Here is a 72,089-nt window from a genome sequence, read left to right on the forward strand (position 1 = left end):
AGAGACATGATAATATGATGAGAAAAAAATTATGTACATAAAAGGAAAAAAAAGATATGAAAGAGAATGTAATTGTAAAAATGTTATAGAATTTTGTTTTTGATAAATAATAATTGAAGTCTACCAAATTTGGTCTAGAGTTTTTTTTGCTAAAAAATAACTTGTAAATATGAATGTACTACAAGAAAATCATCAAATTATAAACACTAAAATAAAAATAATTAGTTAATATTGTACTAAATTAGAGACATTTTAAAGACTAAATAAATTATAGGTATCTAAAATAGTTTTTATTATTAATAAAAATGTGGAAAGTAGTTTTTTAAATTGGTATCTAACCATTAACCAATGTTTTAACTATTATATTTTATATTTTAAATTAGTTTTCAAAAGACTAATTGATACCAATTTAAAATCTAAAATATTAGTAGTTAAAATATCGCTAATTTAAATACCAATTTAGAAACTATTTTATAAATTTTATTAATAAAAGAAATTACTTTACATACAGATAATTTTTTATTTTTTAAAATAGTATATAATTTAATTAATATAGTGACTAATTATTTTTTTCTTTAATTTTAATTTTAATTACTATTTAATGAATTTTTTATAAAAAGTACTTTAATCTAATAAGGTATGTGATTATTTTCTTACTAATCATATAATTAGATATTAGATCAAGAAATAATATGTATGTTTTTTAAAATCCCATTGACACTTTTTTTTGTCGATAAAAAAATGGACATAAACAAAAATGTCCATAAATTTTTGTAAGCATCCCATCACATCACACAATTAAAAGTTGTTCAGAAATAGTTGAAAGTGTCTTATTGATTGATGCCATACAAAACCAAGCACTTGAAATAAAAATAGGAAAAAGGAATTGGAGGAAGCAAACAATCTGTGAACCTACAAGACTCCGTCGCATCCAAGTTCCAACAAACACACAGAAAGTTTCCAACGCAGAATATAAAAAACACACAATATGCAAAATAAAAAGGAGGGAGGTGAAGGTGAAAGTGCAGGGGCCCCTACAACACTTGTTCAACATTGGATGAGGAAAGTGTCACTGTTTTCCAATGCTTGCGTAGTTTTATACTATTTTTTAACTTTTTAACTGCAACTTTACGTTAATTTAAACGTCAAAGCTAACGGGCCATCATGGTAATGATTATGGTGCTGGCTAGGGTGGTAGTAGTGAAAGCTTCTTTCATTCTCTTCTGAATTGTAACTGGTTTGGTCTCCATCATCGCCAAGTTGCCATGACACAGGTGAAAGTACCTTAACTAGTTCCTTATACTTCTCACCCTTTCAACTGTCCAAACCAATAATAATGAACTGCACGTTTTCTTTCTTTTTTGGCTCCTCCATTTGAAACACTAGATTTTTTGTGTGTCGTTTTGTTTCTCGCCGCTTCATGTCTCTGCGTCGTTTTCCCTATACACACAACGTAGTAGTCCGTGTTTCTTACCTCCTACTTCTTGTTTCTGCATATTCAACAATAATGCTTTCAAGGTGTCTCCGCTGTGGCTCAACCCGTTCTTATCTTGCTTTGAAAATGAGGAGGCCGCTATGGATGTGTGAGGGCATAGATCTATTTCAAGGGAGCCCTACAACTAGGGTTTTCACTTGCTATTTCTGCCTGCCACTAAGAGGTGTCTAACGTTGTCGTTGTGGTTTACGTATAGCTTTTAGTTTTTGTTTTTGTTCTTGTAGTGCTAATTGTGTGGTTCTCCTTCCATGTTTTTGTTACCGACAGTGAGGTTTAGATATTGCGCTGTTTGGTGGGGGGAAAAGCATCATATTGGAGCTGTTTTTTGAGAGAAGTATTACTTTTGGTGTCTGGTAAGGGAGGAGGAGCTACCTCTCCACCTTTTTGTTTTATTTTATTTTTTATTTTGCTGCAAGGAGTCAAGTTACAGCGAGAATTGAGGAAGGAAACTAGAACAAGGAACTTTATTTGAAACATCATGTACAAGGTGGTAATATTATAGGAAATTATGCAGTTAGATCGTTTTCTTCAGACTTCACTCACAGTCTTGTCTTGCCTTGTGTATTGTATTATTATTATTAGTGGTATTATTATTTATGATGGCAGTTTGCAGTTTGCAGCTGCAGCCTCTCTCTCTTATTTATCTCTTTCTTTGTGTGTCTGTAGTGCAATGTGTTTCAGATATTAAAATAATAATAATTTCTGAAATTATACTAGGGTAGGGGTGTAATAACTTATCTCCTACAAATTTGTATTTTTCTTCTTCATAATTTAACCAATAAGGTGATGTGGAATTTGTGTGCAGGAGAGAGCTATGACGGGGTTTGAGTTTATGCAGTGACTGATCTATTTTGAAAGGCTTTCATTGAACATTGAGAAGAGGTTTCGTCATCGGATAGTTAAACTTGGTAAGTTGGGAAATGAGCAGTTTAAGGCCTGAGTCTCATGTGGCACAGCAAATTCGGCGCGAAAAATTGAGAATCCAAAACAGTTCTCAACCTCTGCACGAATTCCCTAACAATCTTGAACCGTTATCTTTGCAGCCGGGGTTTAATAACTTTGACCTTCTTCATGTTAGGAATGTTAGAAATGCTAACATGCTTGATGAACCAGTTGTTTATTCACTAGAAATGCCAAACTTCTCCACTTCTTTGAATCCTTTGTCTGCTCCAAAGAACGCATTGGAGTATCATCAAGAAATAGGTGCAGCTGAACCGAGCAATAGGCTGATGATGAATCAGTATGGTTCATTTTCCCATTCCATGCCTGCTATTCATTCTTCCCACAAGGAACAGTGTGAGATTCGTAATTTGGGAAATTGGAGGAACAGTGCTCCCCAACAAGGATCTGATTGGTTTGTAAATTATGCAAGTAATGCCAATTCTTTTTTGCCTTCTGAGCTCAACAATGTGTCTTCTTACAATGAACTAATGGATGTACAGTGTAGCAATGCATCTGATGAAATCAGTGATAGAGAAATTCAAAAGCAATTAGGTGTACTGCATAATCCCCCTCCTCCTCCTTCTCCACTGTATCAGAATGCTTTTCAAGATATTGTGAAGTCGACTTCTATCAGCGCCCACACCAGGCAAGATATGACTTCCCTAATGCAACAAAACGACCACAGCATCTGGGTGGGTGGTGCTAGTGAAGTTGAGCTTCAACAACCGAGTTATGGAAATCAGTCAAATCCGGTTCGTTTTGGATGGACAAATCGAGCAATAGATAATATCCCGAGTGATTCACTTCCTCAGAGCTTATCCTTGTCACTTTCATCGAATGCACAACCCAAACCTTCTGTTTCTCAACATGAGCAAGGGTCTACGTCCGAGTATCCTCGTTGTTTGAAGTACATGAAATCGTCTATTGTTTCTAGAGATTGTGCGAAATCAGTTCAAGACACGGTGGGAATGCCTTCAAAGAGTACTATTAGTTACCGAAGTGTGGGTCCCCTTGGCCCTTTCACCGGGTATGCTACTATTCTTAAGAGTTCAAGGTTCTTAAGGTCTGTCCAACAGTTGTTAGATGAGATTTTCTGTCTATCTGGTGCAAAGTTTGCGAAATCATATGATGTTTCAGAACGGGTTTCTCCAGAAGTTAGTGCTTCTACTTCTGCAGATACTGTTACTGTCAATGAAACTGGGGTTACTGCAAAAGGTAGTAACTCAGGTTCTTCATCAACTATGTTGTATAATCTCTCAAAGGAAAATAGTGCTGATTTGGGAGTTGGAAGTAGCTTTGATCTTTCTTCGCGGCCAGATTATCAACAGAAGAAGGCAAAACTACTGTACATGCAAGAGGAGGTTCGTTTCACTGTTTCCATTTTATATTTTAATTTCTGTGGATTTCTTTTTGCACATTAATGTCTGTTTGGAACAACTTACTGCTAATATGGAAAAGGACAAATACTTTTATGCTGCGTCTGCTGCAACCAACAGGCCTTGATTTCTACAATGCTAAGAGAAAATCCGTTTAAACCTCACTTTCCAGGGAGAATATGGGAAAACAAAACGATGACCCTGTTCACGTTTTAACTTGTCAATTGCTTTCTTTGTGCTTTCTTTTGTTACCTATGAAGTTATCATCATAGAGAGTGATTTGTGCTAGTTCAAACATAAATTGCTTAAACGGTATCCTAAGAAGGGTAACGGAGTAATGTGTGTTCAACAAAGGGAAAGGGAATATAAAGGTCTCATCACATAATGACGTTATACAAATATAATATCATCAGGGTTGTTGGTAATGATTTGAGATGATTAAATCCCTTTTGATTAACCTCCTCATGGTTAAAACAAGACCTTTTTAGTTACTTTCTTCTTCATGTGTTGTCTCTTCAATCGCTGCTCTTATCTTGTTCCTTTCCTTGGTTGGCATTGCTTGATCTCTCTCATACATTTAAGTTGTAGGTTTCTCCAAACGCTTAGAAAATTAAAAAAGGAATAGATGAATATTGGTTGATTGATAATAAGGTCCAATTCTCATGTACATATAAATAGATTTTAAGAAGCATCATGTTATTGTCCTCAAATTACGAATAAGAAACAAACTCTATATTAAACTTAATTTATAATAATAAAATTATAGTTCTTGCCTTTCAGCCTGCAATTGATGAAAAAAATCATCGAGTTATTCAATAAAAATGACTGTGTGTTGCTTCAAAACGAAAAACTATGAAGTGTTTTTCTTGTTTATTTAATTATCCCAAGTATCAATATAATCAATTTCTTAATTGGCATCCCCATGAAACTCGCTATGTATGTTAATTTTTAAAGATATCTCTAATCTTGTCAACATCATGATTGTAGCTAGTGATCATAGATTAATTAGATTTACATTTTCTCTTCTATTATATTTACAAAAAATGTCTCATCTTAACTCTAATTTGGTAATCCTTCCATCATGTCTACAAATGAGTAACATTTACGACATGGCCTGGGAATTTTGAGATGCTTTTGTGAATTCAATTTCATACTTAGTTACCAAAAATCCTATTGTGCACCATTTTAAGAACTGAAATCAAAGATTCTGAACTATAAGTTTTGTAGGATGACTGTGGTTTACTAATGGTTGAGTTAGTAACTGTAGTTTCAGGGCAGAGCAAAAGTTGAAAATGCACCCTCCTTCATTGTACACATACTAACTTACCAGTGTTACTTACTTTTGCTTCAAGTACACGGTAATTTTTAAAATCTATCTTGTGTGCAAGAATAGTATTAGTCAACCGGTCAACCGTGTAAACTTACCTTACAAAGTCCAGTACTATATTCTAACATCATCAGAAAATATTTAGTACGTGGAAGCCATGCCCTACCTAGTTACTGTCAACTTGGTCAAACTGACGGGGTATTTGTGTTATTTTAAGTAATGTACTTCAACATGCTGGTAATATTTTTGCCAGAAGAATTTTTGCTTGTTACATAAAGTCACAGGTATTAAAAAAAACATGTCATTTTGCTTCATTGTAACTTTTTACGGCATGCTGTAATACAGTTCCTTGATAAATGTAAAATTAGGTTATAATAGTGACTTTACAAGTGTCAGAAGAATAGTTTGATTATCTCAATGATGCTAATGCTATAGTTATAATTTTGGTGAAGTATTGTCATTTTGGTTTTGTTTAATTTGAAAAAGTTGCGTTGGGCCATTGTTATAGGTTACGAGGCAATGCAAGCAGTACCATCTACAAATGCAAATGGTTATTTCATCGTTCGAGTCAGTAGCGGGTCTTAGTTCTGCTACTCCTTACATCTCCATGGCTCTCAAGTCAGTATCAAAACACTTCAGGTGCCTAAAAAATTCTATATCAGATCAGCTCAAGCTTATAAGCGAAGCCTTGGGAGAGGATGTGTCAATACCCTCTACCAGTACTGGCAGTAAAGCTGACACTACTATGGCAAGGATAAGATGCAGCATGGACCAAAGCTTTCTAAGGAACAAATCTGGCAAGGGTACTACGGATCATCTTGATCCCCAGCAGCATGTGTGGAGGCCCCAGAGAGGGTTGCCAGAGCGTGCAGTGGCAATTCTTAAAGCCTGGTTATTTGAGCATTTTCTTCATCCGTAAGTTTGTCTCTATGTCTCTATTTCTTGCTCCGTGACTCTTTTCTCTATTCCACACAGACACTTGGATTGAACATTTTGGCTTTTTTGCTGTTTAATTTCTTTTCAGTTACCCTACAGACACTGATAAACACAGGCTGGCTAGTCAAACAGGTCTATCACGGAATCAGGTGGGGGCCTTTTCCTTCAAATTCATTATTATGTCTCAAGGCTTTTTATTCTGTTGATTGAATTTGTATAATAATTGACATATGTTCACGTTCGCAGCTTTTAAGGCTGTTCATAGCCTTGGTTAAATGTTTTAATATATTTCTTGACTTCCAAAAATGAGTGTTCTAATGTGGTTCTTCCTAGTTATGTCTTCCAAAAAGTATAACAGTATGCTATATATTTACAGTTTGACCTCCATTAATATGTTATAGTATACATGCTGATCTACAGTTGTACACTAATGCAATAGTATTCAATTTAATAGACATTTCTAATGGTCTAGTTAAATTAAATTAATGTATGTTATCATCATGATCGTAATATATTTCATGTTGTATTTTAGTACCGAAACAATGGTGTAACTGATTAATGCAGGTATCAAATTGGTTCATAAATGCTCGAGTACGAGTATGGAAGCCAATGGTTGAGGAAATACACATGCTGGAAACAAAAGCAACAGGCACCAAGGAGAAGAGTGGTAGACATGAGGGAACATCTTCTGGTCCTGAAGGTGATACCAGCCAACCTAGAGTGGATATGCCTTTGAGCAATATTGGTATGAATTCAATACCTGAAAACCGATTTGAGGGTATGGAAATGGAATCAAGCAATGCTGACGAAAGTGGGTTAAACGAAGAACAATGGAGTCAAGAGAAGAGATCTAAATTGGAATGCCAAATGACATCAAACACCATGGATGGTACACTGATGGGTTTTGTGCCATACCGACGTGGTGGCCTTGAGGTTGGTGGACTTGGTTCTGTGTCACTAACGTTGGGTCTTAGGCATGGCGTTGAAGGAGTACAACACCCACAACAATTGCAAGAGGAGCAGCTTAGACATCACCTTGGAGGGCACATGATCCATGACTTTGTGGGCTGATTGTAGTAACTTCGTGATGGGATAATGAAAGTGGTGCCATTTGCTTCTGATACTCTCATCACATGCCAACTTTGCTTCAGACTTCCAAATTCTGAACTTAAAATGGCTGCAAACGTTCATACTTTTGGAGACACGCTGTTCAACAAGGGCATCACAACCAAATGAAAGAAACAAGATAGGGTATAAGGTGGAGTTATGTTTTGGTTTTGTGACCCTTTATCTATAATTATTTCCTTATATTAACTTGATGGTGGGTAACCAGTGTGGAAAAGAAGGCTGAGGTGTAATATCTATGAAAATCTATTAATATATATATGATGGAAAAATTTCCTCCTCCCTGAAGAAGAATGGTGAATAAAGATGTAATGGTTGCATTAATGTTTTAATTTTTATATATTAAGATAAGTCTATCACAAACTTTTTATTATATCTTGTTTTTTTTTTTTAAATTTAAGTGACTCCTAATTTCAACTCAGTGATTCTAAAACTTGAGTAAACTCTTAGCATCTCACACACTTTGTATATAATATATACAGACACTGGCTGTCATCAACATGAAGTGCTAAGGGCCATTTTGCTGGAGCTGAACGTGTAAATATTTGTGAATTAGTTAAAATAATTACATAGACACTAGATGAACCATTTTCATTTATATAATTATGAATGAGATTTTCTTAAAATTTAGGTCATTTTGAAATATTTGACCGGGTTTTTCTGACATAAATTTTTATATTCAATATCATTAGGATTGATATCGAAAATATGATAAGAGACTTAATGTTTTTAGAAATAGGTGTTGGTGTAATTATTAGGCCTTTATTAGTTATATATTTAGAGTAGAGGAGAATCGATGTTTCCTGCTATAAATTGATATAGATAATTTACATTTTATAATTTTAAGTATAAGCACAGTGCATGTATTTATTTTGGAAGAAATGTGGTAGGGGCAGTGCCAAGCAAACAAAGCGTCTAATATCTTTATTTATCATCAGAAAACGATGATTATAATAATACTGCACTCCTTTATAGGTACACACTGATCGAAGGGGACATTATATAGAGGCACTGAGATACGCTCAGTTCTATGAGTACTGAGAAATTCTTGTATCTCTGAAAGGATCAGCCAGAATTTCTCGTAATCTACTCTAACACACTACATAGCTAGCAGTAACTGATTTATTTATCACACATTACGCACAAAGTTACAGATATATTTTAGTTCCTCGCCACAAAGATGCATGTGTGAGGGAAGAAGCCCGTGGGATCATTAACCATGCGTTTTAATGAGTCCTCCAGGTTTGCCATAAGTATCCATATTAGAAGTGTAGTGATTATGATTATCGTCGGTGGCATCATAATGGCCAGAATCAGGTTTATCAAAATCCTTGGGAGGGATGTAATGATGATCATTATCATCAATGACGTCAAAGTGGGCTATGGCAGGGGTTTTTCCATAGTGTTTGAGAGGGATGCTATGATGATTATTCTGGTTACTAAGTTGCTTGGTTTTTCCATGCATTTGGGCCTTTATGCTCCACCTATCCCCAGCCACACAGCAACAGCATGCTACCATCAAAATTAATGCAATGGCCATAACCCTCATTCTGACACTACTGATATCACCTTCTCCTTCAGAACTCTTCTTTATATAGGAAACTGGATTTAGCTTAGCCACAAAGAAGCAAAAGTCATCAGACAGATGAATTCATATGCTTTATGCTCTTTTCTAACCCAATGGATGTTATACTAAGCAATGGATCAAGGAATTATTTAACGGATAAAAGTTGATAAAGTTTGAATTTAATTAAATTCCATGCAAAGTGCAAGTTCTATTATTATCATTCTTATTAGAATCTATCTATCTATATTATGTAAATAAATAAGTAAAGAAGAGATTAACTCATACTTCACATTCATTTATTCTTTTAACTCATACTTCACATTCATTATGTAAATTACTTTAAATCTTATAAAATATATTTAAAAAATATGTTGTACCGATTTTAATATATAAACAAAAATTGGAAAATAATAATTTACGACTAAGTAATAACAATCAACTTTACACTATAACTGTATAGTAATTAAATTCTTAAAAAGTTGGTGAATAATGTGAAAGTAAATGTAATTCATATTGATGAAAAATTATCAATTTTTTTTCTTATAGAGGGTGCAATGCATATGCGAGTATAAATATAGTATGGTTCCAAAATGAACTCACCAGATAAAACTTTGGATGCAATAGATAAAGTAGAGATCTAGCATGGAGAATAAAGAAAAAGCTGAAGCTGGTTTTATAGGGAGCACGATAAGGCTAATGAAATGGAGGTTTCGTAAGTCAAGTTGAAATAATAAAATGGTGGGGTTGTGCATGTGTTGTCACCAAATAAGGCAAGCTTAAGTGCGATTCCCATTAAAAATGTTATTCAATTAAACGTTTTGTCCTAATTTATATGTGGACAAAATAGGATAATTCCACCTCATTCAAGGGTATTGGTTGTGTTGTGTTGATTGATATCAAAATAATTCGGCATCGTTAATTCCTTCTTCTTTTAAAATTAATATCAGCGATTGCAACTTGCTTTATGTTGGGAAAAGACTATACCAAAATGCCATTTTGAGTTATTGCCTGATTGAAAAGCTCCAATTCAATTCAACACAAATCATTTAGCTACACAATATTCTTTGTACACATCCGTTTTTGCCGCTTCTTGTATATCTTTTCTTACTCTTTTCAGTATTTTGGTATATGCTAATTACTAAGAAAAGTTTATGTTTTCATCATTGATTCAATTCAAAGAAATGGTAGTGCATAAAACCTATTTCATAAATGGAAAGAAATGTGAAGTTCAATGGATATGGACGAATTTTAGAACGAAAATACTCGTTAGGGTTGGTCAAAACTCAATCCAAATGTAATAAATAGATTGGATCTAGTTACTAAATTAAATTGAATTGAAATTTTCCAATAATTTAAATTATATTTGAATATATTTTATATTATTTTTTTAATTTGATCTAAATTTAAATTTGAACTAATTTGACTTGTGTTTGATTTAGCTAAATTCAGTCAAACATGGGTTTGACCTCATCAAACTTGTCACTAACTGGACTCTGTTCGGTCGAACAAAGTCTGATCTAGGCTTAGTCCAATTTAGTTTGACTTGATCTCGATATGATTTGACTAAGCCTGACCTATGCTCAATTCGGTTTGACTAATTGGGCTAACCTTGAACCAACCTAACATGGACTTAGCTTGACTCGATCCAAATTGACTTGAACTTGACCTGACTTAATTCCAATAACTCAAGAGTTAGAATAAACTAACCTAATTCAACATGACTTAGGTTTGACCCAACATAACCTGCCTAGGCTTAACTTAACTTAGCTATATTTGACCCATCTTGACTATGGACACAAAATTACCTAGGCCATACCCCATCCGACCTAACTTCAGCCTGAACCGACTTTGCCTTATGTGGACTTAAACCAACTTGGTATGACTTGAGTCAAGCCCAAATCAGCCTGGCTTAGGCTAGACCTACGCCCCACCTGACTTGGGCTCGTCCAGATTCAATTTATTGTAGGCTTACCTTGATAAGGCTTAAGGTGAACCTAATCCGCCTTGCCCCAACTAAGCTTGGGCTATATTGACTTGGCTTAGCCTATGCTTTGCCTGATGTGGGATTTATTACTCAACTTAATTTAGACGACCTAGGCCCAATTAGCCCAATTTGGGTTCGGGCTAACCCAACCCAACTTGGGCCTACATTTGACTTGAGTTGGGTAAGGTTTGACTTAGATCAACATCTGCCTAACCCTTCTCAACTTGACTTGTGTCCCACTAAACTTGGCATAATTGAGACTCGACTCAACTTGACTTGACATGGACTCTTACGACTTGGTTTAATGTGGACTTGGGTCAAATTAGCTCGATGTTGGTTTAGGATTATTCAACCCAATTTGGGCTTGATCCCATTTGGCTCGTGTGAATCCAAGTCAATTGGATTGACTTTGGATCAACCCAACATAGACTCATATCGACTCGAGCTAACGTGGACTCGAGTTAACTGGCATAATTAGGGATTTGCTCGACTTAACCCAACTTTTTTTGATAACCAAGTGTAATTTGTATTAAAAATAATATTTACAATGGTACATAGCGCATAGAGATGTATAATATAACCCTCAACCCATAAGCTCTATGTAACTTGTTGTTCCTATGTCTCATAATTAAATCGTTGTCCACCTAGATGCACTTATCTACTTAACACAATCATATAAAACCTGATTTTGTACTACTTCTATTCTATAAAAGATACTAATTAAACATCATACATAATTTATGTTCTACTACACTAGTATTCCTCACATTATTCATGCATCTCAAGTTTACATATATCACCTTGATTCATTCTTATTTGTTCACCTTCCTCACTTAAGGCTAGGATACATCATCCTTCCTACTTCTTGTTCTTATCTCAACACCTACAACCAAATTGGAATGGCGGACCACCCTTTATGGGAGTTGATAGGCATGGTTTCCAAGGAATCGTGTTTCATCATAGAAGACATGTACATGCATACAAAGACCACTTGCAAGGAACCAAAAGATTAAGCTGGTTTAGTTAAGTTTCCTTATCACATTTGTGATGACAATGCCTACGTACTTGTTATCTATAGTGAATAAACCAAGTTTTCCTTATGTTTACTAGGACTCTTCTTCATATCAATTTCTCGAGTACCCATTCATTACCATAATCACCACATGGTATTACACTGATCACTGAAACCTCAAACACACTACCTGTACATGGATAAAATACATGTTTTTAGACAAAAAATACTTTTATGAGTATGTAAACTTTGTCTTTGGAAACTTATTTGTTAGCCAAACCCTTAGTTGTGTTAGAATAAATACATCATCTGAATCTGGCATCACCTCATTAAATATTACTTTATTTCTTTGATGTCAGATGTTCCATACAAATGCAATCCACACTATTCTCCAAATCTTGTTCCTTTAACTATTCAGTTCCATCATCCTAACCTATTGAAAATGGTATTTTACTTGGTTGTCGTAAGTTGTACTTACTCCCCCCTTTTATTGCACACATTCCACACATAGTTGACCATCGAGCAACTGAAAAAGAGATGACTCATTGATTCCTCTGATGCTTCACACATACCATAGGCATGATAGGTTAAGTTATCCCTAATTGTTATCCTATTTTGTAACATCCTCCATGCAAAATGTTGAGCATATGATAAAACCTTACTTTGTCAAAAACATATCATAGAGGTCTTGCTCTTCCCCTAGAATACATTTGTATAATTCTTATAAGTCAATTTAAGTTTTAAGAGTATTTTGTGTTCATTCTTGCATTGATTTAGATACATGGACCTTCAAACCAATCTCTCCTCCATTCTAGATTCCACTAGTTATTATCGTTCCACCTACCCATCTCCTTTAATATTGATGTCCTAAGCATGAAATTTACATATAGTCAAGGATATCTATCCATTAAGCCTTCTCCTCAAATCCATTTATTCTTCCAAAAACTAATTTCTAGACATAATAATATTTTCCATGAGATATAGTCATCGAAACAACCACCCTCCTTGCTTCCCCCACACATATTCTTTAAGTCTTTTTCACCACCATGAGTCCAACTTGGGTCGAACTCGTCTTAGCTCGACTTAAGCTTGGTATGACTTGGCTTAATTAGGCCTGACGTGAACCCACATTGACTTGCCTTGAAATGGACTCGGGCTAGCTTAGCCTGACTTGGACCCGTGCCAATTTAACCCATAATGGATATGAACCAATTCAGCGGGTACTAATTGTCTCAACCTGAGTTGGCGTGAAATGGACCCTCCCTAATTGAAACTAATGTGGATTTGAATCAATCTGGCCTAAGTTGGGTCGGACCTAACCTAATATGAACTAGGCCCAACTTGACTAAGTTGACATGGCTTTAGCATGATCTAGCCTGTGATGGACTTAGCCTAGATCGACCTAGGCTGACCTAGGTCTAGGTTGTCCTAGCTTGACTTAACTACGACCCAACCTAGCCTAACCTAATTTGACTTTGTTGTGCTTAATTTGACTAGTTTTAGATCCAGCTCAACCAAACATTACATGACTTGGGTCCAATCCAACTTGACTTTGCATGTGGTAGCCCAATTCAAAATAATTCATCCTACCTTTTCATAACTAAGTGGGTCATACTTAATTATTTCAGATTTTGAAGATAAAAAAAATATCCAATTCCAATTTAATTAAATTGACTGGATTTAAAATATAAAAATATGAATTTTGATTTTAGATAAATTCATTAAAATGGACTTAAAATAATGAATTTAGATAATTATTAATTGAATTTGAAAATTTGAATTCTTTCTACCTCTAATATTCTTATTATATTGAATACATTTCCTAGTTTGTGAAGTATATTTCCTTGTTATTTTCATTATCATGAATTACACAGGTGGATCAAACAACAAAGTTACTTGCACTATTGAGCTTGGCGTTGCAATGTTACAAACATCCACGATCAGTGTTATTAGAAATGGATGAATTTGGCCTTTGAGAAGCAACCAAAGCCACACGGTCGATCATTTATGGATATAAACCAATTACGTTGCCGATTAGTAAAAGGTAGTTAATTTAATTTCACAATTAATTTAAATTAAGAAAAATAAAAGATGTTGAGAGAAATCTATTTACTTTTCATTTGGAGCTGAAATAAATGGTTGAATTGACAAGTTGGCTCGTGATCTTTCTTTACAAAAGATTCTACATTAACGAACATGATTTTTTATACGAATTTGTTGATGATTTGTATGTTTTAAATTTCTCTATCAATTCTTCCTCCTATATTAAAAAAAGAAATAAACTTGCCTGAGTGTAGTACCTTTGCATTGAAGGTTTTGAGTATATTTTTATCATAAAAAATGAATTGATAGCCTTTTAGAGGGTGTTTGGTTGGTGGGTGAATAACAGGAAATTCTTTTCAAAAAAATCATCTTCCAGTGTCAACTCTTAATTTTCTTCTAAGCAAATTAAATTACTTAATCTATTTTTTTCACTTTTCTTTGTATAGTTTAATATTTAATTTGTGTCTTTTTTTATTTCGAGTTGTCAAATTAATTTTAGTGAAGGCTAAACACAATTGCTAACAAATGTTAGCAAGTGGCATGATGATAGGCTACCATATAAATTAAAAATTAGTAAAATGATGTACTGATAATTACTTTTTACCACCACTACTTTCACCAAAAGTTATCATTCTAATGGAATGACTGTTTAAAATTTGTATACTAATAAAATATCAAAATTAAATTCAAAGAAAAGAAAGTGAGGCTTTTAAAGTTGTGATACATAACTGTGTGTTTGCATCATAGTTTACAGAATTTTATTTAACTCAATTTCTTTTAAAAAATCTCTATTTAATTATTTAAATATTTTAAACTATAAAAATAAATTTATAAAACTTACATTTTATACCTTTATAACATCCTAATTCGAATCTCATACATAACTACTTCTTATATAAATCTTCTCCCTAATTTAAATACACTTTAGTTTATACATATTTCAGCATAACAGATATCTATCTATCTCAAATACGAACATGACATTTAAATTTTATCAGTCGCTTCCATGAATCCCAATTTTGTGAACACCATGATTGTTGTTGAAGTCCTGCCTGGGAATGTAATGATGATTATTCACACTGCTTATTCCACCTTACGTAAAACCCGGGTTATGGTATTCATTTTCATTGGAAACTTCTTCTTCATGTTCATTTCATCAATGAAGTTCTTCTTCTCCACATTGATGCTCTCAACATCATAAGTAGAATCACCAAAGGTTCCAGCCTCATATCCTATCTTCTTGATTCTACAAAATCAAAGATAACAAAAGCAAGAGAATCTAGGTAATCTTACCTCTCTAGTTAGCGACGAAGGTAGCACAAATTAAGCTACTTATATACAGGAGCAACCTAGCTTACGAGTTATCCTGTTAATATTAATTAAATACGTGTTTAGACCCACTAATTGAGCAACATTAAGTGGGATGACCAAACAATCATCTAAGAATTGTTTTTTAAGACAACTATGTAGTTGTTAGAATTATATTGGAATAGAAACTTGCAAATTAGATTAGAGAATCAGATCAATATTAATCCAAGTCAACCGAGCACAATGTAGTGCGATTAACATCTATTAGTCGGTTGGTTAGTGATGTGATTTATATTGGTGCAAATGTCCATACGTTCAAAACTCTTTTATATCAATCCTCAAAGTTAATTACAGACTTCTAGATCTTTTAATTCATAACTAATGTAGCATGAGCATGAGCATTAGCGAGTCTGGTGTTTTTGTTTTAAGTGGTTGGGAATGTCATTCGTGTTTCACAATGATCCTAAGTCAAACTTTGTCCAATTTAGGATGATTATGTCCTCCAATTTGATTAATGAAGTGTGAAATACAATTTGGGTGGGGGTCGTGGGGGAAATATGGAATCACATAAATTCTATTATTTTCAACAAGGGTGTGACTGACGCGTCTGAAGTTTGTACCCTGATGCAAGCAAATGTTTGGTCTTGGATTTCTGCAAAATCTCGCACTACTTCGATTTCCTTTTCCAGTTGGTGTTTGGAACATTTGGAATGTATGCGTTTGGTTATTTGATGTTTTTTAGGTTTTTAGGTTCTTAGAGTGGACTGTGTTTTTGCCTGTTTGGTTTGAAGAGTACTGTTAGGACGTTGGATTATGTATTTATTGTATAAGGGTTGATCTACCTCTGAAGTGGTTCACATTTATATATACGTTATTGCTGATAAAAAAAAGAAGCATGAGCATATATCTCTATATTCACAAAATTTAATAAATTTTTATTATATTTTAATATATTAAAATATGTATATGTGTGTGTGAGTGAGAGAGAAATCATCTGGTAAGACATTTGTTTTAAAAATAGTTGAATTTGAAGTTTATGAAAAAAAAATGGAATCGTATATTATTTTTTTTATAGTTGTTATTATGTATTGGTTTCTATTCCACATACGTAGAAATCGTTTCTCGTGATATTTATTATGTCTTATTATTTTTTTTATTAACAATAAATGAATAAAATAGATTGAAATATTGAGTGATACTTTAACTTTTATATATAAGAACTTCTTAATGTGTGTAAAAGAAAAGTCATGTATTATTATTTTAAATGGACACTACAAAAATAAAATAAAATTGATTTATCTATTAAAGAAATCCTTATGTAACCGCTAAAATACTAAATACACCTATAGTAATTTTTTTTTGTCCCAAATATACAATTTATTGCATTAATCTCTATAACTACTCCACCCACAAAATTTAAGGAACCTAAAGGAGCATGAGTCATATATTCTCCAATTCAACATAATATTATTTTATTTCATTTTTTTAAAATACTTTATTTCACTTATAAATTAAGCATGGTAGCCACTATTAAAAATTTCCTACTACCTTCATATGTAATGTGCTCTACTTCAACTCTTTTCTTTTTTAATTTTTTTTACGTTTAATAACATTATCCACAGATCCTCTAGTAGGTAAAACCTATTTACATACCAAAAGAGTTCAGGATAATTATTCATGGGAAATACAACTTTTTCTTGTAGTGGTAATTTATATCTATTTGTAGATGTAAACAATATTTTAATTACTAATAAATCTATTAAGAAAAATGAAAGAAGATGTAGATGCTTTTCCAACTATGTAGTATATATTAACATTAATTCACTAATAAACAAAAGTGAGATTAATTTAACTCGACTAAATTAATTGGAAATGATTATGTAAGATCTAATTCAAATACTTACTAAAAAATTCTCTAAAATGGTTATGGTACATAAAAGACTAAATTTTTAATATAATATTAAAAATAAAATAATCAAGTTATTCAAGGGTTATTTTTCATTTTTATCATTAAATTTCTTCTAATCTAATAATTTAATAAATAATTCGTTTTTAAAGTAATTCTTTTAATGTTATCGTTAATATAACTAAACTTTTTCTCTTAAAAAACTGACTTAAATATTTAAATTAATATATATATATATATTTATTTATATTGTTAACTAAAATTGATAGAATCATTCTACCAAAGTTTATAAATTAATTTAACTTTCGATATATTTAGCTTGTTGGAGATCTCACATCGACTAGAGATTAAAGTCTTTCATTGTATATAAGTGGGTGCAAACCTCAACCTCATGAGTCAGTTTTATGGGGTTGAGTTAAGCTTAAAGTCCACTTTGTAATATGGTATCAGACACTACAAGAAATTCGCTCATTAACCGCGGATAATTACATACATACAGATTTTACATACGAATATAATTCCGTTATGTAACAATATGTAATGGTGGCGCGCAAAAAAGGGATATTTTTTTAGAGGGATCCGTATGTAAGGAGAAGTGTATCCGCATGTAAATAACAATGTGTATTACATACAGAACTAATATACAGATGTTTTAAGTTTAAAAAAAAAAATAAAAAAATGGTAATGTATGTGTGGTTTTGTATATGCACGAGAGTTCTCACTACTATTAGTCTTGTGTGAACCCGAATGCATGCTTTCCTAAGTTGAAAGCTAAGTTTCCCCAACCTAACTTTCAATTTTCAAGCTTGAATTTGAGCTTGAATCTCCAATTTCGTAACACCCCCAATTTTCGCAAACCACCCGTTTCAAAAACCCTAGGTTGCTTAATATGAGGCGAGTTGCAGTTTGAATGCTTTGAATTTGGTAACATTTTTCTTCATTTGTATTTTCCCTTTCTTAAAATTTGGCAGCTCTTGTTTATAATGGTGCGTTCATATGCTTTGAAATTCGTAGGTTGTTGTTCCTCCTTTTTGCTCGTGGATTCAATTTCTTCATTCGTGGTTGGTTTATTATTGTATTTCTTGTTTCCTCCTAGCATTTAAGGTTGAATTTCTCCTTTCACCGATTTGTTGTTGTGCACAGAGTTTGGAACCTTGGAAGGGCTTGGTCGTGACATGAGGTAGTGAAGGGGAGAAAAGCTTCGAATCTTGCAAGGGATTGGAAGCTCGAACCTGGTTTTCTTTTTATTTCGAGGTTCTATTCTACACCAGAACCTAGTTTATATTTTAGGGTTTGTTCTGCACCTGCATTCTTTCTTTTAATTGATGTGGATGTTTGGTTTTGCTTGTTTTAATTGATGTGGATGTTTGATTTTGCTTGTTTGAATTTATGTACTTTTTACAGTCAGTGCTTTGTGGTCTTATAATATAAAACAATGATGAATATCCATTGGCATTTGGAGGATGTTGCCTAAATATAAAACTGAATAGGCAAATGACTTAGAATGCCATGTGCCGGTCTTGATAACCTATCACTGCACTGGTTCATGGATACCTGAAATATGAGGCTCTCCACTTCCCGGATATAGAGATCAATTGCCATCCATCTAGATAGAAGTGAAACATCTTTTGTGAGTATCAAAAAGAAAAACACTTAGAGAGAAACTATTAAATCTGTCAACATTTACAGGATTAAAGCAAATTGGTCAGATAATTACCTTCTTGATCTTATTCTATAAATTACATGTTATGATAAAGCATAACGGAGATTGGTGTAAGGGTCAACCATTCCTGCATTTGGATTGAACAACACGTAGTTCAAAGAAATCCCATTAGGACTATCCTTGTAAGCAAAGTAGGGGTAGGCACAATTATTTCAATGTTTGAGTTTGCAAAGGAACTCAAAATTTGAGGATTAGTATCATAGATTCTTGTTTTTGTGAGGTTAAGGGTGCTGAACAATTCAAGGACTTTGTCTGCTGGTGGCAAATTGTTAGCCACTTGAGCATAATTCCAAAAGACTCAACACCTTGAAAAAGTCCAATACTTGTGATGGTACAAGTCATTAGCTAAGTATGATAATCAGAAATACATAAAGGGTAGGAGGCAAAAACAAAAAGTTGTATAGAAAAACAGAAGAAATAGGTTATTTGTATAAATAGGCTATGGCTAAAATATAGGTCCAACACTTTTGATTACTCCTTTGCAGATTGGATTCTTAACCTAGTGATTTGTATAAATAGCATCAAGTAAGAAGGAGTGAGCGGTAGAGGGACAGGTGAGGTTCATAGGGTATGTAGTGAACCAATATAAGGGTAAGAGGGGCTCAGAGTGCAGGGCTGAGATGCAGAGGTCACAAAGCTGTAGACACAGCTGGAGTTGATTGGGTCTGCCTAAGTCTGGTAGGTTTAAAAAAGGTGCAGGCTGTTTTAGTAGTTTGCAATATATATGGAAGTAAAACAGGTGCAGGTGCAGGTCCAACAAAAGTTGGGCCAGAGCTGAGGAAGAGTCCAAAGGAGAGCAAGGAGTAAATGCTAGTGGGAAGGGTAACAACAGGTTTAGTACGGTGAAGGTAGGTTTGTCTTAGTTCACATACACTGGTAGTTTGGTTGGTGCTGTTGCAAGATCTGATAAGGATGATTTGGTTGGTGCTTGGTTGGTAGAATCAGATAGATTACTGAGTGCTTAGATGAGCAGGTTGCTGGAATTAAATCGGAAGAAGAAGGGTGCAGGCTTGGGGGTGTTTTAGGGACCTCTAATCAAAGCAGATATCGTTATTGTGATAAAGAGAGATGATGCTTCTAGTAAGAGGCAATCTAGAGCAACAACTTGGCTCAAATGTGGTACGAAACTAGTTTGGTGTGCTGTAGCTTTAATCATGGAGTTGCTGGTTTTTTGTTGCCCTGTATGGGCTAGGGGTTTGAAGGATAATGGAGTTGCTGGAGTCATAGGTAGCCACTACTTTCCTATGCTGCATAATCTGAGTTTTATGCATTTTACTCCTATTTTGCTCAGTATACAATCACCTATCCGTGTAAATCTATCATTTTCAGAACAAAAGCATACATGGTGTACCTTATTTCATTGTATATTGATACAACTCCAACAATACCAAGCATACACATTCATTAGGAAAGCCAAGAGTAATTGGTCCACATGTTTCAGTCAAACCTGGATTAACCATTATGTCAATTTGTACTTTGTACATGCTGTGTCATGTCATCTTAACAAAAATATTTTTAAATTGTCACATGGAGGGTTGAAGATGAGGACAAAGTTAACAAAAATTTCCATACGAAGGCTTCTCACAGTCTTTCACAAATGTTTAAAGTGGCTCGCCAAGAAGGAAAAGGACCAGAATGGATTGGGAATAATGTTTGGAATAGCCTCTTGGAACAGTGGAACATGCCTCTGTATCGATCCAAATGCAATACAGCTAAAAAAAATCGTTTGTCTGAAAAAGGTGGATGTCTGCACACCGAAGGATCCATTAGTGTGCATGAACACGCTATTCGTTTGGTATGACTTCCATATAAAATTTTGTACTAATTTATGATTAATTATTACCTCCTTAATTTATAAAATGTTTTCTTTATAGACACCGGAGCTTGGCTGCATGGTCCATGTTGATGAAGTGTTTTAACAAACACATATACGGAAGAGCAGTGGAGATTTTGTAGATGATAGATCGAGACGGACACGTTAGTTTTTTATCAAAAGTTTTTTAATTTTTTTTTCATGTACATTAATTACTATGATAACAAATATTTTTCATTTTAATAGGAAGATTTTCAAAGTAGATTTTCTCGAGCAGTCTCTGAGTCACAATCTACGGCTGCCTCAATAACTACTCCATTAGATGCTGCTGAGAAGGAAAGATTAAGAAACAGTTGTTGGTTACAATCTACAGGTGGAAGGTACAAGGGACGGGTATATGGGGTTGGACATGTCGATGATCACAAAGACTGTATTGATCGCTACCTACAAGAAACACAAGCATCTTCTAGCAATAACAAAGCTGATGCAGGAGAAATTGTTGAACTTAAGCAGCAGATTCAAGACATGAATGCTCAATTTAAATCCTTCCAAAATTTTATGCTACAATATCTACCACCTGAAGCAGTAGCAGCGGCACAAAATATTTTTCAACAGCCAAATATCCCGCAACCAACTCAACAAAATCAGATACAAGACAATGATGAAGTACAACATCATAGTAATCATAATGAACATGATAGTAATCATGAAGAACAACAAAATTCACCTGGTGAAGATTATAATAATTATTAGCTTATTTAAAACTTTTGTAATGATTTGAATTTTCTTTTATTAGATGCTTTTTTATGTTTTAATAAAAAATACATTTGGATATTTTGAACATTTAGAAATAGGATTGTATTTATGAACAGGTCTGAATGTTGATGGATATTGGATATTTTGAACATTCGGAAATATTTATGGGCAGTTCTTAATGTTTGATTGATATTGCTTTTGAATGAATTCTGAAAACTGGAATTGCTTCTAATAATGCAGGTTCTGAATAGATTTCCAATGCTTTCAATTACACGAAATACTGACCCCTATTACATACGGATTTATCCGTATGTAATCTCCTCCCCTGCTACATACGGATTTATCCGTATGTATTCTCCTTCCCTGTTACATACAGATTTTACAAACAGATTTATCCGTATGTAATTACATACGGATTTTACATAGGGATTTAAAATCCGTATGTAACAGTTACCTACGACGGTTTTACATACGGATTTTCGTCCGTATGTAATCCGTATGTAATCATGTTTTACATACGGATTTTTTGCATTACGGTAAATGCAGTTTTTCTTGTAGTGAGAGCCATTTCGAGTCTATCCTAACGAGTGTTTGTGTTGGACCTATCGTGCCACCCGCTATCGGATCACCCATAATATATAGTCCCACACATCATAATATATAGTTATCTTGGCCCTATCACAAAGGAAAACAATAGTTAAAAATAAGAGATAATATATCGGACGTAAAAGAGAGGTAAACACAAAGAGAAAAAAATAGTTAAAACATTAATTAAATATTTAAATAAAAAAACATTTTTTTATAAAAATTCTTTTATGTATGCAACTTGACATCTCAGTTAGACTGACATCTCAAGTAAAAATAATCATCTGCAATCAAATGAAAAAAAGTATTATTAGAAAGTTAAAAAAAAAAGAAAATAAAAAAATATGGGGAGACTAGATCAAAACCCATATATTAACAAAAACGATACATAGTAGACTCTACCTATTTATAAAGAATTCTAAGGACAGACTAGATGAAAACCTATTATACCAATAAAATGATTATCCATGAATAAATCATAAATTAGTCAACTTATGCAGCACATACATTTTCTTCACGAAAAATATAGTAACCCTAAACCTGATTTTCCTATAGTATTTAAGACAAGTATTTCATCGATTCCGAAGCATCAAAGGAACATTTGTCCTAACAGTAAACGCAACACAAACCAAAGCAGAATCACATTCTAACCAAACATTAATAATACCCATCTTTTGATCTTCCTCTATAACATGTATAACCTCATAAAACTCAATAATTATAACAGAATTTAACATAGAGATAATATATCGGACGTAAAAGAGAGGTAAATACAAAGAAAAAAATACTTTAAACATTAATTAAATATTTAAATAATAAAAACACTTTATCACACAATATTTTAAGCTATTTTAAGTATATAAAGGTAGATATTCAATTCAAGTAAATAATATAAAAATATTCTAAGATATATCATATCTTTTGAGTATTACTTTAAACTTTGATCTCGTCATTTGTGTAAATGTATTTCTTTTATATAGTCAAAATGATATATAATAGTGAAGAGGGAATAAAATAGTAAATGAGTTTCTATTTAACAGTAAAATAATTTGGTCTCACAGCACGACCCAATTTGCTGATGGTATACGTGTTTATCTCCTAGTATGTTTCTTTTCTGTATTCTAATACTTATTTTTCCGAATTTTTGTATAAGGTCCGTTCAATTTATTTTATTTTTTTGCTAAAGAAATAACGTCACGACACGAATACATTAATTCATCAATTAAACTTTATATACACACGTATATTAAAAAACATTAATAAAATGAGAGAATTGCTTATATAAAAAGGTGCGACAAATAAACATTAAACGCAGCTAATTATAATTAAAGTCTGTTTAATGATTACATAAAAATTACATGAAAAATCACTAGACTTATTTAATTTTAAGCAGTTGTTATCTATGTAGCACAAATACAGATACGAACACTGACATAACACGAATACGGACACAAAGATACGTATAATGTTTAAAATGTAAGATATGGGGACACAGATCTATATATTATATAATTTTGAATTATATAAATTGAAAATAAATATTTCCAGATTCTTTTGGGAGCAGGAAAATATTTTTCATGACTGGTTCAAAAGAATTTGTTCTTATTTTTATAATCATAATAAAAATTTATACAATAAATTTGAGTTTTTAAAAAGTTACTCTATTTATACCTTTTAAAATTGTGTTAGAACTATGTTAGAATTTTCAAAAATCTAACAAATATTTTTTTGAATTGAATACTTCACCAATAAGTATTCTATGAATGTCGACACGGATACATTTATCCGACACACATTTTTTTTTGATCAGCAATAAAAAATAAATAAATGGGAACCACTTCAGGAGTGGTCCAACCCTTATACATAAATAGCTAGCACCTTACCAACCTCCAACCAAGGAACACCTTCCTACTTAAATAAGGAACAACCAAAGCTACTCAAGAAAGCATTAAACAACCAGCCTCATACAATCCACTGGGTTCAAAACCCAGTTGGGGTACGTAAATGAATTACAACAGGACTTTGCAAAAATCCAAGACCAAACATTTACCTGTACCAGTGCAAATACCTCGAGCGCATCTACCACGCCCCTGTCGAAGGTCACCGAGTTCCTATGTCTCCAAATTCCACTCACAACACCAACCCAAATCGCCCCCCAAACGTCATTAACCACATCAGAAGCCGAACACAACCTGAATTGTTGAAAGTTTACCAAAGGGTCCTTATGAATAACAAACGACACTCCAAGCCACTCAAAACAAAGACACCACACCCGCCAGGTAAACTCGCAAACGGAAAACAGATGACAGGACGACTCTTCCACCTTCCAACACAAACCACACACCAGATTCTCTACCACCACCCCTCGCCTTTCCAAATTTACCCTAGTAGCAATCTTATTCTCCATCACCCTCCAAGCAGTGACCAAAGCGGAAGGCAAAGCTTTGCACCTCCACAACTTACTGTAAACTGGAGAAACCTCCCCAACTCTTTCCTTCCTAACCTGAAAATAGGCTGAGTTAACCGTAAAAGTATGAAACCCCCTGCCTTCCAAATCCAGCAATCTGCCTTCCCTGATTCCAACTTCGCCCCTTGTAGTAACTGAAAGAACTGCTCCACCAGAGGTTTCTCCCATTCAAAAAAGGGTCTACGCCATTCAAAGTGCCACACCCAAACACCATCAATCCAATTCCCTAGTTCAGTCACCTTTGCACCTTTTGCCACACTAAGAGAGAAAATTCTCGGGAAAACACTCTTCAACGCTCCACAACTCAACCAATTGTCCTCCCAAAAAAGGACAGCCCTCCCCTCACCAACTTCCCACTCAAACCCATCTTCAAAACTTCTTCCCCAACCCTCTGAAATCCACACCTCCTTCAAATCTTTCCACCAAAGAGAACCCTTACCAACTTTACCTTCCTCTCTCAAGCTTCTCCACCCACCGTACTTAGAAACGAGGATCTCTTTCCACAGACCACCCTTATCCGTACCCAACCTCCAGATCCACTTACCTAGTAGAGCCAAATTAAATCACCTTAGGTCAATAATACCTAGATCCCCATAGTCACGAGGCTCACAAACTTTTTTCCAAGAGGCCCAAACGATCTTCCTATCATCTGAACCCCATCCCCAAAGGAAATTCCTTTGTATTCGAACTAACTTCTCTGCCACCACAAAAGGTAACTTAAACAATGACATAAAAAATAACGGGATTGAGGAGAGAACTGATTTTAACAAGTAAATCCTCCCAGCCAACGACAAACACCTGCCTCTCCATCTTAACAATCTACCTTGAACTCTTTCAATCACCATGCTCCAAAACGCATCCCGTTTGTGACACCCTCCTATCGGCAACCCTAAATAAACAAAAGGAGTTACCATCACTTTACAATTTAGAATAGCCGCAAAACTCTGAAGCAAGCTCTGATCCAACCCCAACCCACCGATAGTACTCTTCACAAAATTGACCTTAAGCCCAGAAGCAAGCTCAAAGCAGAGTAAGATCGCCTTCAGATTGAAGACACTTTTTGTATTAGCTTTACAAAAGAATAAAGTGTCGTCAGCGTATTGTAACATATTTACCTTCACTTTATCCCTTCCAACCTCCAGACTGTCAAACAAAATCTTGTCTTCTGCTATCCTGGAAACCCCAGCCAACCCTTCCGCAACTATCAGGAAAAGAAACGGTGCTAACGGATCACCTTGACGAAGTCCCTTCCCAAGAGTAAATTCCCTAGTTGGACTACTGTTCACAAGCACCGAGACTAAAGCAGATTCTAAACACCCCTTAATCCACTGAATCCATTGAGCGCAAAAGCCCAACCTCTCTAGCATATAATAGAGAAAATCCCAACTTATCGAGTCATATGCCTTCTCATAGTCAACTTAAAAGAAAACACAACTCTTCCTTTTCCTTTTATATTCTTCCAAAACCTCATTCGCCACTAACACACTGTCTAACAAACCCCTACCTTCCAAGAAAGTCGATTGTCTAATATCAATGACTTTACTAATCACCTTTTTCAATCGCAGGGACAACGCTTTAGAGATAATCTTATATAGGCATCCGACCAAAGAAAGAGGTCTAAATTCGCCAAGTTGCTGAGGGTTTTCTACTTTTGGAACAAGACATAGGAATGATGCATTTGAACCTCTAGGCCAATGACTCTTAGATGCGAAATCCTTCACTGCTGACACCACATCCGACTTAATGATTTCCCAACAATGCTTTAAGAACCCAAAATTAAAACCATCATGGCCAGGACTCTTAGAACTATCACAATTCCATACTGCATCCCTAATTTTTTTTCCAGAGAAATCGGCAATCAATAACTCATTATCTTCTTTCGAAATAGAGTTGAACCTAACGTTGTCCAACCTAACTTGACATCCTTCTTTTCTGGCAAACCTTTCTTCGAAGAAAACTCTGACCTTGTCCTTGATCACCTCCTTATCCTCGCACCACCGGTCGTCAACAAACATCCCATGTAACTCATTCCTCGCCCTTCTCCACTTCATGGATGAGTGGAAGAACTTTGTATTAAGATCTCCATGTTTCAACCACTTCTGTCTTGCTTTCTGGTACATAACCGTCTCCTGTTTAAACAAAGCTCTATTAAGGTTAGCTAACAAAGTTCTCCTTTCCTCCCTTTCAGACTCAACCAAGCCTCTATCATCATCTTGTGCATCTAACACATTAATCCTCTTTTGTAACTCCTCACTAGCAAGGTTAACATCCCCGAAGTCCTCTTTGTTCCAAACTTTTAAATCCACTTTAAGCTTTTTGAGTTTCTCTTTGAAAATATAAATTCCACGTCCTTGCACATCATAGCTAACCCACTTCCTCCTCACAAAGTCTTTAAATCTACTGTCTTTTTGCCAAACATCCAAGCACCTAAAAGGTCTCGGACCCCAATCAATAGACACTTCTTTAAGAACAACTGCACAATGGTCTGAAATTGACCTATTTAGGACGAACTGTTGACAACGGGGCCAAGCATCGAGCCATTCTTTTGACACAAGAACCCTATCAATTCTGCTCTTCACCATACCATTTGGTTTATACCACGTAAACTTCATGCCAACCAACGGGATATCTACTAATTCTACAATAAACTCATTAAAACCTTTTATTTCTCTAGAATAATCTGTCTCCGAGATCATACTCTTCCTCTCCTCTTGCCTTCTGATTGAGTTAAAATCTCCAACAACACACCAAGCCTTCGAAAGTTGATTCGACCTGTACCCATTAGTCTCTTCCCAAACCTCTTTCCTCTCCCGTAAAGAACCAGAGCAATAAACATTTACTATTGTTACAAGTACCCCATTACCAACCTTCCAAGAACCCTCAATAATAGAGAAATTCCTTCTATTAACATAGTTAGACATCTGAAATAACTTATTATTCCAAATTGTCAGGACCCCACCAACACTATTGTTTGCTTTATTTACAACCCAATCAACTTCATTACTTCCTCAAAGAAGACAAACCTTCTCCCTACTGAACTCAGTACATTTTGTCTCTTATAAACACACCATATCCGCCTGCTCCTTACTTACCAGATTGCTTAAATATCTTTTTTTCAAAGTTCCTCCTAACCCTCTAACATTCAGACTAATTATTTTCATTGACAAAACTTACTGGACTTCTTCCTTGGCTTCCTCCCCTTACTAACTTTCCGAACAGTCAAGGCATGTAAACTATTGATAAATGCATCTTCTTGTCCGGAGTGAGAAAACCCTGCTTCTTTACCAACACTCCATACACTGGACGCCACTTTTTTGTCATTCTTTTCCCAGTAAATTCTATTACAATTTTCAATTGCACTATCAGTCGTGCAAAAAGCATCTTTACTCACATTGGTTTGCTGAACTAAAAACACTGTCTGATCAACCCTTACATCCACCAAATTAGGATCATCAAATTGAAGAACTGCAACGTCGGACTTAACTTCTTCTATACCCATTTCCTTCCCAGAAGTTAGGGCCAAGGAGCGATTGACTTCGTTTACCTCCAATACCCTGACCTGCTCGGGCTCCACCCTAGTCGCCCCTACCGAAGGGAAACCACCCTCGCATTCACCCTCGGACACCATAACCTCCAACCGCCGATCCCCACTCCCACCGCCGCAAGCCACTCTCTGTCTGACGACGTCACTTGGAGTGCCCACCACCTTCGTCTCAGCCAAGCCTCCGCCTCCTGTTACCCCCTGTAGACCTACAGGTACGTTATTTGCAAATTCCCACATACCTGAGTGCTCCTGCTCATGAACTGGGCTAGACCCACAAGAGACTCCTAACCGGTCCAAGCTTCCTACTTGGCCTAAGAAACCACCAGCAAAAAGCAACTCTTGCCATTTAAGAAGAATTGTCCGAACCTCATAGGTTGTTATTGACTTAAATTAACATCCCTTACTGAATTTGAGGATTTCCCGTTTACACAAACTAAGAAGAGATTTACGCAGAAAGTCGTAACCGATTATACCTAAATAGTAATAAAAATATTTATAAAATTAATCAATTATGTAAAATTATAATTTATTATGTTAATAAATAAATATGTTAATAAATAAAATATTTTTAAAATATTTCAAATTTATTTTAAGTCTAATTTATATTTTTTTAAAATAATTTTACATTACATTATTTTTAAATACATATTAAATAATTATTATTTTCAATCAAATTAGTTAAAATATTTATACTTATTTTTTTTCATTTTACCGTCAAATGACTAATTTTATATTTATTTATTTATCTTCTTTAATTTTTCATTAATTCAAACGAAACGTTAGTATTAAATAGAGTGACTAGTAAAAATAACTTTGAGAGATCGGAGTATGATAATTAGTAATAGGAAATTTTTCCTTTCATATACATTATTAAGAATACATATATTTTACAACTATTTTTATAATAAAATATTATATCATATTAAAATAATAATTTTTGTAGATGTTAAATGAATAAAATGATATAAAATAATAATTTTATTAGATGTTAAAGGAATAAAAATGGTGTGAATCTATTGGTACCCTTATTAATATGATAGGTATTTTATTTAAGAAGGAGAAGAGTAAATTATTTTTTGTGGAACCTTGCAATAAGTCTAGAAAGATAGATGACAAATTTTGCCTCCACCTCCACACTAGAATGACAAATTTTCCCTCGACCTTTACACATTTTATATAGAAAAGTTTATTTTAATTTTTCTTAAATTTTTTAAGTAATTCTATATGTAATATAATTTTAATTTTTTAAACAAGTTAAGTTGTACTTCTGCATCTTCATATTTTACTTCTAGTTACAATACTTTCATTATTTTTCAGTCACAACGTTTGAGAGAATAATTCCAATATTTAAACGTGTGAATGTGTGTGAGAGAATTGATGAGAATATTTGTTTTATTTAACGTTCGTACAAAAATAATATTTTGTGTACATTGGCGAAGCACGTAAGATGAGACCAGAGCATTTTTTTTATTTTGACACTTTTCAAAGAGAAATTGCATTTAATGATAATCAATGTTTTATATAAAATTTTATTTACATTAATTTTTTTATAAATAATTGAATTAAGTATTATTAATATTTATTTTATTTTATTGTGTAACGAAGTTTCTTATTAAAAGTTAATTTTATTATTTTTTTCAAGATTAAAGAGAGAGAAAATTTCAATCAGCAACTTCTGGCCGTCACCGATGGTTTGTTCACTATTGGATCGGACTGAAATTTTTTTTAAACAGGTTTATAATTTGTGTGACTTTAATCTGACCGTTCAGATCTTGTAGAAGTTGCTTGAGCAGAGAGAATTTCATCTCACACTGCAACAGCGTTCTGAGTGTTTCGACGGAAATTATCGGATTGCTGCTGCTGTTTCGTCTACTGTTGGATCGGGTTGAAATTTTTTCAGCAGGTTCATACCTCGTGGTTCTTCAGTTGGACCATTTGGATTGTTCAAAAGTCACGGAACAGTGACATATAAGCCGCGTACGGTAACTGCAGTTTGTGAAATTTTCAGGTTTCTTGTTCTTTGTTTCATATATGTTGTATTGCTATTTGGCTGGTTATCAAGCACAATTTGTGCTGTGATTTTAGACTCTCTTGTATCCATAACTTTGATCATAGTGGAGTTTGATTGACTGACTTGTGCCGGTAGTTTTTACTTCTTTACTTCTTACATTGAGAAAGTTTCGATTTCCACCTTAAAATTTTTGTGTCTTCCTAAAGTGTGTTTTGTGTTGTTGCCATTATTTGTTATTACTTCTCAATGATTCTTGCAAGTTGGAGAAATTATTACCCGCTACTTAATTTTTTTTTTTGGAGATATTATTGTTATTGTGTTAAATTTTCCCTAAGAGGGGATGACTGATGCACCACGTATCTGTTAGGTACATGGTGAGCAGGGTGAGAAGGTGCAGCTGTATAAGAAGGGACAAGTATGAGTAAAATGGAGGTGTGTGAAGGGGTTTGCGTAAAAGCCAAATGCCTAAAGCTTTGCACGTGTTCGGATGTAGCAGTCTCATGAACAACGCTGCTATTACAGGTAGGGAGGTAATTGTTGATAATATATATTTATGTGTATATATATATATTAAAATTAATAAATTAATTATGTATATGTATAATCTTATTTTTCATCCATCATCCATGAGACCCATAGAAAATACGCGGTAAGTAATTCTCAAACATACAGAAATAATGTAATTATTAGCATCCACAGAAAATTATTAAATTATTTATTCAATTCGTCTTTCATAAAATAAATCTACCAAACAATATGCAATTTTTTTTATAACAAGTACGTAGCACAGATTATTATAACAGTCCATCCCTGTAAAAGAAAAACAAAATAAAGGGATTAACAAATGACTTGTTCCATGTGGAAACTCATTCACACTCCGACCAATTATTAAACACAGGAAAATGTCCAGAATTTCAATGTTTAATATATTTTTGCGCGTAAAGTTGCAGCAAGCGGTTGTTTATTAGTTGCAGTGGCCTTGCGTTGGTTTCTGATTCCTGCAAAAGGTTAAAATGCAAGAAATAATAGCATGCTTAAGTTGACGTTGTCAAAAATTCAAGCAAATAACAAAGTAATTTTTTTTAACAATGAGAAAAACCAGATATCTTAATGATCTAAACAAATAAAGGTGATGCAGTCATTTTAGTCTACGCATTTTTACCTATATTATTCCTAAATATTAAATACAAGTAACAAAAAGAAACATGGGGTGTCGTATTTTGAACATTATATATTCAAGAGCATAAGTTTTCTATTTATAAAAGGAAAAGTAGGTAAAGAATTGAAATTTAAAATAATTAAGAGTCGATAATCAAACTGAGATATCATGATTATTGATTTTGATAAGAGTCTACCTAATATTCACCTACTGCTTATATCACTGCAAGAATAACCAGGTTTGTGTTCTTCTATCACCATGCTATTTCCTTTATGGACCTAATTAATTAAGCAAATATTCTCTTAGTGGAGTCTCTTTTAATAACTATTCTTCACCTTAATTATGAACCTAGAAGCTTACAGAGAGGGTCTCATGTTCATATGATGCAAGGTTTTACTTTTGTGTCCCATTGTTTCGTGAGATAATTGAACTTCATTATTAACTTACATCATCAACAGCAGCTCGGAGCAATCTAACCTGTTCCTTTGAAACGGATCGTATCTGATAAATTGAACAAGGTTCAAACACATTAAGACATGTTATCACAATATTTGAAAGGAGAAGTTAAAGAACTGCCACTATCGTTAATTAAACAATACTTCAAAATTTAAATTGATACATCGCAATTAAAAATACATCAAGAGTTACCAAAATATCTATACCAAACCCAAAGATTTGTATAAAAGTCCCAACAACACCTAAAAATCTCATAATATAAACTTATACTATGTTCAAAGACCTGAAAAAAAGCTGAACCACGAGAAGGACCTTGCAGCAAACATATGCATGATAAACATACTAAGATAACTAAAATTCTAGATAGTTAGCACATGTACCTCTCTAACGATGGTCCAAGAAACATTCTCAGTGCAAGGAGGAATAGTCAGCGAGCCCATATACCTGTAATACTGCTTGTAGAAAATTTTGATTTGCCTAGGGTCAACTACACCCACCATTCTTTCTGCTTCCGTGCTATTAGAAATGACCTTTATATGACTGGTTAACTACAAAAAGCAAGGGTTCATGTCTTACTTCAACTTTTTATTATATATTAGTCTTTACAGACTTAGTCATATTCATGCACAAGACACAGAAATTTAATTTACCGATGACAAGAAAGAATCTGGTGTTCTTCCAATCTTGTACAGTATTCCTATCACAGTTGTTTGTCCAGATGGAGTTTCGTGCACTATGTGTAACTCTAGATCAAACCTGCAGTGCAATTCTATCTTTCAGTATTTTTTACACGTATAAGTACAGGTAAATATTCCAGGTAAAAATATACAACAAAGGCACAAAGCAACCACAGTGCACAAACCATGTATTTTTTTTATGAAATATGCAAAGATTTATATGAAATTTTGAGCGATATTACCATAATTTAATTCTCTATAAATTCAAAAGAAGTATATGTATTACCTTTTGCCATCTATGGTGTGTTCAGAGGGGGAATGCCAGTGACATTGGTTGAGCACGTACTTAGTTTCATTAATTTGAAGATGACCTGCACCAGCAACCCATTCTAGCTGCATTTACAAACCAGAATAATTGGATCAAAGTTAATTTATTGTTAGGTATACCATACTTTGTACTCTATACTTGGTGATTTCACTATAGATTTGGTAATTCATTTTTATATTTATTCACCATGATATCGTGGCCCCTGTTCCTAATACTGGCATTAGAAGGTTGGTAGTTCATCTGAAGCCTCCCTAGCTGGGATACTATTTCAACCCTCTCATTCAATAGATCAATTGGTGACTGCATGGATCCATTGTTGCACAACCTCCATTCAGGGTGTATGTCTCCCCAATGAGACGGTCCATTCTCGCTCTCTTCCTCGTAACTAAACTCACTCTCATCATCTGCACTTGCAATAAAACAGAATTTATATGCCAGCCATGTAAACTATATAAGCAAAGAAAAACTCAGGGCTAACAAATACGTGTTAGGTACTGGATTAAATGAAAATACGTATTAGTAATGACGCATAATTTTGAAAGCACAAATAACATGTATATAATGATTTAAACTTTCTGATAAGCATGCATGCAAACCAAAACAAAGCGAACAAGCAAAACGATCCTAACCAACTTCTCGAGACATCACTGATAAAGACAGGAATAACAGTGAGCAGCAAATCAAAACCATGGTAGCAAGCTTCTCCATTTTGGTTGTGGTATTTAGGGTTAACTTATGGAGGGTGGTGGAGTAGTGCTGCTATTTTTCACACCTATATTTATAAGTGTTCATGGGTAGGTTAGCCAGATATGAAACTGAGAATAAGAGGTAGGCCAATGCTTTGAAATTGGAAAAGCTATCAATAAGTTATTTGACCACATTGACAAGTCACAAGACCTTTTGTTTTTGGTGGCACGTGTCATAAGAGTAAGTTTTCCCCGTTTCACCAACCACCATATATACAGAGATTAATATTTACATATTCTGAAGTGAATAATATAAAAACACGTTTTTTATTTAATGAATACTTTACATGCTTTTATGTTATAGATTTAATTAATCATTTATTTTATAATTTAATTCATTAAAATCTCCATAAATTTAATTAATCGATTCACGTAAGTTCAAATTCTGGAGGAACGTGTCTTATGATTAAAAATTAAAATCTTCATAATTTTTTTTTATAAAAACTATGACGTGCCAGATCACATATTAGGGTCTGCATGGGGATTATACCAAAGAATATGCATAAATTAAGTTTTTGCCCAAAACTTCTAAAATTTAGACCAATAAAAATATGTTCTAAAAAAAATTGATTTCATTATTTTTTATTTCACTTCATGCTCATCAATTTGTATTGTACTTTGTTCCGTTTCTGATTTTTCAGAGACGGTGTCATGCATTGCTATCTCCACTTACGCCAGGACCGGCTTATCATTCTCATTTTACATCTAAATTAAAATAGTTCCAGAATACATTATTTAACGTAGTATTACACTGTCTAATATAAAAAAATAAGATAATATAAGTAAAATTAGTTGATCTTAAATCGTCTTTCTATGAATCCAGTTAAAACAGTGAATAAATTTAACTATAAATAATAAAAATTAACAATAACAATGAAAAATATTACTCATCTTATACGTTTACTCGTGAAATTTTATAAATTTTTTTTAATTAAGCAAACAAGAGATTATTTAAAATAATTTAACTAAACAAGAATTTCAATTAAATCATCAACAAAATAATTTCAATAATAAGAATTAGATCTCAAAAAGACTAGGCTGCTTAGCACATTATATTAAAGAACAAAACTTTAATTGTCCATAACATCAAAATTTATTACAAAATAACAAAAGAATCAACTTTAAAAAATTTAGTCTTATGCAAAACGAAAAAAATTATAAAAAAAAAGAAAACTAAGAAAAACACTAATGATTTGTTCTATGAAGATATGCGAACGTGGAGCTTCCCCTTTCACTTTGAAGCTTGTTTCTATTTATAAGTTTCTTTTCTTGAATTTGAATTCAGATTCAATCTCCCCTGAATTGTTTCCTTTCTTTGTCAATTCTAGGACCAACTCCATATCCTCTTTATTATTAAAAACACAGAAGAAAAAAAATATTTGTTCATTGTTCTTCATCATCAAACACACTACAAAAAAAATTATTAAAAAAAATTAATTTTATAGACAAAAATTAATTAATTATTATATTGACTAAATTAGATATTATTTTAAATACTAAAAAAAATTATTGATATCTAAATTAATTTTTATTATTAATAAATAATTTTTAAATTGATATTTAAATATAGAAACTAATTATATTTTATTTATAAAATTAGTTTTTATTTCATAAATATTTTTTTTCAGTAGTATTATACATCCCTATATGTTCTAAGTTATATTTGGTCACTAACTTATCGTGCAAAAGTATCCACACAACGCATGTTGTTGAAGGTATAACATTTGTCCTTTTTCATATTGCTCAGTATGAAACTTTGGTGAATACCCACTTGGGAACAACATATTCTTCTCTTCACAATGAAGCTTCAACATCATCAAATTGCATTTTATCACTTCCATACTCATCTCAAAACTTCTATTTTGGTTTATTCACCTCAACTTCCAAGTCCCAATCTTTTTTCAAACATAGCATCTACCACCTCTTGAATTACAAAGTCAAACCTCTGACGTTTGATATTCAATATGTTTGAAATGAAAATATTCTTAATCCGTCCAAACCTCTGGAAAATCTTCCACATATTCCTTTCATTCTGATGGTGAGGGAAGTTAGAGAAAAAGAAATAACCTCCAAGATGTTCTTCTCTGTATCTGTGAGTTACCCAACACAATATTTGTTAAGCTTCCAAATTATGCAGAATGGGACGTAAAATTGGAGAAAAGTGATTTGAGTGTTTGGTTTCAGAAATGTTGGAAAGAGTTTGTGAAGTATCACTAAAACCAAATTTTAGAAACTAAAATTATTAATTGTAATAATAACTAAATTAGAGATTAATTTAAAAATTATTTTTTTTAAAATTAATTTCTATTATTGTTAAATAGTTTATAAATTGGTATCTAATTAACAAACAAAGTTTTTCTACCAAATTTAGAATCTAAATAATTGGTAGTTAAAACATTGATTGCTAATTAGATATCAATTTAGAAATTATTTAACAATAATAGAAACTAATTTAGAAACAAATTTTTTTTTCAGTTTCTAAAATGGTCTCTAATTTAATTACTATTGCAACTAATTATTTTAGTTTATAAAAATTGATTTCTATTTGATGATTTTATTGTAGTTATCACTGTCTAGTTCATGGACATCCTTTGGTTTTTAGATATAATGGAACATCGCATTTCCATGAGTTGCATTCTCTAACCCATTCATAAATCTAAATATTCCACTAACTAGTTTACAAATTACAAATTGAAATCCAAACCAAAACCTAGTTCTGAAATCCAAATTATTATATAATTAATATTTTATTAATGTTTTTAATAATAATAACAATATTAATAATAGTAATAATAATTAATAATAATAATTAATAATAATAATTAATATAATCCTAATAATATGAAGCTCGGACACTCCTTTGAAATGGCGTGTCGTATTGGATACCGACGCTCGTATGACACCTGTAGGACACGTATCCGTGAAGTGTCTAATTCAAAAAGTATTTATTAGATTTCTGACAATTCTAATACGATTCTAACACAATTTTAAAAAGGAAAAATACATTAATTTTCTAAAAATTCAAACTTTATTGTGTAAATTGTTATTATGATTATAAAAATAAGAAACAAATATTTGTGAACCAGTCATGAAAGAAATCTTTCTGCTCCAAAAAATAATCTGGAACATACTTGTGTACATAAATCTTTATTGTCAATTTATATAATTCATAATTATATAATATATAAATTCGTGTCCTCATGTCCTACATTTTAGAGATTTTACGTATCTTTGTGTCCGTATCGTATCAGTGTCCATGTTAGTGTCTATATTAATAACTATAAAAATAATCATAATTATAATAATAACTATAATGATCTAGAGATGACAACAAATAAGTTTATATGACAAGAGAGTTCATTATGATTATAAGTTTTAGTTTTATTTATGAAATTAATGAGTTTAATTTCTAATAATATGGATTATTAATAAAAGTAATATAATATAAATGTAATTAATATGAAAAAATAACTGACAATTATTCCTACTTAAATAATCTATAGCCAAGATGGATTAAGAAAATATAAAAAAAAAATTTGAAATTTTTTTGAAAAAAATGACTTAATTTAAGTACCAAATGGGTCACACGTGTGCTTTAAATACTAAATTCTAGTAATCACACCATTAATTTATTAAGATGTCGATAAATATACCAAATTCACAATAGTCGTAAAATATATATTTATGTTCAAGTATCAACAGTCAAAAGAAAAAAGAAAAAGAATACTCTAGCTTAAAAGAAAATATTTGTGTTTCGTTGGTATTAAAATAACATATAACATTAAAAATAAATATTACTGCGTACAAATTGTTGAATACATGACATATAAAATGTGGTGTTATGAATTACAGCTAAGTAGTCCGAGTTGTATTTTACTAAATCTTCCCATATGTAATTAATAGAAAATTCATTTAGTTTATATTCAAATTATATAGAAAATTCATTTAGTTTATATTCAAGTTATATAGAAAATTGATTTAGTTTATAACCTACTAGATTGTTTAAGGCTTAATTCTTGCGTACGTTTTATAATCAACTGCTTGACAATTCCTATCAAATAATCAACTTTATAGATTAAAGATTTAAATATGATTAATTATAATTAATTATTCTTAGTATTAAATTCAATTTTGTTTAGATTTCAAAAACTTTTTCAGTATCAATCAAATATCAATTCAACGTGTGTAAAAGGTAGTCAGTCTCATACAATATTAAGTATAATAAAGAACATCTAAGGGATGAGGGTTAAAACATGTGTAATTTTTTTGACTTTTTTTTATAAAACAACGTATCGATTCTTCATAAAATAATAAAAAAAAATGTAGAGCATTTGGTTCAAAACTTTTGCTTAAACAAACCTTTAATATTATAATAAAAATCACATATTCGCACCAAAAGTAATTAAGATTATTACATATAAAAGATCATTCTGCAATAAGAAAATTACATATGAGCATTTACTACACAAAAATATCTTACAAGAGAATATTTAATATTATAAAATGTTTTTACATTTGTATTTCCGTAAGGGAGCTTTTGCACTCCAAAAGAAATGTTTTGCCTGACTTTATTAGCTTGATTGGCCATCTTAATTAGTGAACTGCTTAAATTCTAGCTTAAATGATCATTTTATTTAATTCAAACGAATATTTGTCTAACTTAAGTGAACTGTTTAATAACATTTTATTAAATATTTTGCTTAATTAAAAATATTCATTGTGTTATTGAAAATTCATCCATCTTGCCAGAAAAAAATGTTTTTTCTAAAAATCATTTGAAAATTCTCATTATTCTAAAAATTGACAAGTCATTTAATACATGAATTCTATGTTCAAAGTCAGCATCAATTTTTTGTTTGGGGAACAATCACAGTCAAGTTTATGACAATCAGAGGTTAAAAAAGGACTTCTCCTATTTTCAAATGATGAACTCATGTGCAGGACTCCCTGGTTAATTTACGTCTATATTTGACACCAACAATAAGAGATGTCGTGAAGAAACTCATTAGTTTCACACTTTTGTTATTTAAGTATAATTAAAAACTTTATCTATTTACTCCTATTTTTTAACAATTATTATATATTTAATTATAATTATTATAAATTGTTATTATATTATACTTATTAGTATAATTATTAATAATATAAACATTATTAATATTATTCATATATTTAACCTTCATCCATATTATAAATTTCATTAATATTATTATTATTCAAATTAATAACATTATTAATTATTATAATAATATTATTCTATTATTATTATTAATAGTATTAATATTATAAATACTAATATTATTATTATTATTATTAATATTAATAAAAAATATTAATATCATTAATATTGTTATTATTACTAATATTATTAATACTATTTATAGTATTAATATTATTAATATTATTATTACTAACATTATAATGTTAATAATATGCTTACATACTCATTCTAGTTCGTAGAAAATATCCATCAACCATAGTTTATAGATAATACTCAATAACTTTTGTCCGTAGGTAATATCACCAATATCAGTGTGTAGATATTACTTATCAATTGGGGTCCGTAGATAATATCCACCAACTTGAGTCTGTAGATAATACTCACTTTTTTTCATTATTTCTTTTATCTTTTCTTATTATTTATGATTATTATTTATTATTACTATTTATGAATATTATAAATATTATAAATATTAGTTATGATTATTATTTATATTATAATAATATTTTTAGTATTATGTATGTAATTATTATGATTAATATTATTTATATGATTAAAACTATTAAGATTATTTATATTCTTAATATTATTAATAAAAATATTTATATTATTAATAATATTGAATTTACTTATGAATATAGATTCGTGTGTAAAATTTGTTGATAATATAAAATTTATTTACGGATAGAGATTTGTGGGTCTGAATTTAGTTACGGATTCAGATCCGTAAGTAATATTTTGTAGATAGTTTTAGATTTACCTATGGATTCTGATCCGTGGATAATATTCATAGGTAATGTTGAATTTACTTACGAATTCAAAATCGTGGGTAAAAATTCATATTTTTTTTCTATAGTGAATATTATGTAATTATTGATATTTTTCCTTGTTTGGAATCTCTCTTTAGTTAATGGGAGACCCTAAACCAATGAATCTTGGTAATTGATCTTATTCAATGATAGTTATTCCAAAGTCTTGAAATTATATATCTATCGAAGACTATGAAGTTCAACCTTGAAAGTTGGAGATAGTATTTTCAAGATATCTTGAAAATGCGACAAACATTATGTACTTGTATAGGCAAAATGGGTCTAGATAGTACCTAATATTGACTATAACTCATGATGTTGGTGTCGGTCACTCGATCTTTCTCCTTTGTATCCCAGGTCTTCAGTTCTTCCGCTCCTTCAGACTTCAACACTTCCACTCCTTAGCTCTCGGTCGAGAGTAAAAATGCACAAGGTTCTCCGACAATCAAGTAAGTACTTTGTATTGAGAGTGTATGATGTAAAACTGATAAAAAGTACCTTACTGTTTCGTACAAGGCTTATTTATAGTGTTTGGTAATGAGCTATTTGATTGATGGGTCATACCTGACACATATCTTTAATAAATCAATGTTAGCTGATTTCTCGAAATGTTACCCGAATTTGTAAGAAGGTATATCTAGAACATATATTCAGTAAATCAATGTTTGTTGATTTCTCGGAGTGTGGCCCGAATTTATAGAATGTTTCCTTACTTGTGATTTATTGTTAATTTGTTCTTTAATGTCGTTGATCTCCCGGTCGGTCAATCGATGTCGAGAGACATGGCTTACTTGGACCCAACCAATACACATTAATTATTCATTATCGTTTTATGAGGAAGCCTTTTTCTCCTTCCCTATAGATAAAGGGAACTTGTGAGGAAGAAAAATGCAAGCAAGTGAGTCAATGAGAGTGTTGTTATCCACCGTGGTATGAGATTAGAAATCTTAGTGAGAGACTAGAGAAATATTGTATTTCATCCTTGTTGGATGAGATTAAGTGTTATCCTCAGAATGAGAAACAAATATTGTAATTCTACTTTCATAATAGAGAAATTGTCTGGTCGAGGTCCTTTAGATTTTTATTTCTCAAGTTGAGAAGGTTTTTCTACATTAAAAATTCTTGATTCATTATTCTATTTTGTTCTATTTTCTTTTGTATACTTATTCCTTCTACAAGTACTATTTTGTATCTACATACTCACCTTTCCTAACTTTAGTGTGCTTTTCTTGTATCCAAATATAAAAGTAATAATCTTTCGAACTAATATAAAGAAAAGAAAGTTTGATGAACCAAGTATAAATAAATATTAATCACTTTCTTCTTATTTAGTGATATTACTTTTCAAATTCAGTCCAATTAATTGAGATGCCATTTTCAATTATTTTAATTTATTCTTCTTAGTACTAGCTAGGTTGAGAGTGATAGTTCTTACATGTAAGAGTAAAAGTTAACAAAAGTTAACATATAATTATAATTTTATTATATAAAGGGAAATTATATATATATATATATATATATATCCAATGACTTAGATAAAATTTAATAAATTACATGGAAACATCATATATATTTAAATATAGTAATTGGCAATATAATAAATAAGAAAAATAATTAAAATTTAAGAATAATTTTAATTCATACGCTTTCAGGTAACAGTAAAGTGTAAAAAATGAATGTAGAGGAAGAATATTTTATTTTTATAGAGTTGAGAAAATGAACGTAGAAGAAAAAATAAGGGAATATCAAGTTATTAACTTATGAATTGAGAAAGAATACAATTTCAAAAAGTTTTTGCTACCTTAAAACGTGAAATATATTATAATAAGTATGTAAGATTCATCGGTTTGGCACAACTTTTTCACCCTTTTTTTTTTCTTGTTTTCATATTCTTGTTTGTCATTATGATTATCGTTGTTTTTTTCGTCTTTTTCTATCTCTTTTTCTTCAAACTTCTCTCTACGTTTTTTTTAATATTTTTCAATAAGAGATTTAACCACTTAGAAAATAATATAATATAGAAAAATTATGTTTGATTATAATTAAATTTAGAGTAAGATATTTTTATTCTAAAATCTTCGTGTTCTTGTCTTTAGCCTTTTTTTTGCGAGTGGTTTAATGTCTTCACTTATCCAATCAGTCCAATCAATTGATAAATAATATTTTCTCAATTAATTAATCCTTTAATTTGAGTTTTAATTGTTTTGGTTATTTTCATTGGATTCTAAAAGTTTTGGTGTAATTACTAGTCTCTTTTAGCTATTGCTTAGATCACAAGCAACTTTCAATAAAGAAAGCTATTTTAAATTATGAGTGCATTAGATTAGTATGATTGTTGTTATATATAAGGATTGAAATTGTACTTGTATATGTTTGAATTGAATCAGTGAATATTATATTTTTATTTGTTTTTTAATTTTGGATTTGAAATGGTCAAGTTGTATTGGTTATCATAAACAAGTTGTGAATAAATAGGTAGATGTAGTAGAAATTATGTTAAAAAGTATGAAAATATATTTTTTTAAGTAATTTAATAATATCACCAAGTTATGATTTTGATTTTTTTAAGTGTTAAATAGTTATATTTTGTTTTAATGAATCTCTAAAATAATATATAATTTAGTTAATATAATAATTAATTATTTATAATTTTTAGATTTTTTTATTTAATAATTTTTTATCAGTAAATTATTATAGCTGATTTTTTCCATTCTGGTGAAATATTTTCACAGAAAAAAGAGGACAAAGTAAATATCTATTTTTTTCTTAAATGAAAAACTTTTAGTCATACTAAAATTATTTTTCTATTTAAAAAAAATAGATTATTCAAGTGATAACTAATTCATCCAAATTATATATATATATATATATATATATATATATATAAAATCAGTATTATCTACGAATTTTTATTTGCGAACTTTAATCCGTTCAGCATTATCTACGGATATTACCTATGAGTAACGGTAAATTGAGTATTACATACAAACTATTATCCATGAATCTCTATTACTTACCTACTCTTTCCTACAGATCTCTATTACCTACCAACTATTATCATAATAATTATATAAATAATATTAAAAATATTATTATAATATAATTAATTATAAAATCATAAATAATAATAATAAAAATTAATAATCATAAATAATAAGTATAACATATTATTAATATTATAAAATTAATAATATTAATATAATAGTATAATTAGTATTATATTAATAACATGAATAATATTAATAATAATAATAATAAAATTAGTAATATTAATAGTATTAATGATATTAATAATATATTTAAATTAATAATATTAGTAATAATAACATGAATAATATAAATACTATTAATAAATTAATATTAATTATAATATTAATAATATTAACACTATTTATTATATTTAATAATATTAATAATATTTAATAATATTTAATATTTTTAATATTTTTTATATTATTAATTATATTAATATTGATAATCTTACTAATAAGTATAATAATAAGCATAATGTGACAACAAAACTTGACTGGTGTAATGATTAAAGCTTTTTTGAACATTTCTCAACGAACTTGACTTTGAGTCTCACTTTAATTACAATTGTCATAACACTATGAATTTATCTACAAATTTTAGCTGTTATCAACAAAATTCTTTCGTTTCCTTTACATATGTTTCTGCCTTACCAAGTAAAACTAAATATTTTTTTACTAAATTAAATAACTAAAGTTATGTCTTTCATAATTTAATTTAAAACATTATTAAGTATACAACTACACAAGTTATTAATTAAAACGATACAATTTTGATGATCCTAAATTATTAATTTGTTCTTTTTACACTTTTTTATTAGTAATAAATTTATTATAATAAATCTTTACATTCATATTTATTACTATTATACATATAAATTAAATAGAGTCCACAAGGATAAATCTACATTTGTAAAAGAGAATATTTAATGTTATTTTAGAATGATTCACTTTAAATCAGAAAAAAACTTTCAAAATCGGTAGAATTAGAAGTACTTAAATTAAAATGCAACTCACATAACTCAAACTCAAACTGAAAATTTCTTTTTCTCAACATCATCATTACACATTAATTAGAACGGGTACACTAGCACAGACTCAATCTGACTCTTTAATGTATTGTTTTGTCGTCCAAATCCATCTCCATAGTGATATATGTAATGACCACTCCTTGCAAAGTTAATGGCAAGTTGAACAAAAGATTTAGAAAATATAGAATCCATAACTAGGTATTTGTTCAAGTTTTTCCATTCTTTGTCAATTAAAGTTTGGAAGTATTCACGGGCTTTTTCTTTTGGAAGACTAGTTTCGTGCATATAGCTGACAATTGAATTTGAGGTTTCACCCCTCCGTATCTCGTCCTGTCCAAAACTACATATTAGGCACGATGTTTTATCCATATAAGTTAAATAATAAGATTATCAAACAAAGTTAGGATTACCGTTGATGTTGCCAAATCATCGGTAAGTCTTAAAATGGTGAATGAAGAGCTCAACAACTCATGGAGATTAGTTATAGAATGAAGCACTTGTTCTGTGATGTCTTTGCTAACCAAGAAGTAGGAATGAGTAAGAACAACCACTCCCGTGATAGAGATCCTTGCATTTTGTAGGAATTCATTGAATGGTGGAATAATTTTGTTGTAAAACCATTTTGCTTCTTGGAGGTATGCCTTGCACAAATCCGACCACTATGGAGTAATCAAACAAACAATTTAGTTTTAGTGATACTGAATATATATAGGAAAGAAAGAACTAGTTGTGTTATATTACATACTGATTTTGTGAGGTAAGGAAGACATTTTATGCCCCGTTCTTTAAAGATGTCATAAGCCATCCCATTTACGGTGTTATAGATGGCTAAGAAGCACAATACCAAGTTGTCTGGAAGAGTGTTTATGGAATTCATGTTCCATCTTGTGTACATGCACATGTATAATAATATATGCTTAAATTAGACATTTAAATTTTTTTTTATAGAACAAAGTAAAATAAACTCCATCTCAGATTAGTTAAACAAACCTTTCAATAGCATATGTGAAGAGCTCCAATTCATCTAAAGTACCATAGATGTCATATACATCATCGAGAATTGTGAGTAATTGGCCCACCTTAGTGAGTTCTTTGTGACAGATAGCAAATTGAGGTTCATGAATAATTGCCAGAGACCAAATATATAATTCTACTAATCTGTCTCGAGCAAATTTTAGTTTTCTTGAGAGGCCAATGTCCAACCACCACCTAAGTAACAACACATTAAAAAACATAAATATAATGAAGACAATGATTATATAGGAAAAATAAAGTGAACTTGCGATCTCACGTCATTTTATTTGAATTCTTCCTAATTTTTTAGTTTTTTCTTCAAAGAAGTATCTCTTTAATATTTAACATTAATTATTAAAAGAATTATATTTGGATAATTATTATGGATTTTAATGTTATTTTTTAATCAAAATAAAAATTTGCTTCAATAATATATATAAAAAATAATACATTAAATTTTAATATAAATTTAGCAAGATAAAACCCTACCAATTCTAAAAATACTAAAAGCTTTTAACAAGTGTATAGTTTTTCTTTTTACTTATGTATTTCTCTTTATACCTTGATAGTTCTTTTAATTCGTTTTGATATAATGACTGCTCCATGTTGAAATCCAGCTTTGCAAGCTCTAACAGTAAGAGATTATACGGTTCTATCTTATCATATCTGTTAATATATTGTCTGGCCATTAGTCTGAAACAACTTCGGTGATAGGGAAGCCCTTCCAATACATGCCTAACTTGTTCTGCCATTTTCGCATCCATTAATCATTCTTTCATTAAATTCATCAGATGTGTTCTTGAAAATGCATTTGCCTCCCAAACACTTTCTCCTTCCAAGCTCAAGTATGATGCTTCGTACAAACTTAACATTCCTTCTACATCGTTGCTAATTTCATGCTTGAATTTTCCTTTTTCATCTTTGAAACTCATAAAGATATCTGCATGCACCACAAAATAATTAAAAAGATTTCATACTATGCCATAGTACCAAGGTAACACTTTTATTGAAAAATCTGAATTGGTGGATATCCCGTTGGTTGGTAGGAAGTTTACCAGGTATAAACCCAATGGTATGGTGAAGAGTAGGATCGACAAGGTACTTATGTCAAAGGAATGACTCAAAATTTGGCCACACTATCAACAATTTGTCTTAAATAGATTTGTCTCTGATTATTGTGTAGTTGTGCTAAAAGATGTGTATGTTGCGTGGGGTTCGAAACCTTTTAGGTGTTTGGATGTTTGGCAAAGAGATAGTAAATTTAAAGAGTTGGTGAGTTTGAAGTGGTCTAGCTACGAAGTCCAAGGAGGAGGGATATACATCTTCAAAGAAAAATTGAAAAAGCTTAAAGCAGATTTAAAAGTTTAGAACAAAAAAGTTTTCGGGGACGTAAACCACATTAGTGAGGACTTGCAAAAGAGGATTAATGAGTTAGATGCACGTGATGATGAAAGAGGCTTATTAGAGTCAGAAAGAGAGGATAGAAGGACTCTTTTAGCTGACTTTAATAATTTTTTGTTTAAGAAAGAGGCAATTTTGCATCAGAAAGCAAGACACAAGTGGTTGAAACAAGGTGACCTTAATATAAAGCTTTTTCACTCGTCAGTCAATTGGAAGAGGGCAAGGAATGCGTTACATGGGATTTTTGTTAATGGTAAATGGTGCGAGGATAAGGACGTGATCAAGGACAATGCCAAATAATTTTTTGAAGACAGGTTTGTCAGGAATGATGTTTGTCAGGTTAGGTTGGACAATGTTGGTTTCAATACCATTTCAGAGGCTGAGAACAAGATGTTGATTGGTGCCTTTTCTTAAGAGGATATTAGGGCAACTCTTTAAAGTTGTGACAATTCAAAGAGCCCTGACCCTGATGGTTTTAACTTTGGTTTCATAAAGTTTAGCTGGGATATTATTAGAAAGGATGTAGTGTTGGCAGTGAATGATTTCGCGACCAATGGTAAATGGCCTAGGGGATCTAATGCGTCGTTCCTTTGCTTAATCCCAAAAGTAGAAAATCCTCAGCAACTTGATGATTTTAGACCCATTTCGTTAGTTGGTTGCTTATATAAGATTCTTTCAAAAGCGTTGTCTTTACGTTTGCTGGATAGTGTGTTAGTAGCTAATGAAGGTTTGGAAGAAGTAAAAAGTAAGAAGAAGAGTTGTGTTTTCTTCAAAGTTGATTATGAGAAGACTTATGACTCAATCAGTTGGGAGTTCATTTATTATATGTTAGAAATGTTAGATTTTCGTGGTAAATAGATCCTTTGGATAAAGGGATGCTTAGAATCTGCTTCTGTGTTAGTGCTCGTGAATGGAGGTCCTGCTAAGGAGTTTATTCCTAAGAAGGGGCTTCGTCAAGGTGACCCGTTAGTTCTGTTTTTGTTTCTTATAGTGGCAGAGGGCTTGGCAGGGATGTCAAGGATGAAAGAAGAGAAAAAATTGATTGATAGTTTGGAGATTGGAAGGGCTAAAGTGTGGGTAAACATGTTACAATACGCTGACGATACCTTGTTTTTTTGTGAAGCCAACAATAAAAGTGTATTCAATATTAAGGCGATTATGCTCTATTTTAAGCTTGCCTATGAGCTTAAAGTTAATTTTTTGAAGAGTAAAATTGGTGGGATGGGGTTAGATCAACTTTCTCTTTAGCGTTTTGCAGCGATTTTGAATTGCGATGTGATGCTAACTCCTTTTGTTTACTTGGGATTGCCGATTAGGGGGTTCCAATAAGTGAGGTGTTTTTTGGAGTGGGGTGTTAGAGAAAGTTAAGGCTAGGTTTAGTAGGTGGAAAGACAGGTGTTTGTCGTTAGCTGGGAGGATATGCTTGATTAAGTTTGTTCTTTCATCAGTTATGCTTTTTTTATGTCTTTGTTCAAAATGCCCTCAGTTGTGGTAGATAAGATAGTAAGGATTCAGAGGAACTTTCTTTGGGGGTGGGTTTCAGAAGGAAGGAAGATTGCTTGGGCCTCTTGGAAAAAGGTATGTGAGCCTCGCGAGATTGGGGTCTTAATTATTGATTTAAGGATCTTTAACTTGGCTTTGTTGGGGAAGTGGATTTGGAAATTGGAGTCACATAAGGGTGGTTTGTGGAAGGAGATTCTTGAATCTAAATATGGTGGTTGAAGAAGCTTGAGAGAGAACGGAAATTTTGTAAGGGCTTGCTTTGGTGGAAAGATTTGATGGAGGTGTGGGCTTCAGAGGGTTGGGGAAGGAATTTTGAAGACGCTTTCAAGTGGAAAGTTGGCGATGGAAGAGAAATTTCTTTCTGAGAGGACAGTTGGTTGAATTGTGGTGTACTGAAGAGGGTTTTCCCAATGTGTTTCTCTTTGAGTTCGGCCAAAGCTGCAAAGGTGGTACAACTTGGGGTTTAGAATAATGGTGTTTGGGTTTGACACTTAGATTGGCGAAGGTCTTTCTTCGAATGGGAGACACCTTTGGTGTGTAATTTTCTTCAGGTTTTGCAAGGGGCGATGTTGGATTTGGAAGATGAGGATAGTTGGGTTTGGAAGGTTGGAGAGCTTCAAACATATTCGGTTAATTATGCCTATGTTTTGTTTAGGCAGGATCGTGAGGAGGAGTTGTCTTTCGTGTACAATAAGTGTGGAGGTGTAAAGTTTTACGTTTTGCACTTTTCACTGCTTGGAGGGTGTTGGAGAATAAGATTGCTACTACGGTCAATTTGGAAAGTCGTGGAATTGTGGTCGACAACCTTCTGTGCTGTTTGTGTGGGAAGGAGGAGGAATCCCACCACCATTTGTTTTTCGATTGCAGATTTGCTTTACTTGTTTGGTGTCAATGCTTTGAGTGACTTGGTGTGATGTCCGTGATTCACAACGATCCTGTGTCAATTTTTTTTCCAGTTCGAGATGTGCAATGTTTCAGGTTTGGTTAATGATGTTTGGGGAGCAAATTAGGTTGGAGTTGTGAGTGAAATTTAGAAACATAGGAACAATGTCATTTTTAAAAAGGGAGCGGCCGATGTGTCAGAAGTGTTCGCAATGGTTCAAGTAAAGGTTTGGTCTTAGATTTATTCAAAGTCTCGCTTTAGGCCATTCTCTTATCCTAACTGGTGTTTGGACCCTTTGGCTTGCATGAGGTTGGTTTTTTTATGTTCTTTTTTAGATTTTGTTTTGTTAGATCTTTGGTTTTGTCTGTTTGGTAGGAGTTTCTTGATAGGGAGGAGGAGGATAAAGTGCAATTTTATATTAGGGTCAGATCACCCTTGAAGTGGTTCATATTTATTAATTATTTATTGCTAATAAAAACAGAAATTAAAATATATATTTTTTATTTAAAATTATTTATAATATATGAAAAATATAAAAGAATAGCTTGGTACATGTTTGTTGTCTAGATTTTGTTAATTTTTTGTTCTCATATTTGATTATAACAATTAAAAAACAAATGTTGGTGTAATTATTGTTAGCAAAATAAGCTTTGTGGAATAAGTTTTTAGATGGAATATATAAACACAATGGTTTCAAGGTTTGGATGTCATACATAATTGGTTTAGAGTGGTGAGGGGTGTAGAGCGAAAAACAGGTCCGAGGTTGTAGAGCAGAACAAGAAATTAAATAACTTACCATCTTAGTTATTTATAGGTGGAAAAAAATTATTTTAAAAAAATACTCAACATATACTTTAACATAAATTATAAAGGAAGAGCTAAAACAAGAAATTTAAAACTAACACTAATTATCAAAACGGAAAACTGGAATTTGAAACTGTTTTTTTTTTTAAATTTGATAATTTGAAAAAAAAAATTAATCCAATCAGAATCAATTTGAATATTTGGTAAGTCGTGAAATGTTAAGTTTATTTATAGTGGACATAAAAAGGAATCACAAATGCTGAAATTGTATACCTTCCGAGACATCAAAGCCATGTCGTCTGAGAATTCCAAAAAGAAGAGCGGTTTCATGCAGACTTTCTCCAGTTCGGTCTTCGAAGTTTTCAATTGAAACAATTTTGAGAAGGGTTGTGTTTATCTCCTCCTCGAACTTGAAGGACAATCCCAACCGTTCAATATCATCAATAAATTTAAGTAAGCTTAATGGTTTCATATCTGTTCCATTTATCTGAACTCGTACTTTCTCCTCTAACTTTGTTGCTCTTTCTTGTAGTGTTTCTATCTGCATTTAGCGTGCATGACAAAAAAAAACCATTAATCGTGAAAACATTAATTCATTCCAACACACTAATTTTTACACCAAAGAAATTGAAGGAAAATAAAGATTACCGCAAACTTGTTTTCCAGGGATTGAATAAATTCATGAGTAAAAGGACTGGGTTGGAAATTATGTGGAGTTCTACATGGAGTATGGTGTTTGTTGGCATCACCAACAAGTTGGCTTGAGGATCTAGAAGGAGTTTGTGTGGTAGCTAAACAATTAGGGAGACTATGTGTCACGGTGTGTTCACTCTAAAGCTAACACTATGTGTAGTATCAAACATGTGATGCTCACCAATGTGCCTTCCCTCTCTATATATATACAACCCACCCTAAGTAGAAACAAAAAAAAATACTTGAGGAAACCTACCCTATGAAAATGACATTAAACCTACTCTACAACATTAAATTTTCATTACCTAATAACTTATTTTAGCCTGACTGAATCTCCATATTCCTCCTCAATCATTTTTGTAGGAATGTTATAATTAACTTTTCCTTTTTTTTTCTAGATTTTTTAATATTTTTTTTTTCATTGTTTTTCTTTCTCTAATTTTTCTAGCTTTTGAAAGGGTGTTAATGTGTTAACACTACAAACACATTCTTCACAAACCAATAAAATAATATTTTAATCATATCTTTCATATTTGGAGCATCTAAAAATACTTGTTTTTAAAATTGATTTTTTTATATTTTTTTTATGTTTGTTGTTCAACTTTATTATTCTTGAAGCAATTATATTAATGTATTTCACCAAAATCAACCTCATACCTATAATAAAAATTAGAAAAACAAGAAGTAACACAAAACAAAAGAATCAATTAGCACAAATAATATAGAAAAAGATAAGATATATCTCACTATTCACTAAGTGTTTACACATAATTTTCTCGTATATGTCTCTCGAAAGATTTTGAATTCTCACAAAAATTACTCTTTAGCTATTAAGAAGAATTGACAATCAACTCATCAATAATTTTATATTGAAAGTAAAAATTTTAGTAAATTCCTGATTGAAAAACTTGCATTGAAGCATTTGAATTGCACCAAAAGAAAATAAAAAAATGAAATGGCGTTGAAATTAAGCATGAATCAATTAACGTGACACTGCTGTAATTGAAATCAAGACACCGCAGGGAATGACACGTTTCCAATTTAGCTTAATTGCTTCATGATTAACGCTGATCGTGCCGTCCTGTAATTTTAGCGAATATCAAATCATACAATGTTTTTGCATACATAAAGAGAAGCAAACTTTATATAAATAGAGCAGTACAAAAACACGTCAAGACTAAAAGAGGCTAAAGACAAGCTAAAGTTAGCTGGCTACTCTCGATCAGAAATCCAAGATACTTGTTTACAATGTTAATAATTATTTTTACCACTTATCCGAGACTGATTTTTTTTTTTTTTTTTTCAATTTTGACCGCATTCTTTTAGGTTTGAGAGGTTGGGATACCAACAAAAATACTTTGATGTTAAAATTAAATGAGATAAATCTAATTGGTTCGTTTAAACAATCATTATCTTTTATTATGGAGATTTTGTCTTATTTATACATTTCTATTTCTATTAGGCCTTATGTTGTTAAAAGGGTTAATGTAGGTTCAATGCTCATTTAATTATGCTTTGCAGCTTTTAATCATAATTAATGTTGCTAATCTGTGTTTTGACGTGGACGCTGCTTTTATCGAAAGTTCGTCAGACAGTTTAGGATGACTGGTCACTCGACCTCTCGGTTTCTGGTAGAACTCTTGTCCCAAGGCTTGAAGGGTAGCTGACGTGTTATGTCAGTTCATGAACTGTCAGACAGTCTAGGATGACTGGTCACTCGACCTCTCGGTTTCTGGTAGAACTCTTGTCCCAAGGCTTGAAGCGTAGCTGACGTGTCATGTCAGTTCATGAACCGTCAGAAAATCTGAGTTGTTCCTCTTAATTGGATTTGAAGTTCAAGATTTGTGCGACGATTTCCCTTCCCTCATACTCCTAACACTGTAAATAGTGAGGGGGTGGTCCCCTCATCAGTTTGTTCCCTTCTCTCATTGCTCTCACTCTTCGACTAACTTCAAAGCTAAAAGTTGAGGTAACCAATCTCTTCTTCCTTTTCTGATAGTTCTACCTTGACAGTTCAACCAATGTCTTCTTCCTCCCACGAATCTGCCGGCTATTATGTTAATACTCCCTTGGGCGATTTGTTTCTCCCTCTCTCTGTCGGCCTTACGTTATGGCATTCGCGACCTTTATTGATAATCTCTTCATTTGGTTATGGGCTCTCGTCTATCGTACTTTCTCTCCTCCTTCCAATATTTTCTCATGAAACGTCCAAGTGATTGGCTTGCACCAACTCTTCTATTTTATCTTTTAACGCAACACATTCTTCGGTTGTGTGGCTGAAGTTTCGGTGGTATCGACAATGTTAGCTTTGGTTTGCATTGGGAGAGTGGGAGTTCTTTTGAATGGTGGTATCAAGCTATGAGGCTTAGACACTCCTCTTAAATGACGTGTCTGTGTAGAACACACATATCGGACACCGAAAGTTGTATGACACTCGTAGGACACATATCGGTGAAATGTCCAATTCAAAAAATATTTGTTTGATTTCTGACAATTCTAACATGGTTCTAACACAATTTTATAAAGCACAAATACTTTAATTTTCTTAAAACTCAAACTTATTGTATAAATTTTTAGTATGATTATAAAAATAAGGAACAAATCATTTTGAACCAGCCATGAAAAACATATTTCTACTAAAAAAACACTGAAACATACTTGTGCACATAAATCTTATTGCCAATTTATATAATTCATAATTATATAATATATAGATTCGTGTCCTCATGTCCTACATTTTAGAGATTATACGTATCTCTGTGTCATGTCCGTGTCAGTGTTTGTGTTACATAGGTATCAAGTTAGCGTTAAAAGTTTCATTGAGGACCCTTGACCGTTCAACCGTCAGGGGGGTCTACTGTGAAGACCTAATTGGCTTCGAGAATTTCTTGTGTCTTCTCGGTGGTCGCATTGCTCGTGGTTCCTCTTCTATTCGTCGACCCCCAGCATCCTCGGTCACCTTTGTGTTGAACTCCTTGAGTTCTTCTAGCTGCATGAACTTCGTTGCTCGCTGTCTCAGTTCGTCCATGATACCAATCGGTTTCTTGCATAGGTTGTCAGAAAAAGGTCATGGCTTGAGGATTGTGACAAGATGGTGGAGGACTACTTCTGGGATTAAGTCTCAGATACTGAGAGCTACCTTACCGAACCTTTCCAATGAAGGATCAAAGTGTTTCGGACTTCTCTTGCTTGATGTTCACTAGAGTAAGGGAAGTCAAGTGGTGTGGATTACTTGTGGCGAATTTGGCCAAGAATTTAGACAAGAGGGTGTCGAAATAATCAATCTCAAGGGGCAGAATGTTGAACATAGGCTTTGATGTCTCCAAATCCAAGTAGATTGCTTGAAGACCCTGTTGTTGAGTGTGTGTGTGTGTGTTATGTGTAGTTAGAATTTGTTAATCCACTCATAGTTATGATCCAAGGTTGCTTGATTCAAGTTCTTTTGAAAAAGAGATGTTTTTGAAAAGGCTTGGAATTGGTTGACCTTGTTGTCAAGCCAATTCAACCAATTGTTTTGTGTTTTCAATCGGTTGATTTTTGATATCCTTAACAAAATTTTGTTAAATTGATTGAATCTATTTTAATTGATTTAAAACTAGTTTGGCTCTTGCATTTAATGCTTTTAACAACTGTTTGGAGTATAAATAAGTGGTTATACACTCTTGGTTGTTATAGATTCAAGATAACACTTTCAAAACAGTTTTTCCAAGATTGCTTCAAGCTTTGGATCTTTTTCTAAAAGTGGAATAAGATTGCATTGTATTCTTTTTACTTCAATATGAGATTGTACCTAGGTGTACTCATTCCTTTCTCTCTTGACTACTGTATTTCTGTAAAGACAGGTGTTGTGTAGATGCAGAGGTTGCTCTAAAATCTGTGGTGTTTTGCCAAAGGTGGTGTGTGTTCTTGAAGGATTCAATATCACCTCTTTGGTGTGTGTTGTGTAATCAAGGTGTTTTATCGCTTAGTGAATTCTCAGAGGTTTATGAGGACTGGATGCAGCTTTAGGTTAAGAGTGAACCAATATAAACTCTCTGTGTTGATCTTTCTATCCCTACTCTCTTTTAAATCTTTTTGCTTTGTTTTTACAATTGTTGATAAAACAATCGATTGTTTTGCAAAACAACCGATTGATTTTCTGGAATCACATTAAAAACAATTTTGAAATTGGCTGAATTGCTTTCTATTTCTTTGATTCCTCATTGGCTTTCAATCTACCTTCAACATTTGCGAAAATCTTTCATAAACAATTCACCCTCTTGTGTAAGGCCTACATTTATAACATGGGAGGCGTGTGAATCAATTTAAAGTAACCCCCTTTAGCGAGGTAGGAAAAGCGCGACAAATAAATAAATAAATAAATAAAATATAGAAAATAAAATATAGAAAATAAAAACAGTAAACAAAAACATAAATAAATAAAGATGACAAAACAAAATAAAAAAAATAACTAAAAACATAAAAGATATAAAATAAAGGCAAAATAAGATAAAGATAAAAGATATAAAGGAATAAAATAAAAACAAATCAAAACAAAAAATAAAGATAAAAGATATAGGAGATAAAATAAAATAAAAACAAATCAAAACAAAATAAAGATAAAAGATATAAAGAGAGAAAATAAAAACAAATCAAAATAAAATAAAGATATGAGATATCCTAAATATTAGATTTTTTTATTTTTTTTTATTTTTTTTTTATTATTTTCGTTTATAAAAAAAATAAGTTGAATATTAGATTTTTTTAGTTTTTATTTTTTTTTCCTTTTTTTTAAGGTATACTAAATAAATAAAAACTAATATGAGAAAACAAAATTTAAATATGCAAAATCAAATTGGAATCCCCGGCAACGACACCAAATTTGATAGCTGTCATTTTGCAGTCAAATTAATATGATTCTAGCGTAGACTTATCTAACACTAGAGAGATGATAGTATAACTATGGACAAATGTCCCCAAGTCGTCTCCCAACGAATCCAATAGTAAAATCAGTTGATCACGGTTTAGAATCTATCTGCAAGCAATAAAAGTTAGCAATAACAATAAAGATAAAAATGGGGTTTGAGATAGTTGTGCAGAAAATATAAAAGAGATTAAAATAGAAAATAAAAAGCGGTTGATCCCAAGTTCTTCCACCATTGAATTCTTCACAGGTTCTCTAAAGATTAATCTTTTCTCAATCCTCCAACAAAGTTAAACCAGATTGAACATGCGCCAATCTAATTCAACTGAAACTTACCAGTAAAACATGCGTCTACTAGTTTAATCAATACCCACTTTGTTCCATGCGTATACTCCATGGGAATGCTTACCTCCTCTTCCTTGAATCATGCGCCCAAGAAATTAATTAGAACAATGCGAACTAACTAAGAAACCAAAGTTTAAGACAAGGAAGACTCTCAATCATGCGTTCAAGTACAACCTCTCACAAAAACTAGTTTTCCAGGAGATTAGACAATAAAAACAACTGCTATAGAGAATTAAAAATCGAAACTTTTATTGAACAAAACCTCAGAACTCAATGGGGAATTACAAAGGAATCACCCAAAAAGATTTAGCCTTCCATGCGGAGGCAAAACAAAAGAATTACTAAGAAGAAAATAAACTAAGAAAACCCTATGAAGCTCTCCTTTTTCTCCTTGATGCTTGTGTCCTTTTATAGGCTTTTCTGCTCCAAGGATCTTGGGAAAATATTGCAGTTTAGGTTTTGTAAACAGTTTCCACTTTTCATAATTCTTTTTATTTTGCAGAAGATTTGCTTCCAATTTTGTTTCTGGAATCTTGTAGCTTTTATTTTCTCTTTCTTCTCCTCAAAATATTTTTTTTGTTTTGGTTCAAGAAGCAACTTGGACTTTTGCATATTTGGCCCATTGACAAAGGTAGATGCTTCAAAATAATTTACCTAGGGTTTATTTTCTCTTTCTTCTCCTCAAAATATTTTTTTTTTGTTTTGGTTCAAGAAGCAACTTGGACTTTTGCATATTTGGCCCATTGACAAAGGTAGATGCTTCAAATAATTTACCCTAAAAACACAAAATTACCAAAGATAATAGTTAAGGCTCGAATAAACACAATTATATGAATATTAATTAAAACAATGGATTTATTTATTATTATAGTCCAATAATCTATGATTAAGGCTATTGTGTGTTAATAAATATATTCTTATCATTAAGCCCATTAAATAGATAGAAGTGTTTAATATTATTATCTAGAAAATATCTAATAGAATTGAACAACATAAATAATATCGGGTCTAGTATGAGTTAGATATAAGAGTTTTCCATTATCTTCTGATAAGAGATAACATCATAGGGATCAACATCACTATCAAAAAAACATTTTGTGTCTCTGATCATGGAAGTAACAACGGGTTTGACACTCTGTAAACCAGTCTCAATCAGAATGTCAAGAGCATACTGTCTCTGACATATATGAATTCTTATATATACCAAAATATTTACCCATAGTTAATATAAATGTGTGTATCTTCTGGATTGGGCAATATGGAATTACGGGTGGTAATGTAGGCTGGCACGCCCCGCATTTATCCTGCAAAATGCATGTCGGGTTGGTCCGCCCCGCACAAGGAGTGCGTGCTCATTTTACAGCCTCGCCCCGCGGGCTTGTTGGCCAATCCACATAAGAAATATATATTTTTAAAATTTAAATTTAATTATAAAAAAATATTTCTAATACTGAAAAATTAAAATTTCATCCTTGTTTCAATTCATTCAATTAAGATAAAAAAAATATATAAAGGCATTCAAGTATGAGGGCAGTTAGAAGGCTTGATTAAAAATAATTTTAAAAAAATTACATATATTTTCCTCCTATATATGTGTAAATGTATGAGAGTATCTTATCAAAGTTTTGCTACAAAATATTTTAATGAAATCTCTTCTTTATATTCTTTTTCTATGAACAAATTTTAAATGTAAAACTTTACTTAAAACTAAATCCACTCTTATTTTTAATAGTAACTTCTTTAGATGATTAAAATAACACATACTCTTTTTTGGTACAATAAATTTAATTTTTTTTAAAATAAAATAAAATAAATGTTACATTGCAATAATAATGTGAGTGATATATGATTTTTTTTTTGTAAAAAAATAAAAAAATTTGTCGGCCATTGGGCCAACCTACCTCATCCCGCTGTTGGCCCGCACAGGCTGTGGATTATGCAGAACGGACCTAAGCGGGTTAACAGACTAGATTAGTGAGTCTGCCCCGCATTTTTTAGTAGCGGACGAGGGCAGCTTGCATGGCCTACTCCGCATTGCCACCCCTGTATGAAACTTTCTTCTGGATCCGAATAAACACTCTACATTATGTAATATAGAGTTGTAACCCTTTTAAAAAAGACGAGTTTTGTAGCGTTTGAAAGTTCCACCAGCTTTATACTTGACTTTGTAAATCCTTTTACATGTAATGGAATTTTTGTTATGAGGTAAGACAATGATGATCATATGTTATTTTGTTCAAGAGAATAATTTATTTTTCATAGATTCATGGCCATTCAGGATTCTTCACACCTTCATCATAAGTCCTATACTCAGGGAAACTATTGGGTTTGCTACGTTAAGTAGTGTAAAGGCTCGTGACTAATTAATTGTGGAGAACTTGTTGCTTGTTATGTTCGTAAAAGGATTGAGATATCCTGATGTGGTGTATAAGAAAATGATAAAAAAAATGGTAAGAAGAAAAAATATTTCTTATTCTCTTATGTGTATGGTTACATCACTTCATGTATAGGGAAATATATAGGGGTTTCTCTCTCCAAATTATTAGGTAGTATACTAATCATGAGATTCTATAATTATTAAATTAATTGCATATAATTTGATAATTATTACTTCCTTAATACTCCCTCTCAAGTTGGTAGGTGAAGATCATGAACCCCCAACTTGTGTCATAGCGTCAAAAACCGTTCCTTGACTAATGCCTTTGTAAAAATATCTGCGAGCTGATATTGTGTCGATACATATGAAGGACTGATTATCCCAGCTTGTAATTTTTCTCGCACAATGTGACAGTCTATCTCAATGTGTTTGTGCGTTCATGAAATACTGGGTTTGCTGCTATATGTAATGCCGCTTGATTGTCACAGAAAAGTTGAGCTGGCAAGTTACATGGCACCTTTAAATCCTGCAACAGATATTGCAACCAAACTATCTCCAAACAAGTATTGGCCATCGTGCGGTATTCTGCTTTCGCTGATGATCTTGATACGTTTGTCTATTTTTTTGACTTCCATGAGATAATAGAAGAACCAAGAAAAATGCAATACCCAGATACTGATCTCCGAGTTGTCTGACAACCTCCCCAGTCTAAGTCGCAATAAGTTGTCAATGTCAGATTGTTTTCGAATGGCAATAACAATCCTTGTCATGGTGATCCTTTGATGTACTTTAGGACTCGAATTGCGGCATCCCAATGAGGTTTCTGTGGATCCTGTATATATTGACTTAGGGTCCGAACCGAAAATGCTATGTCAGGCCGAGTAACCGTGAGGTATATCAGTCGTCCCACGAGTCGTCTGTATTTGACTGGATCCTTTAATAACTCTCCATCGTTTGGTGTGAGTTTTAGGTATTGTTCCATTGGAAATTTGTCTGGACGAGCACCTGTGAGTCCCGTATCCTGCAAAATATCAAGCGCATATTTTCTTTGGGACATGTAAATACCAGCTTTGGAACGGGAAAATTCAATCCCTAGAAAATATTTTAGGTCTCCAAGATCTTTAATGCGAAATTGTTGTAATAAACAATCTTTAACACGCTGAATTTCTGTCAAATCATTTCCTGTCAAAAGAATATCATCCACATAAATAAAAAGGGCAGTAAATGATGACTTATTCTGTCTTGTGAATAGAGAGTAATATGTCTTGGACTGTTGAAATCCTACAGATTTAATCACATGAGAAAATGTTGAAAACCATGTTCGAGATGCTTGTTTGAGACCATAAAGGGATTTGTTGAGTCGACATACAATGTTCTCCCCCTGTCGATGGTGCCCGGGTGGCAAGTCCATGTAAATAATTTCATGCAATGTGTCATGTAAGAAGGCATTTTGCACATCTAGCTGGTGAGCAAACCAATTTTTAGCTGCTGCAATGGTGAGGAGACACCTCAAAGTTGTTAATTTTGTTGTTGGTGAAAAAGTTTCAGAATAGTCGACACCTTCAATCTGAGTGTACCCCTTTGCGACAAGGCGCGCCTTATATCTGTCGACGCTACCATCTGAATTGTACTTTATTTTATAGACCCATTTGTATCCGATGGGTTTCTGCCCAGCGGGTAACTATGTCAAGGTCCACGTTTGATTTAGCTGCAAGGCGGAAAGCTCTTCGTCCATTGCTTTTTGCCAATTTGGATCAAGGATAGCTTGAGTATAAGTGTGAGGTTCTTTGGTGGTTGTAATGTTAGCAAGATATGCACTATGCGTAGAAGAAAATCGTGAAGTAGAAAGAAAATGATGCATAGGATACCTGGTTCCACTCGGTCAGTCTTGGGCAGTGGTCGAATGATTGGTTTGGGATCCCGTTACGTAGTCTTGAAGCTAGGAAGGTGGGGTTGATGTGCGACTGGATCGTCGAACAGGAAGGTCGGTTTGAGAAGGTTTGGTAATGGGTGCTAGACATCTTGGCATGAGAGAAGAAGGTTGGTCTACTGGAGGTTCATGTGTATTATGACGAGTAGGAGAAGAAGGTTGGTTTGATGGAGGTTCAGGTGCATTGTGACGAATAGGAGAAGAGAGTTGTTTTGATGGAGGTTCAAGTGTATTGTGATGAGTAGGAGAAGAAGGTTGGTTTGATGGAGGTTCAGGTGCATTGTGATGAGTAAGAGAAGAAGGTTGATCGAGTGAATGTTGGACAGGAGTGGGTAAGTCAATGACAATAGTGTGCAAAATACCTTGTAATGGAGATGAGGATTGTGTCTGTGACTGTTGGCAGAATGGGAAAACACTTTCATGGAAGATGACATCCCGACTTGTAAAAAAAGTGTCTGCATCTATATCAAATAATTTGTATGCTTTTTGACTGTGAGGATAACCAATGAAGATGCATTGTCGGGCGCGCGGATCAAATTTTTGCTTAGGTGAAAACAGTTGCGTAACAAAGGCAACCAAAAGTTTTTAGGTGAGAAAGTGAAGGTGGTTGATTATATAGTAGCTCAAAAGGTGATTTATTTTTCAGTAAAGGTGATGACAAGCGATTAATGATATATGTGGCGGTTAAAACGCATTCTACCCAAAATTTTAATGGTAAATTGGACTGAAATAGGAGGGCTCGTGCTGTGTTTAAAACATGTCTATGTTTGCGTTCTACTACTCCATTTTTTTGAAGAGTGTAGACGCAAGTGCGTTGACATTCAATACCTTTTTTGAGAAAAAAATCATACATTGAAATAAATTCAAATCCGTTGTCAACGCGGATGGTTTTAATAGATGCCTGAAATTGATTTTGTGCAAATGTAATGAATGACTCTAAGAGATGTTGGGTTTCAAATTTGTGATTCATAAGAAATAGCCAAGTACATCTAGTATAGTCATCGACTATAGTGAGAAAAAAACGTTTTCCAAAATGAGTTGGGGTTTTATGAGGACCCCAAATGTCACAATGCAATAGATTGAATGGAGAATGAGATTTTATTGTGCTTAAAGGGAAGGGTAGCCTTGTCTGTTTAGCTTTGGGACAAATACTACAATTATTTTGAATGGGAATGAAATTTTTACTGATTGGGATAGGTAGGAAGGAAGATACAAGTTGTAGACACGCCTGAGAAGGATGTCTGAGGCGCTTGTGCCATAAATCAGGGTCGATCGATATTTGAGATGTGTGGGCTTGGTTTGGAAGAGGGGACATGTAGTATAAGCCTGCGTGTTGTTTACCCGAGCCAATCATCCTCTCCGTAGCCAAGTCCTGTAAAACGCAACCATACGACACAACAATTTAGTGAACTGGTTATCTTACTAATGGACATGAGATTTAAATTAAAAGAAGGAACACAAAGAACATCTTTGAGAGTAATTTTGTCATTGAATTTAATTGTGTTTGTAGATGAGATGGGCGCAGTTGAGCCGGTGGGCAGATTAACATTTGAAATAAATGATGATGAGGTGTGTGTGAAAAATTGTGAATCAGATGCAATGTGATCGGTTGCTCCGCTATCCCAAATCCATGGTTTCGTAAAAGCAGAATTAGAAAAGGAGTTATGGGCAAGCAGACCTACAGAGCTAACAAACGTGTCACTTTTACCGTTATTGTTGAGTGAGTAAATAGCCTTTGTCAATTGCTAAATTTGCTCGGCACTGAAGACTTGTACGAGGTTTTTATCGGACTCGTTACTGATGCCTTCTTTGTTAGACATGATTTCTTTTATTTAGGGGATAAAAATGGAGACACGGCACCAAGATCGGTGCTCTGATACCATATAAGAAAATGATAAAAAAAAAAGGCAAGAAGAAGAAATCTCTTCATGTATAGGAAATATATAGGGGTTTCTCTTCTCTCCAAATTACAATCTAATTAGGTAGGATACTAATAATGAGATTCTATAATTATTAAATTAATTGCATATAATTGGGTACAATATTACATACAATAATTGCATATAATTTAATAATTATTATTTCCTTAATATGGTGTATTTTATTTAATTATTCTTTAATTATTCTTTCTTAATAAAATAAATAGACTCAAAATTAACAAACGAGCCAACTTTATATGGAGTTGTTTTTTAGAAAGACTATTGTAACTAAGAACAGAAGATATATGATACTTAATTTTTGTGTATTAATGACATTGGAGATATTGTGATGATAATCATCGAGAAAAGCTGAAACTCTTCTATTTGTCGTAGATCTTCTTATGTTATCAACATAAATATTTTTAGTTTGTTCAACTTGAACATCATTATCAATAATGTTATGTTTAATAGGAGTTTCAATGAAAAAAAATCTAAAGCACTCTATTTCTTACTATTTTCATAAAATATAATATCTCTGAAAACAAGAATCTCTCTGGTTTTTAGGTCAAGAACATCATATCATTTTGTTCCATCTTTGGTATCCTATAAAAATGCATTTTCTAGCTCTATTATCAAACTTTGACCTATTTATTTCAAGAGTATAAACAAAATAAAGACTTCCAGAAAATCTTAAATTTCTATAGTCATGTATCTTTCAATGAAGAAGTTCGTAAGGAGTTTTTTTTTCTTTATGAGTAGAGGAATCCTATTCAAAAGATGCACAACATTCATTAAGACGTAAAACCAAATATTGAATGGAAGAATATTAGGTTAAAATAAAAGGGTAGGAGTGATATTAAGTATGCGCATGTAGTTTCTTTCCACAATAACATTTTTTGAGGAGTCTCTACACAACTATCATCAAATTAGACATTATAAAAATAGACCCATCTTACCATTCATCTTTCCACTATACATGATAAGAAGTTTACATATATCAAATATATACAATGTTTTTGGCTAAAGAGAAGCTAAAGTTAGTTGGCTACTCACGATCAGAAATCCAAGATATTACAATAAGCATGAAGTTGTGTTATGATAAACTTGTTTATAATGTTGGTTTGTGAAAACTTTGGTTGAAGAGATTTGCAACACGTCCACAAGTTACTGATGGAAAGAGATAAGGATAAGATCAAACCGATTAGTTTCTAGAGCTTCTCACCAACTACATGACTATCACTATGTATTTTGTTTAATTTGTGAAATATTACATAGAGATATTTTTAGAAATACAAAAATTTATAGAAATGAGAGAACAACGTATACAGTCTTTTATAAATCACTCTAAGAAAATTATCATCCATTCCTTCACATATAACAACCATTGCACCAGACACAAATCTGAATCCCAAATTAAAACTATAAGGGTTCTGAACAAGTAAAAGACAAAAAAAACATTAACAAAACAAAATCTCAGTACACAAATAAACAAAACCATGAGAGACATAATGTCTTTTAGAACCTTGCACAAAAGTACAACCATCATCTAATTTACTAAGCAATATCATGAACTCAAAATCTCATTGCAATTGGACCAACAATAAGCTAAAAAATAAAAGTGAAAAAGTCTTTAATCAAAACTAAACCCTTATTATCAAAACTAAAAACTGTTACGTGAGTAGTGAGTGGGCTAAGTGAGAGAGTGTGTGCTCTTCTTTAATCCAACAGCCAACTCTCTCTTCGTGCATATCTATATGTTCTTTTATTATGAAAATACTTTTTTATTCTTCTGGTGTCATTCTCATATTCTGGATTACATAATCTAGAAGTTAATTTTGAATTCGAAAATAGCTTACGGATTTTGTAATTTGGAATATATTTTTAAAAAATGATATTCTGGATTATATAATCTGAAAGTCTGGATTTAAGAGTAGCTTCTAGATTATGTAATTCGGACACACATTTGAAAAAAGACTTCCATTACATAATTCGGAAGCTAATCTCATATTAGAAAAGACTTTTGGATTATATAATCCGAAAACTAATCACACATCTGAAAAAAAAAAAAAAAAAAAAAAAAAAAAAAAAAAAAACTTTCGAATTATGTAATCCAAAAGTTAATTATGAATTTAGAAAAAAACTTCCAGATTATATAATCCAAAATATTACACAGAAATATTTTTGAAAATACCAAAATTTATGAAAGTGATAGAAGAACATGACGGAAAGAGTCCCAACCGCCCCGTCTTTCCTCTATTCTTTCAACTTTTTACTTTCTCTTTTTAGCTTAAAATTAGGCAAACGACTTAATTTCTCATATAACACTATTTAAATCTTTATTTTCTCATCTAACACACTTTTGTTTTTATTTCCCTATCTAGCACCCTTTTGTTTTTATTTCCCTATCTATCACCCTTTTGTTTTATTTCCTTATCTAACATCATTTCAAAAGTAAAATAATAATAATAATAATAATAATAAATTCAAAAAATTAATAATTTTAGTTTTGAGTGCATTAAAAGATAAATATTTTTAATGTTTAAAATAGTTAGAAAAATATAATTAATGATAAAGAAATCAGTTTTTACAAAATAAAAAAAAATTAGTTTAATTTTTTTTAAGAATGAAGAAAATAAAAAATTAAACCTTACAACAACATAAAAGTTGAATCTATAAACATAAATTAGTATTTATTTTTTTTATTATTGATAATGTAATCATGTTAATTTCAAGTAAAAAGTACAGGACATAATTATAAAAAAACCAAAGTCAATTAGTATTAATTAGTAATGGACACACAGATAATATTGAAGACGAATAAGGACTGATATGCACATAACAAAAGAACATGATCGAACAAAAAAATGTTCATATTGTCAAACAGCAGGACACACAAAAAGAACGTGTCCCAACATAACTGGATCCTCCACTTCTCATTATTAGTTATGTTTCATTTCACACAAACTATTTAATGTACCATTGAAGAAAAATATTAAATGAATGATCATCTCTCATTTATATTCTTTTTTATGTTCAACATATACTTATTTAGTATTGTCTTACATATCTTATCTTTATCGTGTTTTGATTTGTTTTTTTTTTTATATCTTCTATCTTTATCTTATTTTGTTTTGCCTTTATTTTATATCCTTTATGTTTTCAGTTGTTATTATTTTTTTTGTCATTTTTTATTTTTATTTTTATTGTTGTTGTTTTTATTTTCTATATTTATTTATTTTTTCATTTTTTTCTTCTCATTTTTAAGCATTAAGTGTAGCATTTGCATTAGTTATTTTGTAGGATTTTGCATTTATGGTAGACACTTCAATATTATTTGTGTCCACTACTAATTGATTTTTTTTTTTTATAATTATGTCATATATTTTTTACTTGAAATTAACATGATTACATCATCAATAATAATTAAAATAAATACTAATTTTTGTTTATAGATTCAACTTTTATGTTGTTGTAATTTTAATTTTTTATTTTCTTGATTCTTAAAAAAAATTAAACTAAACATTTTTAATTTATTACTTCTTTTAATTTTTATTTTGTAAAAACTTATTTCTTTATTCATTAATTATATTTCTAACTATTTTAAACATTAAAAATATTTATTTTTTTAATGCAATTAAAATTAAAATTTAAAAAAATTAATATTTTATTTATTTTTTAACTTTTCAAATGGTGCTAGATAGAGAAATAAAAATAAAATAGTGCTAAATAAAAAAATAAAACAAAAGAATGCTAAATAAAAAAATAAAAATGTAAATAGTGTTATACAAGAAATTGAGTTTGAATGAAAGAGGTTGATATAATGACTTATTTTTTGTGTTGCAGCTTATCATTAAATGTTTTAGGATGAAATAAACTTCTAGGTTGGAACCAAAATTTTCTACTTTATTTTTTAGATATTTTTAAAAAATAAAAATAAACTATATATATATATATATATTAATCATTTTAATATTTTAACTTTTTTGTCTATATATTTTAAAAAATAATTTTAAAGATTTCTATATTTCTTGATTTTTTTATTTTTTTTCAAAAAAATAAATTGTTATTTTTTATTTTATTTTTAAACTTTATTTACCCGCACTACAAGAAAATCATCAAATAGAAACTAATTTTTAGATACCAAAATAATTAGTTGCAATAGTAACTAAATTAGAGACCATTTTAGAAACTAAAAAAATAGTTTCTAAATTAGTTTCTATCCAAAGTTTTAACTACCAATTATTTAGATTCTAAATTTGGTAGTAAAAACCTTGTTGCTAATTAAATACCAATTTAGAAACTATTTAGCAATAATAGAAACTAATTTATAAACCATTTTTTTTTAGTTTTTAAAATGGTCTCTAATTTAGTTACTATTACAACTAATCATTTTGGTATCTAAAAATTGGTTTCTATTTCATTATGCATTCAAAGAACAAATGACTTCTTGTGTCCTCTTTTTCCATGCAAAGGCCACACAATATAATATCAACCACAACCCCTCATTTTGCCAAGTTGACCTTGGTAGCAATCTTGTTTTCCATAATCCTCAAAGCAATGACATTGGCTAAGGGCAAAGCTTTAATCTTCCAAAAAGAATTTTAGGGACTCATGGGATCCCATCTACCTTGTTCCTTAAAAAAACATACGATGAATTAACTGAATACTCAATGCAATCATCATCCTTCCACACTCATCTATCCCCGTTTTCTAGAGAGAGACTCAAAATATGCACCACCCCAAGAAGTTGACTAATCTGGTCCTTTTCCCAATCGAAAAGTTCCCTTCTCCAAGTAAATTTCACATTCACAATAGAAAAGTTTAGCATCTTTGGTTTCTGACAGTGAGAAAACCTTGGGAATCTACTTTTCGAAGTGTCTGAGCCCAACCAATTATCATCACAGAAAAAAAAAATTTCCCATTACCGACAACCCACCTTAAGCGGTCTTCGAAAGACCTTCCCCAAATCTCCAGCTTCCAAGCCTCCTTTAGATCTCTCCGTTAAAGAGAATCAGAGTTACATAACCTTTGCTCTTTTAAACTTCTCCAACCACCATATTTTGACTCTAGAATTTCCTTCCAAAGTCCTCCCTTAATTTGATACTCGTCACATACAATGACAAAAATATAAACCCTTTAAATCATTTCAAGGCGTTGAACAAAATAATCAATACAAACATGCATAATACATTAAAAATATATTTCAAAATCATACAAAGTGAAACATATTTTTTGAATGCAAACAAAATTTAAAAAATTATCAAAGCAAAAAAATTGAGAGCATAAAAGAAACTATTAGGATGAATTTAATCCATTGGGACTCTGATAATGGCAACATAAATCAAATCAGAGCACTTTGGAGGAATTGTAATTAACAGAGTTTTTGAAGAGCGACACAAACAATTGGGAAACAATAAGTAATGACAAACTACAATGAACACCCATGATGACATCGACATGAATCATCGCAAGACCAAATAGGGAGAGAGATGAGAGAAGAGGAAAAATAAAATGCAAAGGAAAAATGTTCGTTGCAACAACAATATGAGCAGTATAAAGACCGTACGATGATAATTACTTTTTTGAATTATCATTGTATGTATCCTATGGCGATGGTTCCTTTAAGAATCATTATTATAAAGTGCATACAACGCTGATTAAGAAAATAAACATCATCATATCATATGGTACATATGACAATGGTTAAAAAGTAATTGTTCTTGTATGTTTAAGATTAATTATAAGAGTATCACTATCGCATCTCTTATGATGATCTTTTTATAATCGTTGTTGTATTGTGTTATTAAATAATGTTTTTGTAAGCAAGATGTTTTGATAGTTCTTTATATAAGGATATTAATCATAGAGGTGTCGTGAAAAATATATTTGTACTATATTATGAATGTTTCCCTTGAAAATATTTTTTAAACTTTTCTCCTGTTAAATTCTCCATAAATCTTATTGGATACAATGACTTCATCTAAAATGATTTCAATAAAGTTGGTTAATCTCAAGAAGCAAATGGAGAAATAACTTAAAGGAACAATTTATCTAATTAAGTAGGGTGCACCAATGTTATTGATAAAAAGGAAGAATAGAAGATTTCATTTTATATTAATATAGGCACATTAATAAATTAATCACTAAGAATAAGTATTTTTTTTATCACAATGAAAGATTTGACAAATGACTTGCACAAAACATTGGTATTCTTATTTGATAAAGTGATGGTATAATTAAATTTTAAATTTTGGTAAAAGTTAAAGATACTTAAAAGATAACCGACAAACCAAATTTTGAAATGTGATAATGTCATTGACGTTAAGATTATTACAACCTTTTTTTTAAGGATTGTATAAATATTTCGTCAATTTTTATACAAGTTGTTATTATTTTCACACCGTATTTTTATAATCACAGAAAATGTGAGAAGTATCTTGAAGACATATTTAGATGTCTTGAGATAAAAAGCAGTTTTAAATCAAATTATTTAAATAATAATTTTGAATGAGATAAATTAAACTTTTGGGCATGTAATATTAGGGATGGCAAAGCGGGTCAGCCCGCCCCGCATTGGCCCGCCCCGCGCTTGGTCCGCAAAAATGCGGGACGGGTTGGCCCGCCCCGCAAAGTTATTGCGGGCTAGAATTTCCGACCTGCCCCGCATAAGAGCTGGCCCGCAGATTTGTGGGTCAGTCCGCGTTCTTTTTTTTAAAATTAAATATTTATTTTTTTACATTTTGTTATTAAAAAATTGTCAAATTAAACCTATATATTTGTTATTATCAAACCTAATTTTTTTTCCTTTCTTTTCAAATATAGTCAAACATCAAAACATTAAGATAAATATCAAATATCACTATTCTTCCACTTCCAAAACATTAAAAATACCTAATTCCAAAACATTAAACATAAACATTAATTCAAAAACATTAAACATAAACATTATTGACATTCTTCCATTTCAATAATTATAATCTTCCCCGTCATCTGCATATATTAAAACAATGACAATTAATTAATTAATTAATTTTTCATAAAAATAATACAATAAAAATAAGATAACTTTGGGCTCAATTGATGGTTTGGTCATGGGTAACTTCTAAAATACCTTCTGCTTACTTCTCCTTCTCTAACTGGCATGACCCAGTTTAGGTTGCCCTGCTGCTACTAAGTGTCAATATTTTTTTTCTTGCGGGTTTGCGAGCCAGCCCGCCCCGCCTCGCAACTGGCCCGCGCAGGTTGCGGGCTAATGCGGGTTAGCGGGTTGAAAAGGTCATCCCGCCCCGCGTTTTTTACCTGCGGGCCGCGGGCCGGCCAGGGCCGCCCCGCTTTGCCATCCCTACGTAATATTATAGGAGATTGTAGTGAAGTCCTCTAAAATAAAGATTGTAAGATTGTATACAATGGAAGTATGGCAAGAATGTATCAATAATCAAAAGTTTTAAAAGTCTAACTAATTATTAGTGGAAATTCAATAAAGAATAAGAATGTGTCACTAATCAAAAGTTTTAAAAATCTAACTAATTATTAGTGGAAATTCAATAAATAATTTTTGAGAATAATTATTCCTTTCCATATGTTTCTGCCTTACCAAGTAAAACTAGTTTTTTTTTTTCTAAATCAAATAACTAAATTTATGTCTTTATTCATAAATTAATTTTAACCATTATTAAGTATACATCTCCACAAGTTATCAACTAAACCATACAATTTTGATGATCCTAAATTATTAATTTGTTCTTTTACACTTTTTTTATTATTAGTTTTAGTACAAATAAACTTATCATAATAAATCTTTACATTCATATTTAGTTATATTATACATATAAATTAATTAGAGTCTACAACGATAAATCTATATTTTTAAAAGAGACTATTTAATGTTATTTTAGAATGATTCACTTTAAATCAGAAAAAAAAAACACTTTTGATAATCATTACAATTAGAAGTAGTTAAATTAAAATACAACTCACATTTTCATAATCCTTATAACATGGTACATAATCTAAGAAATTCCAATATATTCCAAACAAATATATTGTATAAACTCAAACTGAAAATTTATTTTTCTCAAGATCATCATGACACATGAATTAGAATGGGTACACTAGCACTGACTCAATTCGGCTCTTTAATGTATTGTTTTGTCGTCCAAATCCATCTCCATAGTGGTATATGTAATGACTACTCCTTGCAAAGTTAATGGCAACATGAACAAAAGATTTAGGAAATATAGAATCCATAATTAAGTATTTGTTCAAGTTTTTCCATTCTTTATCAATCAAAGTTTTGAAGTATTCACGGGCTTTTTCTTCTGGAAGACTAGTTTCGTGCATATAGCTGACAATTGAATTTGAGGTTTCACCCCTCTCTATCTCGTCCTGTCCAGAATAACATGTTAGACATGATATTTCATCCATATAAGTTAACTAATAAGCTTACCAAACAAAGTTAGAATTACCGTTGATGTTGCCAAATCATCGACAAGTCTTATAATGGTGAATGAAGAGCTCAACAAGTCGTGGAGATTAGTTATAGAATGAAGCACTTGTTCTGTGATATCTTTGCTGATCAAGAAGTAGGAATGAGTAAGAACAACCACTCCCGTGATTGAGATCCTTGCATTTTGTAGGAACTCGTTGAATGGTGGAATAATTTTGTTGTAAAACCATTTTACTTCTTGGAGGTATGCCTTGCACAAATCCGACCACTATGGAGTAATCAAACAAACAATTTAGTTTTAGTGACACTGAATATATTTACGACATAAAGAACTAGTTGTGTTGTATTACGTACTGATTTTGTGAGGTAAGGAAGACATTTTATGCCTCGTTCTTTAAAGATGTCATAAGCCATCCCATTTACAGTGTTATAGATGGCTAAGAAGCACAATACCAAGTTGTCTGGAAGAGTGTTTATGGAATTCACGTTCCATCTTGTGTACATGCACATGTATAATAATATATGCTTAAATTAGACATTTTTTTAAAAAAATTATAGAACAAAGTAAAATAAACTCCATCTCATATTAGTTGAACAAACCTTTCAATAGCATCTGTGAAGAGCTCCAATTCATCTATAGTACCATAGATGTCATATACATCATCGAGAATTGTGAGTAATTGGCCCACCTTAGTGAGTTCTTTCTGACAGATAGCAAATTGAGGTTCAGAAATAATTGCCAGCGACCAAATATATAATTCTACTAATCTGTCTCGGGCAAATTTTAATTTACTTGAGAGGCCAATGTCAACCCACCACCTAAGTAACAACACATTAAAAGACATAAATATAATGAAAACAATAATTACATATGAGAAATAAAGTGAACATTCGATCTCACATTATTTTATTTAAATTCTTCCTAATTTTTTTGTTTTTTCTTCAAAGAAATATCTCTTTAATATTTAACATTAATTATTAAAAGAATTATATTTGGATAATTATTATGAATTTTAATGTTATTTTTTAATGAAAATAAAAATTTGCTTCAATAATATACAAAAACAAAAAATACATTAAATTTTAATATAAAGTTAGCAGGATAAAACTCCAATTCTAAAAATACCAAAAGAAATACGTAAATTTTCTTATGTTTTTCTCTTTATACCTGGATAGTTCTTTTAATTTGTTTTGGCATGATGCCTGCTCCATGTTGAAATCCAGTTTTGCAAGCTCTAACAGTAACAAATTATGCGGTTCTAACTTATCATATGTGTTAACGTATTGTCTTGCCACTAGTCTGCAACAACTTCTGTGATAGGGAAGCCCTTCCAATAAATGTCTAACTTTTCCCACCATTTTCGCTTCCATTAATCCTTCTTTCACTAAATTCATCAGATGTGTTTTTGTAAAGTCATTTGCCTCCCAAACACTTTCTCCTTCCAAGCTCAAGTATGAGGCTTCGTACAAACTTAACATTCCTTTTACATCGTTGCTAATTTCAGCCTTGAATTTTCCTTCTTCATCTTTGAAACTCCTAAAAATATCTGCATGCACCTCAAAATAATTAAAAATATCTCATACTATGCCGTAATACCAAGGTAAAAGTATAATTTTTTTTTATTTAAAAGTATTTATAATATATGAAAAAATAAAAAAATAAAAAAAATAAAAAAACAACTTGGTATATGTTTGTTGTCTAGATTTTGTTAAATTTTTTCTCATAATTGATTATAACAATTAAAAAACAATATGCTGGTGTAATTATTCTTAGCAAAATAAGCTTTCTGGAATAAGTTCAGATGGAATATATAAACACAATGGTTTCAAGGTCTGAAGTCATACATGATTGGGTAGGGTATGACGACTGAATGAATGTATATTTTGAGGAATAAAAGTAGAAGGTATGTTATAGGTATTACGAAGTGGACTTTAAGTCTAACTCAACCCCATAAAACCGGCTCATAGGGTTGAGGTTTGCACTCACTTATATACAATGAAAGGCTCTAATCTCTAGTCGATGTGGGATCTCCAACAATAGGAATTAAGATTATATTTTTACAATTTTTATTGTAAACAGAACCAATTACTTTCATTAAATATTTTTTCTCATAAAAAGAAATTAAATAACTTACTAACTTAGTTATTTGTAAGTGGAAAAAAAATATACTCAACATATATTTTTAACATAAATTATTAAAGGAAGAGCTAAAACAAGAAATTTAAAAGTAACAAACTATTTATTGAAACGGAAAACTAGAATTTGAAACTGCTTTTATAAAATTTGATAATTTGAAAAAAAAAATCCAATCAGAATCAATTTGAATATTTGGTTAGTCGTGAATTGTTTAGTTTATTTATAGTGGACATAAAAAGGAATCACAAATGCTGAAATTGTATACCTTCCGAGACATCAAAGCCATGTCGTCTGAGAATTCCAAAAAGAAGAGCAGTTTCATGCAGACTTTTTCCGGTTCGGTCTTCGAAGTTTTCAA

The 72,089-nt window shown here is 31.7% G+C and overlaps 4 protein-coding genes across 5 annotated transcripts; 1 reads left to right on the forward strand and 3 right to left on the reverse strand.

Annotated features, from left to right (window-relative positions):
- Positions 1–827: 827 nt before the first annotated feature.
- Positions 828–7,564, forward strand: LOC137835710 (BEL1-like homeodomain protein 9). 2 transcript variants are annotated; one of them, XM_068644327.1, is made up of 7 exons: positions 883–1,274; positions 1,519–1,658; positions 1,763–1,848; positions 2,301–3,798; positions 5,649–6,055; positions 6,165–6,225; positions 6,641–7,564. In XM_068644327.1, exons 4-7 carry the CDS (start codon positions 2,416–2,418, stop codon positions 7,145–7,147), a joined length of 2,358 nt encoding a protein of 785 aa, XP_068500428.1. In that variant the 5' UTR covers positions 883–1,274; positions 1,519–1,658; positions 1,763–1,848; positions 2,301–2,415; the 3' UTR covers positions 7,148–7,564. The 2 variants fall into 2 exon arrangements, with proteins under 2 accessions (XP_068500427.1, XP_068500428.1); XM_068644326.1 differs by having other exon boundaries at positions 828–1,658.
- Positions 7,565–30,609: 23,045 nt separating this feature from the next.
- Positions 30,610–33,286, reverse strand: LOC137834529 (alpha carbonic anhydrase 7-like). The gene is made up of 7 exons (XM_068642556.1): positions 33,170–33,286; positions 32,727–32,944; positions 32,499–32,605; positions 32,186–32,291; positions 31,916–32,083; positions 31,527–31,580; positions 30,610–30,918 (listed from the first exon to the last, which is right to left on the reverse strand). The coding sequence occupies exons 1-7, from the start codon at positions 33,246–33,248 to the stop codon at positions 30,835–30,837; spliced, it is 816 nt and encodes a 271-aa protein (XP_068498657.1). The 5' UTR covers positions 33,249–33,286; the 3' UTR covers positions 30,610–30,834.
- Positions 33,287–43,341: 10,055 nt separating this feature from the next.
- Positions 43,342–49,858, reverse strand: LOC137834530 (isoprene synthase, chloroplastic-like). The gene is made up of 7 exons (XM_068642557.1): positions 49,630–49,858; positions 49,255–49,522; positions 44,952–45,330; positions 44,367–44,585; positions 44,122–44,260; positions 43,787–44,035; positions 43,342–43,706 (listed from the first exon to the last, which is right to left on the reverse strand). The coding sequence occupies exons 3-7, from the start codon at positions 45,152–45,154 to the stop codon at positions 43,419–43,421; spliced, it is 1,098 nt and encodes a 365-aa protein (XP_068498658.1). The 5' UTR covers positions 45,155–45,330; positions 49,255–49,522; positions 49,630–49,858; the 3' UTR covers positions 43,342–43,418.
- Positions 49,859–69,245: 19,387 nt separating this feature from the next.
- On the reverse strand, positions 69,246–70,953 carry LOC137834411 (isoprene synthase, chloroplastic-like). The gene is made up of 5 exons (XM_068642467.1): positions 70,763–70,953; positions 70,195–70,413; positions 69,949–70,087; positions 69,614–69,862; positions 69,246–69,533 (listed from the first exon to the last, which is right to left on the reverse strand). The coding sequence occupies exons 1-5, from the start codon at positions 70,951–70,953 to the stop codon at positions 69,246–69,248; spliced, it is 1,086 nt and encodes a 361-aa protein (XP_068498568.1).
- Between the last annotated feature and the right edge of the window lie 1,136 nt (positions 70,954–72,089).

This window comes from Phaseolus vulgaris, chromosome 5, assembly GCF_000499845.2.
Source record: "Phaseolus vulgaris cultivar G19833 chromosome 5, P. vulgaris v2.0, whole genome shotgun sequence".
Taxonomy (NCBI): domain Eukaryota; kingdom Viridiplantae; phylum Streptophyta; class Magnoliopsida; order Fabales; family Fabaceae; genus Phaseolus; species Phaseolus vulgaris.

Excerpts from the sequence above, each read along its gene's own strand:
- LOC137834529 (XM_068642556.1), bottom strand. The coding sequence starts at position 33,248 with ATGGAGAAGCTTGCTACCATGGTTTTGATTTGCTGCTCACTGTTATTC. Across the intron at positions 32,084-32,185 it reads CAGATTCTTTCTTGTCATCG|TTAACCAGTCATATAAAGGT; the intron begins GTAAATTAAATT and ends TGCTTTTTGTAG. Across the intron at positions 30,919-31,526 it reads TCCGAGCTGCTGTTGATGAT|GAATCAGAAACCAACGCAAG; the intron begins GTAAGTTAATAA and ends AACCTTTTGCAG.
- LOC137834530 (XM_068642557.1), bottom strand. The coding sequence starts at position 45,154 with ATGGATGCGAAAATGGCAGAACAAGTTAGGCATGTATTGGAAGGGCTT. Across the intron at positions 44,036-44,121 it reads TTCCTTACCTCACAAAATCA|TGGTCGGATTTGTGCAAGGC; the intron begins GTATGTAATATA and ends ATTACTCCATAG. Across the intron at positions 43,707-43,786 it reads ATGATTTGGCAACATCAACG|GACGAGATACGGAGGGGTGA; the intron begins GTAATCCTAACT and ends AGTTTTGGACAG.
- LOC137835710 (XM_068644326.1), top strand. The coding sequence starts at position 2,416 with ATGAGCAGTTTAAGGCCTGAGTCTCATGTGGCACAGCAAATTCGGCGC. Across the intron at positions 3,799-5,648 it reads TACTGTACATGCAAGAGGAG|GTTACGAGGCAATGCAAGCA; the intron begins GTTCGTTTCACT and ends CCATTGTTATAG. Across the intron at positions 6,226-6,640 it reads CAGGTCTATCACGGAATCAG|GTATCAAATTGGTTCATAAA; the intron begins GTGGGGGCCTTT and ends TGATTAATGCAG.
- LOC137834411 (XM_068642467.1), bottom strand. The coding sequence starts at position 70,953 with ATGGTGGGAAAAGTTAGACATTTATTGGAAGGGCTTCCCTATCACAGA. Across the intron at positions 70,088-70,194 it reads TTCACAGATGCTATTGAAAG|ATGGAACGTGAATTCCATAA; the intron begins GTTTGTTCAACT and ends CATGTACACAAG. Across the intron at positions 69,534-69,613 it reads ATGATTTGGCAACATCAACG|GACGAGATAGAGAGGGGTGA; the intron begins GTAATTCTAACT and ends TATTCTGGACAG.